Genomic DNA, 72,089 nt, shown 5'->3' on the forward strand with positions numbered 1-72,089 from the left:
AGAAGAAATTCGAGAAGTAAGGAAAAAGATGATGATGGAAGAGTTTAAGATCATTCTTAAATTTAAAGTGGGGAATGAAATTACATCAGTTAGCCCGATCACTCTTACAAATGGATTGAAGAAAGCGATTGGTGATATAGAAATGGCGAAAGTGCTGCGTGATGGGAGCCTATTGGTGAAATGCAAAAATATTGAGCAGAAAAATAAAACTATGAAACTGCAATCAGTATGTAAAAAAGAAATAGTGGAGAAAAAAGTAATTGGTGAGAAGGGAGGTGTAAAGGGAGTGATAACAGGAATTCCAGTAGAAGAGAATCTGGAAGAACTAAGGAAAGTGATTAAAGGAGGAATGATTACAGAAATCACTCGATTGCAGGCTTTCAGAAATGGAGAAAAAACAGATAGTGAGTCGGTTCTGCTACACTTTAAAGATGATGTACTTCCTATGAAAGTGATGGTAGGATACATGAGCTTTAACATCCGAGAATATGTACCTCCTCCATTAAGATGCTATAAATGTCAGCGTTATGGACATACTGCAAATGATGCAAAGGGAAACAGAGATGTGGTAGATGTGGAGGAGAACATGCATATGGAGAGTGTGGGAGTAATGTTACAATAAAGTGTTGTAATTGTGGAGGGGACCATACAGCAGCATATGGGGGCTGTGAAATCCAGAAAAAGGCAGTTGAGATTCAAAAAGTAAAATCAAAACAGAAAGACAAATATGCAGAGGCTGTGAAAATATATAAGGATGGAAGAGAAAATGAAGACATTGGTACAAATAGAGAAGGAACGGGGTCACATCAGGAAAAAACAGGAATGGCAATGGACAGGATAGTGCTTTTGTAGCATACGTCATAAATTGTTCAGAACAGGCAAAAACAAAAACAGAGAAGATAAAAATCATAGTTAAGGCAGCAGCTAAATTCTTAAACATGAGAGATTTGTCATGGGAAAAGATACATGCTGATCTTAACCATGGAGAAGGGAGTGCAGATACAGCTTCTCAAAGCATTACTTACTGTTGATAATTCAATGGAATGCTAGAAGTTTGTTAGCAAATGGATTTGAGTTTAAGGGATATATTGATAAACTAGGAAAGAAACCAGATATCATTTGTGTTCAGGAAACATGGCTGAAAAATAATCTGGATTTTATTATTAAAGGATATAATACTGTAATGAAGTGACGGTGGATGAATGTGTTGTTATGAGTGGCGTGGGTGGAGTGGAGGAGTGGGTTGAGTTTAGTGAGTGTTTTCACCTGATCACTGATGAATGGGAAGGTCCAGGAAGCTGTAATTATTGTAAATTTCAATGTCACCCGAGGGATTAAAAAAGAGAGGTGAGCACAGTGAAGGGGGGTCTGAGAAGTGGGCTGTTGTTGCAAATGCCTACTGCACTCAAGGTTGGGGGGTGGGTGCCGTTCGCATGCTAATTAGGGCTGCCGGCGGTGAAGATAGTCTAGCGGGTTAACCGATAGATAAGGCCGGGTATAGGAGTGCGTGGACAGCGCGGCTTCTCAGCAAGGGGTGCTCCGTTCCCGCTATAGTTCGGAGGCCTTCTGAGCGCTGGACTGGCGTCTGATTTTTCCCCTTGCCAACCAGCGCCAAAGCCTAGACCCCGGGGGAGGGTCTTACATCCTGGGAGAGTTAAGTGTTGAATTTTAGAAGTATTATTGTGTGTGTGTGTGTGTGTGTGTGAGTGTGTGATTTGCTTTAAAGCTGGTAGTGTAATCATTTCATAACGGGGTGGGAGGGTTAATTATGATGAACTAAACCTTTGTGTAGTAGTCGGAGGGCGTCTTAGGTTTGAAGTTCACGTGCATTTTGAACGTGTGCAGTGTCCTACGGGATTGACGTGTGTGTATTATAGCGTTGCTTATTTATGACGGTGTTTTCTGTGGAGCATGATCTCTTGTGGTGTAATTCGCCCCTGATTTGCATACGTGTTTGGTAATTCAAGAGCCTGAACCACTCTGAAATGTTTGGTCACTACCTGAATTGTATCAAATAAAGATTATTTTTTTGTAGCTCTGTGGTGCTGCTTGCTTTTGTAGAGTGAATTACTCTAGCTGTGACAATTTGACAACACTAGCCTAGGTTCATTACAATACCATACGTGAGGATAGAAGGAATGGAATAGGGGGGGGGGATGTGCAATATTTATTAAAGAGGGTATAGTATATAGGAGGTTAAAAACAACACAAGAATTAGAGGTAATAGTAGTTGAAGTATGGAACAAGAAAGAAAAGATCAAAGTGATTAACTTTTATAACCCATGTAAAAAACTAGAGAGAGTACAACTAGAATCAATACTGGAGAAGTGGAGAGGAAAAATTATTTGGTGCGGGGATTTTAATGCACATAGTAAGGTATGGGGTGAAAAAGAAGATTTTAATGGAGAAATTTTGGAAGAAATATTGGATGAAAAAGAATTAGTATGTCTAAATGATGGATCTGGTACAAGAATAAATTTAAGTAAGGGTATAGAGACTGCAATAGATCTTACGTTGGTGTCCCAGTCTTTGGTAGGGATAAGTAGTTGGGAAGTAAATAAGGAAAGTACTATAGGGAGCGATCATTTTCCTATATACATAGAAATTGGAATAGAAAGGAGTGTGCAAAAGGAAGAGAGAGTAACTAGGTGGAAATTTGAGGAAGCAGATTGGGACAAATTTAGAATATTGTCTAAAGAAAAATTAAAGGAGGTTTGTATAAATCAGGGAGTTGATGATCTTAATGAAGAAATAAGTAGTATTATTTTAGGTGCAGCAAAAGAGTCGATACCAAAAAGAGGAGGCAGTAGTAGAAAAAGAATCGTTCCGTGGTGGACACAAGAATGCACAAAGGTAATTAAAGAGAGAAATAAAGCATTTAAAATTCTGAAAAGAACACATAACTTCCAGAATTTAATTGAGTATAAGAGGAAGCAAGCTGTAGTAAGGAAGACAATAAAGGGAGTTAAGAAAAACTTTTGGGGGAAGTATTGTGAATCTCTAGGAAGAAGTACACCATTAGATAAAGTGTGGGGTATGATTAAGAAAATGTCAGGAAATAAAAGAGAATATGGTTATCCTATAATGAAAGAAGGAGAAAAAGTAATATTAGAGAGCAAAGGTAAAGCAGAGTTGCTGGCAAGGACATTTGTTAAAATACATAGTAATAGTAATTTGAGTAATGAGGAAACGATACAGAGGGAGAGAACAATAAGAGATAGTGTTGAAGTAATACTGGATGGTGAGGACAATGGAAGTACCATAAATGTGATGTTTACAAAGGATGAGTTGAATAATGTGTTAAGAAAATCAGGAAAAACAGCGCAAGGTAATGATTAAATAAGTTATTGTATGATAAAAAATCTAAGTGCTGAGAGTAAAGAAACGTTATTAAAGTTATATAATAAGGTATGGGAAGTAGGTTGTTTGCCAAAACAGTGGAAAGAATCAATTATTGTTCCTATATGTAAACCAGGTAAGGACCCAAGTTTGGCAGAAAGTTATAGACCTATTGCTTTAACTTCACATGTAGGGAAAATTATGGAAAAAATTATAAATGAAAGATTAAAGTATTATTTGGAGAAAATGGAATTGATAAAGGTTTACCAGAGTGGGTTTAGAAAAGGACGAAGCACAATAGATCCAGCTATATGTTTAGAGAATGAAATTAGAAAAGCTCAAGTTAATAAAGAAAGAGTATTATCTGTATTTTTTGATGTTGAGAAGGCCTACGACATGTTGTGGAAACAAGGACTTATGATCAAGATTTATCAATTGGGAATAAGAGGGAGAATTTATAGTTGGATCAAAAATTTTCTAACGGATAGGTGGATCGCAGTAAGAATAGGGACAGAATTGAGTACAAAGTATTTCAACGCGTTCTCATCCCAAAGCGCCATATAGGACGCTTTTGCAAAAGCGTAAATATCCAACGCACATGGCACCCTTTAACGTCTAATGAGACGCTTCGGTTAATGGTTAAGTTTAGGTATGGTGTGGGGTAAGGGTTAGACCACTAGGGGGCGCCATCTGCCCAAATATATCTGCGTCTCATTTCACGTTAAAGGGTGCCATGTGCGTTGGATATTTACGCTTTTGCAAAAGCGTCCTATATGGCGCTTTGGGATGAGAGTGGAAAATGGAACTCCTCAAGGGAGTATAGTTAGTCCAGTTTTGTTTTCAATTATGATAAATGAAGTGTTTAGTAAAGTTGATAGATCTATAAGTGTTGCTTTATTTGCAGATGATGGTGTGATGTGGAAAAAGGGAAGGAATATAGATTATATAGTAAGGAAAATGCAAGAGGCAATTGGGAAGGTAGAGAATTGGGGAATGGAATGGGGTTTTAGGTTTTCAGTGGCAAAGACCAAAGTAATCTGTTTTTCTCGAAGGATAAATCAAGAACAGTTTCAACTTAAACTTTATAACAAAAATCTAGAGAGAGTGGAATGTTTTAAATATCTCGGGATATGGTTTGATAGAAAACTTAACTGGAAAATACATATTGAGAAAGTTGTTGAGAAATGTAAAAGAATATTGAATGTAGTAAGATGTCTGAGAGGTAGAGAGTGGGGAGAAAGTAGGAACTCTTTGAAAGTAGTTTATATTGGATTAATTAGGGCAGTTATAGATTATGGATGTACAGTTTATCAGTCTGCTTCAAGCACTTTACTAAAAAAGTTGGATGTAATTCAAAGTCAGGCGTTAAGACTCTGTTGTGGTGCTTTTAAAACAACCCCAGTAGCGGCTTTACAAGTAGAAATGAATGAGATGCCATTGGAGATTAGAAGAAATCAGATAGCATTAACATACTGGGCAAATTTAAAAGGGCATAAGGAAATTCACCCGACTCAGAAGGTGTTACAACCATGTCAAGAAAAGGAAAGACGACAGATTAAGAGTTTTGGATGGATAATAAGGGATGCAGTCGATGAGATAGGGATAGGAGATATGGTGGTAAGTCCAATTGTGCCATTATCTAATGTTCCACCTTGGCTATTAGGGGAGATGGAGGTAGATCTGCACCTTTTAGAGTGGAAAAAAGAGAACAGAAGTAATAGCTGTCAGGTTAGTAAATACATAGAGGAGAATTATTCTAGGTTTATGAAGATATATAAAGATGCATCAAAAACAGAAGGTAATAGAGTAGGAGCTGCGTTTATTATACCAGAAGTTAATGTTATGTTAAATAAGAGAATAAATGATAAAATGTCAGTGTATACAGGAGAAATGCTGGCCATTCTCTTAGCCCTTGAGTGGGTTGAAATTAGTAGGCCAAGGGAAGTGTTAATAGGGTCAGATTCAAGTAGTGCATTAATCAGTATTAAGAACATGAAATCAGAAACAAGACAGGATATTTTGTTGGAAATAGCCCAAGCGGTTTATAGAATGAATAAAGTAGGAGTAATAATAAAATTCATTTGGATTCCAGCCCATATAGGAGTAGAAGGAAATGAAATTGCGGACAAATATGCCAAAAATGCAACCAAAAAATCAGAAACAGATATGGTAATAAGTTATAGTAAGGCGGAAGTTAAAAGCATAATCAAAGAAGAAATGAAGAAGAAGTGGCAAGAGGAGTGGAATAAAGAAACAAAAGCAAGAATGTATTACAGTATCCAGAAGAGGGTAGGAGGTATGAGGGAAAATAATAGGAATAAAAGGGAAGATGACATTATTTCAAGAATGAGATTTGGGCATACTGGATTGAATAGTACACTGAAGTTATTAGGGAAACATGAAACTGGGATGTGTGAGGTCTGTAATATCAATGAAACAGTAGAGCATGTTATTATTTATTGTCAAAAGTATAAAGAGGAAAGGATGAGGCTGAGAAACTGGTTGAGAAAAGAAAAAATTAGATTGGATTTGAAGGAATTATTACAAATGAATTCAGGGCATGTAGGATATAGAGCCATATTTGTCTTTTTGAATAAAACAGGTCTTAGTAGAAGGATATAAATTTTGTTGTCTTAGGAAATTGTATTTATTGATAATGTATGAATATTAATGATGTTAATGAATATTTATTAAAGTTATTTATTGGTGTTATTATGGTTTTATGTATTTAAAGGGCAGTGAGGAAAAGCCATTTTGATCCACACTCCATATCAGAAGGTGGCGGTAATGCACACCTAAAAGTTGTTTGCCAACCGCCAATAAAAAAGAAGAAGAAGAAGAAGAAGAAGAAGAAGAAGAAGAAGAAAATGGATTAAAATGTTGCAACTGTGGAGGTGCTCACAGTGCAGCATATGGAGGATGTGAGGTACAAATTGAAGCAAGAGAAGTACAAAAATACAAGACGGAGCATAAAGTCACCTATGCGGAAGCAGTGAAGATCTGCAAAAGTAAGGAGGACAGGAGGGAAGAGAGGAGGGATAATCTCAACCAAGATTCAAGGAACAAAATCGAGAAAACTAAGGAACCAGAGCAACAGTTTGTGATAAAAGAAAATACATTAATAATGACTAAAGATAACTTTCTAGCCTTTATTGTTAAGGTAATTAATGTCACTGCTATGTTGCCAAGCAGATCGGCAAAGATTAAAACAATTCTAGAAGCTGCTTCAGAATTTCTAGGGATCTCTGGGATTTCAGTAAGTGCAATACATGAAATTCTAACCAGAGCAACATCAGTAGAAGTTGCACAAGTTTCTGAGTAGATTAATGGTGATACATGTAATGCAATGGAACGCAAGGAGCCTTGTAGCAAATGGTCAAGAATTTAAAAAAATTGTATTGGATTTGGATCATAAGCCAAGTATAATTTGTGTTCAAGAGTCTTGGCTCAAGCCAAACCTGCAATTTGCATTACCAGGATATAAGTCTATTCGAAAGGATAGAGTTGGGAAACAAGGGGGAGGGGTGGTAACTTTTATAAAAGAAGGAACTGTATATAGGGAATTATGTGAGGTAAAAGATATGGAATGTGTAGTGGTAGAAATATATTTTAGAGAAGATTCAATTGTAGTATATAATTTTTATAATCCATGTAAGAAGATATCAATAAAATTGTTTGAAAAGATTAAGAAAGAGAAAAAAGAATTATGGTGTGGTGATTTTAATGCTCATAATTGGTTATGGGGGAGTAAAAATACAGATTATAATGGGGAAGTAATAGAACAGCTCATGGACGAAAGATCATTAGTTTGTTTAAAGTCCCCGTGAAATCAAAATTGAACCTATTTACTTTGTTAGCGCATATTACTAGTCTTGTGATGAACAATTAATCCGTGCAAGTAAAAATATATTTAAAAAATGTTTTACCTTGGTAATCTTTAATCAAAATCTGAAAAGTTACTTCCGGTCTGGAACAGTTTCTTTTTCTGATGACGTAGGTTTCACAACTTAGGTGGGGAAACGCTTAACCACTCCCCTCAAACCGTTAGTTTGCTATGAGCGAGAGATGGAGAGGAGGAGCGCTAGAGTAAAACCCTGCCCTCTGTTCAATATTCCGTTTCACTTGGAAATACGTCACAGCACTGGAGAAAAATCGTTTGCAACTTCCGGTTCACGGGGACTTTAAACACAGGAGAAGGAACTAGGTATAATATAACAGAGAATTCGGTATCAAGTATAGATTTAACATTAATAACAAATAGTATGGCTGAATTATGTGAATGGAAAATTAATGGGGAGAACACGGTTGGAAGTGACCATTTCCCAATTATTTGTAAAATGAATGTAGATAATAATCCAGAATATGTACTACAAAAGAAATGGTTGTATGAGAAGGCAGATTGGAATTCTTTCAGTAAGCATTGTGAAGAAAATAAAGATTTAAAGTCCCCGTGAACCGGAAGTTGCAAACGATTTTTCTCCAGTGCTGTGACGTATTTCCAAGTGAAACGGAATATTGAACAGAGGGCAGGGTTTTACTCTAGCGCTCCTCCTCTCCATCTCTCGCTCATAGTAAACTAACGGTTTGAGGGGAGTAGTTAAGCGTTTCCCCACCCAAACTGTGAAACCTACGTCATCAGAAAAATAAACCGTTCCAGACCGGAAGTAACTTTTCAGATTTTGATTAAAGATTACTAAGGTAAAACATTTTTTAAATATATTTTTACTTGCACAGAATAATTGTTCACCACAAGACTAGTAATATGCGCTAACAAAGTAAATAGGTTCAATTTTGATTTCACGGGGACTTTAATGGTAGAAGATTCAGTAGAAACATTTTGCGATTCAATTACAAGTATAATTAAAGCTGCAAGCAGCATTTAGCGGGGTTCAAGCAGTTTAGGCCTTGAAGGCCTTTAAGCACAAAAGCATCAAAAGACATTAAGTGTTATGTAGAAAGCATGATTTACCATGATATACCATATTTAGAGTCAAGTATATCTCCATCTTTGTTCAAAGTAAAAAAAAATGATCATACTTTATGATGCTAGTTTAAATTTAAAAAGAAAAAAAAAATTAAAAGGAAATTTCTTTGGCATTTCTTTCTTTTTGTTGTATCTAAAATGAACCGAACCATGACACCAATGTATCGCACACAAAATTGTATACACTGAACTGTGAATTTTGTGGACTGTTGCACCCTACCGTTTCTTTTGGGATGAATGATTCAAAAATGATTCAATTTCCGCAATTTGTGAAGAAAAATAAAAACTTTCAAACCCAAGGCCATCCTTAAAAATATTTTGGTTTGCAGTAACAGCAATTTTTTTTAAAAAAAGGGTCGGTAGGTAGGTCTATATTTTTTTTTCCAAGATTCGGTGTAAAAAAAAAAAGGTACAATTTTGGAGATGGTGATCGTGAATTTAAAAAAAAAAGGCATATTGTGACGTCACTGACTGGGTCTTCAAACTGTGCATCCGCCGCTATAGGTGTTAATGCAAAATACGACCAGTTACATTTTAGGCTAGTCACAAAATGTATAAAATATCTATTTGGTATGCATATATACATGAGATAAGCAAAAACAAGTACAAACACATGGTCAAACAAAGAATACAATTGAACAAAGATACAAATTAGCCTATATACACAGTGCTTTAATTTCAGGAAGGTCTAAAATTAGCTACTTTTCAGTTAAGTCTGTCGCTCTCTCTGAAAAGAAATTTAATTTAGCTAGTAATCAAATGTAAAATGACACTGCATAGTTTATCATAGTTAGATTAATGCTTATTAAAGTTTAAGTTATTCATTCAAGAGCTGTGAGTGATTTTTATCTGCCTTTTGTTGTTTGATTCGCATTGGCTCAATCGTCACGTTTATTAGACTACTGCCCCTTTAAGACCGAATGCAGAACTCTACTGTAATAGATGACTGATGCACCATCATTTTCTCTCAACTATTTACGTCCAATTAAGACATAAACTGTGTTTAAATGAATCTCAGAGCAGGTAATTTTATATTTTATGTATATTTGATGGTTTAGATGCGCACATGAAGCCCAAATGAGGCGATAGCCTACTTTTCTTGTCTCGTTTTAGTGCATTTCGGGTCGCGCGTAGTGAACAGCAGACTTTTGTGCTTTTAATAGCTCTTTTAATGATTGAACGCGTCCGCAGTTTAGCAACAGTACAGACTGCATTTTACAACAATCACCGATCGTGCTGATTCTGACGGTAGGCTACGTTTGGGGTTCAGGAAGAAATGACAGCGCAACACTGTGAAGGGACTGGTCTGGGAGGGAAGGAAGTTGCGCTAGACAGAATGCGTCTGTAATGGTTTCATCTCAAATATCTTCTTTTTATAATCTTTGAAAGCAGAAATCTAAAATACAATTAGAATAATATCCCAGATCTAAAGTGTAACCACGTTTTGTCCTCATTGTCACTCATTAAGCAGGGCTGTCGTGCTGTGCGCGCTGTGGCTCCGGGTGAGAGATCGCTCTCTCTTCTGGACTGCGAATAGCAAAATTGCATCACAGACAAATTGTTTAATATTTTTATTATATATAGAAATGGTTGATATTCAGCCCCGTTGCCCTTTTAAGCGGGTACCAAGCGGGAACACTGAAACGAGCGAACGTACAAGCCATACAGTGACACGCGTAACGTTAAACCAATGGTGTAAACATAATCTGATGACTATGACGCCACGGGTTTTTATTTAAGAAAGAACGTAGCCTACGTTTGTAGGCTATGTAGACACAAGCAACTTTCACAATACTAACTAAAATATAATTAATATTATTTTATTGAATTTGAATTAGTCGTTTGAAGAGTAAAAAAAAAATCGGTCGGTCTGAACGCAGGTTACAACCGGCAAGTCGGTCGGACTAAAAGGAAAAAAAAAAAAAAAAATTGGGTCGGCCCTAAATTGACAGGGTCGGTCGGGTTACGGCAAACAAGAATATTTTTAAGGGTGGCCTAATACTGGAATACAAATGGATTCTGATTCTGAATCCAATACAAATGGAATCCAATATTGGATTTGACTCAAAACACAATGCTTCACAATTCCTCCCAATAATCCACCTTGACTTTCAGGAGTAGATGGAAAATATTGGAAATGGAAAACACCATTCACAGCCAATACAGGCAATTTACCATTGGAAATGCATGGTTTTAAAGATTTTTAACAGTTAAAGCGCCACCTATGGTTCGATCTCCATGAAACTGTGCATGCTTCTTCAGCATGTTATGTCACATACGCTCATCAATTTTTGTTTTTATTTATTATTTATAGGCTTTTGAATGAGTGCATAAAGACAAAAAATATAAGAATAAGAATGTAGCCTACTGATGAAAGATTGTGTCTGCTTTGTTTTATAAGAAATATTTCTGTGTCAAGAATTCCAAATTTCCTGTACTCTCAAATTTTGTATAGTAGTGCTACTCATGTTTTAACACCAGGCATGCATAAAAGAGATGTTTCCTGTTTCAAAATCCACTACAAAACATTGGACTGTAATGTATAGAAGAATGAAACTATGGAAGGATTTACCATTGATATTACACATTTTCTAATTAGGAAAATTACTTTAAAGGTGAAACTATTTTAAAGGTGACATCTGTCAAAAAAAATCAAATCATACTCCATATTCCATACAGATGGGCGCAGTATACCTCCAGAAAGTGAGTTGTGTAGCGGCCGCGCTCATGTGCACTCTCACGTCTTCAAACAACACAGGTGAGCGCTGTTTTGCTCCCTCTACCTAGTGCATATTAATCAAATCATTTGACACGATAGTAAAAGGTTGGAAGGCCGCAGTTTCACGTGTAGCATTTGGATACGAGCCAATCCGAGGCATGCATCTTGTCCGGCTGGAGCCAAGGATTCCAACGATGTAAGACACTTGAGCCTACGCCCGACGGTTGAGGAGTTATGAGCCATTTCGTACTTTTGCCCGCTGTAGCGCCCCCGTCAGGCCGATCGGGGCGCGCCTTTGTGACGCTGTCGGCGGATATGAGTACTACCAGCCCACAAAGTTTCAGGTCTCTAGGACTTACGGTTCGTCCTGCACGATCAGTTTTACATGGAGAATGTTGCATTATGGGTAAATTAACAATAACAATAGGGTTTCAGCACTTCGTGCTTGAACCCCTAATAATGGAAGCTGCAACATTGTATATACCACAAAGAATGGCAGGTCAGAAAAACAAAAATATTCCATGGTGGAAGGAAGAGTGCAGTCATGCAATTAAAGAAAGGAATAAGGCATTTAAACAACTCAGGGAAAATATGAGTATGAGCAATCTGTTGGAATATAAGAAAGCAAGAGCTAAAACAAGAAGAATAATTAAAAATGCAAAGAGAAATGGATGGAGAGAATTTTGTTCTACCATAGGAAAAGATACGCCTATGGATAAAATATGGAATATGTTAAGGAGTATGAATGGAAAAGGAAAGAAGTCAGCTACAATTCCTGTTTTAATTGAAGAAGAAAACATTGCAGTAGTAGATATAGATAAAGCAAACATGTTAGGTAAGGTTTTAGAAAGAGCACATAGAATAGAATTGGGGGAAGAATATGAGATAAGGAAAAAGGAAATTTTAGATAAAAACCCAGATATTATGAAGAAAAGAATGAGCAATAAGAGCTGTATGGATTTAGAGTTTTCACTTACTGAACTGAAAGTAGCGTTACAAAAATGTGCAAATACCACTCCTGGGATTGATAAAGTAAGTTATACAATGATAAAGCATTTGTCAGATTGTATGTTATTAAAGATACTTGAGTTGTATAACAAAATATGGACGGAAGGAATTATTCCAAAAATATGGAAGAAAGCTGTAGTAATCCCAATTGTTAAGCCAGGAAAAAATTCAACAAACCCAGGAAGTTATCGTCCAATTGCACTGACTTCAAATTTATGTAAATTAATGGAAAAGATTATTGTTCATAGATTAACATATGATCTAGAGAAAAGGGGTACATTTAGTAAGTTCCAATGTGGATTTAGAGGCAAGAGATCAACAATGGATGCATTAATCAAGATCAGTAATGAAGTAGAGAAGACGATAACTATGAAAGGAATTATGGCAGTAGTGTATTTTGATATAGAAAAAGCGTATGATACGGTATGGAGAGAAGGGTTGTTAATTAAAGCATCAAGGATAGGAATAGATGGAAATATGTATAATTGGTTATGTCAATTTTTGTATGAAAGAACATTTGTAGTTCAAGTGGGAGCCTGTCAATCGTTAAATTATACGGCAGAAAATGGCTCTTTTTAACATTATGATTAATGATATTTTTGATAATTTCGGATATGGTGTGGGATGTGCATTGTATGCTGATGATGGGGCTATTTGGAAGAGAGGAAGAAATACAAAACAAGTGATTTCAGGGATTCAAATTAAAAAGGTGGAAGATTGGAGTATAGAATGGAGTTTTAAAATTTCTACTAGTAAATCATGTTTCATGATATTTAGCAGGAAAAAAGATTTTAAGGAAATTGAATTAGTTTTATATGGGAAACCTTTAGAACAAGTTAAAACATTTAAATATTTGGGAATGTGGTTAGATGGGAGATATACATGGAAAAAACATATTGAGGAAATTGATAAAAAATGCAGGAGGATCTTAAATGTGATGAGGGCAATAGCTGGGAAAGAATGGGGAGCAGAAAGAGACTCAATGCTAACAATATATCAAGCCTTGATCAGATCAACAATTGATTATGGTAGCATAATTAATGGGTCAGCTTCAGAAACATTATTAAAAAGTATAGATAGAATTCAATATAGAGCTCTTAGAATATGTTTAGGAGCAATTAAAACAACACCGGTTAATGCATTATTAGTAGAAGTGAATGAAATGCCATTGAAATTAAGGAGAGAGAAATTGTCTTTGGTATTTTGGACATCTTTAAAGAGTTACACTGGAGAAAATATAGCTAAAGATATTTTAAATAATTGTTGGGAATACTGTAATACCGAGAGAGGAGGATATGGATGGAAGATAAATAAGTTAACAAAGAAATATAAGATTGCAAATATTGAATGTAGTAAGTCTCCTATATGGGGAGAGGTTCCGAAATGGATTATACCTGAGGTTAGAATTGATTTAGGAATATTAGATAAGAAACGGGAATGGGAGGAAATGGGTATGTTGGAATATAAAGTTAAAAAGTACATACAGGAAAGATTCTATGCAAGTATGCACATTTACACTGATTGATCTAAAGATCCAAGAACAGGAATTACGGGAATAGGAGTGTAGATCTCAGAGTTTAAAATATCAATATCGAAACGACTAACATCTAAACTGTCAATATATACGGTGGAAATGGTTGCTATTATAATAGGATTAACATGGGTAGAGGAGGTAAGACCAGACAGAATAGTGATATGCTCTGATTCTGCTTCTGTTTTAACATCACTAGTTACTCATTGTACGGCCAGAGAAGATTTGATGAGTGAAATATTATCATTATTATGGAGAATACAAAGAAAAGGGGTAGAAATTGGGTTCTGTTGGGTACCAGCGCATGTAGGAGTAGCTGGTAATGAATTTGCTGATGAATTAGCAAAAAATGCTTTAAAAAGGGAAGAAATAGATTTTAATATTCCATTAAGTAAAAGTGAAGTTAAAACTATTATTAAGGAAAATATTATCAAAGAGTGGCAGGAAAACTGGAATACAGATAATAAAGGGCGGTATTTATATAATATTAAAAAAATGGTAGAATCTAAGAAAAGTATAAATTGTAGAAATAGAAAAGAAGAAGTCATATTGACTAGGATGAGACTTGGTCACTCAAGATTGAATGCAACACTCTTTATAATTGGAGCTCATGAGACTGGTTTATGTGAGAATTGTGGGGAGAAAGAAACAGTGGAGCATGTGTTATATGATTGTAAAAGGTATGAAGAGGAAAGAAAGGATTTGATAACCTATTTAAATGGAAAAGGGAAAGTTAATAAGGATTTGGCATATTTGTTGGGTTATGAGTTTAATAAAGATAGAGTAGGATATAGAATACTAATAGAATATAATATAGTACTGGATTAAGTGAAAGGATTTAAATATAGAATAAGGATGCTTTGATCTATTCCAGATTTTATAGTCCTGTCTGTAGGAGCTGAACACGCAGCGACAGGTGGGCTATGGGAAATGGAATGAGATGAAGCATCAAATGATTAAATAAGGATGGATATTTGAGGAAGAAGTAAAGAAATAATAAAATAAGGAAAATCTGATCATAAGAAATCGTGACTGCATAACAGCAAAGGTAGGTGGCGATATGCACTAAGATTGCAACGCGCCAAAAAACGAAAGAAGAAGAAGAAGAAGAAGAAGAAGAAGAAGAAGAAGAAGATGGCGCCGGCCATATTAACACATGTGGAGATGGAGGCAAACGTTGTCCGATACACGATTTTATTTTTTGATCAGTACTTTTGTCTTAAGGCTTAATCTTTTGCAGCCCGTGCCTCAATAGCGCCCGTTAGAGGTGTACAAATAATCGATATCACGCAAGTCTACGAATACATGACAATTCACATGTCATAAATTAAATAATGGCTTTAAGAAGCGAAGACGTCAGAACGCAAATTGAGTCGGCGAACACGCAGCAGAGCGTACCGGTTGTGGCGCCCGTTAGCGATCTTATCGACTTGGACCCGCATTCAGAGCTGTTCCTCGAAACTCCTCCGCCTGATGTTGTAAGCTCTATCAATGCTTGCTTTGAGCAGTTCACCAGCACCTTTGAAAGGAGACGAGATGCTTCAGTCCCCAGATCTTCCTCGGACAGGTAAAAAAAAAAAAAAAGTAAATATGGACATGGAAACTATGCTGTGCTGCTTCTCATCCTCTTTTAAAGTCTCGCTGGCTGCAGTAAATCATTTTGGTCCCTTAACTCATCTTTGATCATCAAAATGACATATTTAAAGCTTTTCCCCTTTGAAAAATATTTATTCGTGCCTTAAAATTGCTTCATTTAGTTTACGCGGATTAAAGGAATAGTTCACCATTGACTGCTATAACTTACCATGGTAACGTTACCAATGAAGTCAATGCCTGCCTACCGTCAACTGTCTAGTTACCATCAACATTCTTCAAAATATCTTAAATGCTGCGTCTCATTCGCCACTCATATGTAGGTCCACTCTTTTTGTGAAGAGAAAGTACATACTTTTGAGTGTGTATTAGAAGAGTAGACACACTCCAGGGAGTGGGACATACTCTCTCTCAAGCATTAGTTACACGCATCCTGTCAGGTAAACTGATCTGTCAATCACCTTGTCAAAGATACAATTTTCCACAATTAATTGCCTATTGTATTGGAGAGAAATGCAGCAGCACTTTATCTGCCAGTCGCGGGTCTTTCATGCAGAGGCTCTCCTCTATTCAGCCAGTCTTTGTGTAACCAGGCTAAAAACTCATAGAGATTAAAATTTATTTTACAAGAGTGACCTGTAAAATGTGGTTAAAGAATTACCAAAGACCCTTAGAGAAGCTAACATCACGCTTATATTGAAGAGAGGTAAAAATCCTGATTTATGTTCTTCTTATAGGCCAATAGCATTACTGAATGTGGACCGGAAATTGCTTTCTAAAATTTTAGCATTGCGTCTTGAAAAAATTCTTCCTACAATAATCGGGATCGATCAAACAGGATTTATACAGGGTAGAAAATAACTCATCTGATAATATAAGACGACTTTTAAATATTATATATGCCTTCAAAGGGAAATCCATAGATGGGCTAGTGCTTTCTTTGGATGCAGAGAAGGCGTTTGATCGTATTGAGTGGTCCTACCTTTTCTTTGTTTTGGAAAAGTTTGGTCTTGGTGAAAATTTTCTGCAATGGATTAGAGTGCTATAGACTGACCCACGCTCTGCCGTATTAACAAATGGCTTCCTTCAGATCTGATTATTTTCCTATACATAGAGGCACCATGCAGGGTTGCCCCTTGTCACCACTTTTGTTTGCGATGGCCATAGAGCCTCTAGCTGAAGCAATCACATCGTCAACATCTATTTCGGGTTTGCAGATAGGACTTATATTAAACATCACAAGATTGCGCTCTACACTGATGATGTACTGCTTTTTTAATCTGAGCCCGAGAAGTCAGTTCCTGCTCTGATCAATTTGATCAACAAGTATAGTACCTTTTCTGGTTATAAAATTAATTTAGCTAAATCCGAAGCTATGCCTTACGTACTCTCATATCCATACCTAACATTACACTCTGTTTTCCTTTTAAGTGGTCGCCCCTAGGCTTTATTGATCTTGGCATTTCTATTTCTTCGTCCTTGAAGCAGATGTATGATTCTAATTTTGTTCCTTTATTTGAGAAAATACGGCTAGACTTAGAACGTCAGTTCCTTGCCAGTATCTTGGCTAGGTCGAATAGCACTTATAAAGATGATTGTTTTACCAAAACTATTATACCCTGTTCGAATGGTTCCTATTCTATTTTCAAATAGGACATTAAAGGGCCTTAACAGCTGGCTAACTTCCTTTATATGGAGTAAGCGTTGGCCTAGACTAAAAATGTCAGTACTCTATCTTCCAAGTTCTATGGGGGGGGGGGGGGGGGGGGGTTGGATTTTCCTAATATTAAGATGTATCAGTTAAGTTCTTATCTGAAATTAGGGCTGGGCGATAAAACGATAACGATAATTATCGGGATATAATTTTCCTCGATAAAACGATATCAAGAGGTCGATAAATGTTCGGTAATGTTTATGCGTCAAAAGCGGAACGAAACTCATTTAAACCGCGCGCGCCACACGGAGCATTTATCCGCTCGGGTCAAAGTCCAACTGGCAGTGCCATAGATATCATATAGAGACTAGATACCCTATTGGCCGCTGGAAAACGAGAAATCCGGCCGCCATCTTGAACCGGTCGTATTCCTAGTCTCGTTGCGTGGCAGCAGATGAGATGCCAGAGCACTGTGGAGCATTTTCCTGTTCTAATCGCCGGACCACCGAAAATAGGGCTTTTCACAAGTCTTAACATTACTGTACTATTGGTTGTATTTTGTGAATAGAATATTACCAGATAATTGAGCAGGAGCAAGGATATTTGCTATTACTGTAATGAAATCGTTGTGAAATGCTGTTTACTGCATCAGCCGGTGTTCACCCGGCATGGAGAGATGGGGTAACTGTTAAAGTAATAGCCTAACTACAAGAACTTCTAGGTTATCAGATAAGCATTCAACTGCCCTGTTGTATAGGTTATTTGTGTTTGCGCACATCAGGAAGCAACATAATGTACGCATGAGACAGCGATGCGCAAATTGAGTTACCCCTCCAACTTCTAGTTTTATTGATAACCTATATATGATCACATGCGATTTGGCTATTGATATTACAGAAGTCCTGTGGTAAAATTACATTAACTTACTCCATCTACCCTTGTAAAGTTAATCCGAATAGGGAATTATTGTTTTTTATACAATAAAAAAGGTATAGCCTATACCGTATAGGCTTAATGTTGTCCGAATTTACTTTTTAGAAATTACTGATGCAAACACGTTGAAAAGCTTCTTCTCCATTTTTATTGCTGAGTTTGGTGGATTCAGTGGCTGCGTTCTGTGTATGTGTGTGTGTGTGTGTGTGTGTGTGTGTGTGTGTGTGTGTGTGTGTGTGTGTGTGTGTGTGTGTGTGTGTGTGTGTGTGTGTGTGTGTGTGTGAGAGAGAGAGAGAGAGAGAGAGAGTGAGTGAGTGAGTGTGAGTGAGTAAAGGCGGGCATACACTGTGCGATTTTCGTCCGATTTTGAGCCGAATTCTGACTCGTGCGACTCATTTTCGTGTCGGACCGATTTTCAGCTTTGTCGTGCGTCGTTTGTCGTGCAGTGTTCGTGCAGTGTACAGGGAGAAACGAGAGGCGATTAACCTCTCACGATCGACAATCGGATGGTCGGATGAATTTCTGGCATGTCAGAAATTTTGGTCGCTCCTCGTGACTATATCGCACAGTTGAAGCAAAGCTACGAACCGATTGCCCTAAACTCAGTGTTTTTTCCCTCACTGCACCTGCGTGAAAACAGAAGTTTAACCATTTCATCTGCAGCAAAAATAAAATTAAAATAAAAACGAGCTACAAATTACTGTTGCTTACCTCCAGTTCGTGTTGCAAAATGGATAATATTACCCACCGTCTTCAAGCCACCTGATATGTAACACCTCTTTTATTATTTTGTCAAACAATGTTTTTGAAATAAACCTGTTTTTAATTTTCATTGATGATTAATAATGGCAATGTTCGGACATATTATAGACTGTTAATAGTTATTTTATATGTATATAATTCATTGTAATCGACCTAAATGTTTTAGACAATTTTTAATGAGGAGTAAGATTAATATTTTATTATCCTCACAGCACGTTGGCTATGTGCTGTGAAAATATTGCGTGGCAAATTAATTATAATAGCGGATCAATTTAATAGTAAAATTAGCCTATAGGCCTCCCCTAATAATGATAATATAATAATAATAATAATAATAATTAAATGCATAAATTGAAAAATACTAAATCATCTTGATACTGATAGCAGATGCTTGTTTTGACAATATCTCTGGATACATACACGTAAATAGGCGCAATCCAGGGGGTTATCGCAGATATTACACGTATAGTGTGAGCAGTGAAGTCGCAGCTCGACGATCGGACCGTACAGTGTGAGCACATAAATCCTGAACTTTGGCTTTGCATCGCATGCAATTTACTCGTTCAGTGTGAGTAGGTACCTTGCTGAAATCGCACAGACATCGCACAGTGTATGCCCACCTTAAGTGTGTGTCTGTGTGTATGTGCGTGTGTCAATCATAAATCGTTTCTTCAACTTATTAAAATATCTTACTTTACTGCTACTATCTGTTTCTGCGACTTTATTATATTTATAGTGTGTGATTTATAAAATACATTATAAATATACAGTAGGTAGACAACCAGAATGTGGTTTTTACCGCCGCAGGTTTGCCGCGGCGGTAAAAGTTGAGGTGTATTTGCTGCCTTTGGCCGCTAAGAGGCGCTACAATCACAGACTTTGAAAAGTGTCCGTTTTTTGTGTAATCTTCAGCTGCGCCGCGGCTCTTTCAGAGCGATTGAAAGATGGTAGCAGATTAATTCAAGTGAAACGTTGTTAAATTAATTAATTAATCACAATACTGAAATTAAATTGAAAAGATAATGAAACCTTAAAACATTGCAGTCGAAACATATTAGGTACATCAATGAGGCTTTACAATCGTATAAGACAACATTGCGATAGCTGTGTGGTTAACACATCATCCTCAACCTTGCGATAGCTGTGTGGTTAACGCATCATCCTCAACCTCATCGACTTCCAAACGACGCGAGATCGAACCTCGTTACATGCTGTTGGCCGACAGCTTTTATGTTTTAGCCTACCGTTCTTGAAGCTTAAATAGATAGCTGTTTATTAGCGAGTTTATTAACTGTTTATTTAGGCCTACTTATAGTGTCCGACTTAATTTGCCACTTCTCATTGAGAGCTGAGGTAGCAGATAAATTCAAGGTTAACACTCTAGCCTGTAAGGGGTGGGACATGTCCCTTTTTGACAGTGTCGATATTGTCCCCACCACTTTTGAAAGCTAACCGCATTCGTTTCATTCATCTAGCGCTGCAATGTGTTGTCTTCAATCGGACGCACGCTGCAATCAGTTGTGGAGGTTTCATTCGTTCCGGTGAAATCACAAATCAATCCGTCCCCTCAGTTTATAAACTGTAGGCTACTCACGGATTCTTAAACTGTTCCCTCGGTTTAACAATTCGTGCCTACGGATTCATAAACCATACCCACGAGTTCCTAATCCGTGTTCTCAGATTTGTAAACCGTTTGTAAATCTGTACCCACAAATTCATAAACTGTGCCCACGCTTTCGCAATCCGTACTCGCGGGTTTGTGGCTCGTCCCCGAGAATGTGCCGCATGATTCAAACAGGCCTCCTGTTTAGATGCGGGATGCATTGTTTTTAAAAGGACTCTTACTTACAAAAAAATAAATAAATAAATATAGCCTAACACAAACACAAAGTTATAGGCCTATACAAATAAAACATTCATAAATTGTTTTATGATTAACATATTCATTTTTTAAGTGAACTCATTTAAAGTTATAAACGCAAATAATAGGCCTAATAATAATATGCTATTATTATTACATTTAGGCTACATAGGCCTACTGCATTTAGATAGGCCTATAAGACGCTTTTATCAAAAAAAGAAAAAAGAAAAAAAGAAACAAAGCAATTCGTCAAATGTCAGTCATAATACAGGTTAGACAATAATAAAACAGGGCTGAGATTATCACAAATAGGCCTAAACACAAGATTTTGACGCATAGGCTATCCAAGTGTTTGTGCACAAAAAAATAAATAACATTGACTTTTTGCCTTTATTAAACATTTAAAATATTCGCAAATTAATATGAAAAAAAAAATAGATTTTACTTTCTAAAAACTATATTTTGCAGTGCTAAATGAGAAGAGCATGTCTCGGGAAGCATAGAGTGAGATGATTTATAGGTGATTTATAGGCTAATCATAATAAATGTGTCTGAAAAATAACGACGTTTTCTTGTTATTGTGAGTTTACACAAATAAAAGTAGTTGCAAATAATTACGTATTTTTTTCCCGCTAGATTATTTTAAATTGTTCCACTGTTGATAACATGCAAGTGTTTGCGGCCGCGGCAGTGACATGCATGTGCGCGCTTCACACAAACAGTTGGATATGCTTAAAAACCTGTTTGTTTGTTAGAATCTTAGCCCATTATTATTGTCTAAGACTGACATTTGACGAATTGCTTTGTTCTTTTTTTTGTGGATTAAAAAGCGTCTTCTAAATAGGGTAGCCTAAATGCATTTTGATTTGTTAGCTAATTATTATTTACGTTTATTACTATGAATGAGTTCACCGAAGACAGTAATATATTTAACATAAAATAATTTTAAACTTATAAACAAACCTTTTGCAGTTTTTGAACTGTGTTATTATTAGCCTATTTTATTTTTATTTTTTCGCTTATTATAGTAGGCTACTGAGCTTTTTCCTCTAAAAATTTACTTTAAAGATAAAAGTATCCTAAATGTATTTTTTTTTTTAAATACAAGAAATTATCCATTTTAAAAAAGGATTTTAAAAACAATGCAATGCATCCCGCATCTAAACAGGAGGCCTGGTTGAATCATGCGGCACACTCTGGGGGACGAGCCACAAATCCGAGTCCGGATTGCGAAAGCGTGGGCACGGTTTATGAATTTTTGGGCACAGATTGCAAAAACTGAGGGCACGGTTTAAAAATCTAAGAGCACGGATTAGGAACTCGTGGGTACAGTTTATTAATCCGTTGTGATAAAGTGCAGTTATGTTTCTAACGTTAGTGTTTTGGAGCAATTGAATGCCTTCAAACAAAAGCTACCGAGGAATCGTCAAGAAAAGTAAAGGCCAGTTTTAAAGTTTCACAAAAAATGAACCATGTTCAATTTGTAGCCTATAGCCTACATTGTTCTTGAATTGTTCGAAGAAAAAACGACATACTAGAAACGCCAGCCATCTCAGGAGCTGCTTTGATTAGGTACGCTCATAGCGTTTAAAAAAACGCGGTGCTCCCATTGAAAACAATTGAAAACATATACGCCAGGCGTGTGGAAAAACACTTTGGTGGATACACGGCCTGTCAAGTGGGGGAGGGTGCATATTTGCATTTGAATGTTGTGTTACATTCTAAAACATTTAACGTGTGACGCACACACACAACTGCACATGCACACACACACACACAGGGCTTACATTCTGTTTGACTGTGTTATTGTTGCAAACATGCTGCTCTAAACTCTAATATACTAGTGTTTTTTTGTCGGTGTCAGCAGCAAAGATAAAGTTGATGATGCTGACTCGCCTTCACAGTGAACGCGCATAGGCCTAAACGCATAGGCTACTTCAAATTAGCCTACTTACGCAGAGAGTTGCCAATTTATTTTCGTTTTTAAATGTTTTGTTTTAAAGTAGACATTTAAAGCTTTCTAGTTCTCGCAGGCAAGAATCGCGGTGTTTCGGTTATGAGACACGCTCCAGTTCACACACGCGCCTCTGTGTCCTGATTATAGCCTATTGTCTGATATTTACTTATAATGTGTTAATCCAGTCAATTTGTTGATGAAACATTAATTAAAATGAAGATAGAATTTATCTGAAACGAAATTTACAAGCTTTCTACAAAACAAAACTTAATTGGTGGTCAAAATCATGTCTGACCCACAAATATTTTCCGATATATTGGGTAGCTTTAGATCCTATCTTACTCATCTCATGCGGTTCACTTTTCATATAGCCTACTCAACATAGATGAAATAATAAAAATAAGTAACATAATATTATTAAACATAAATGCGTTTATTTAGTGTTTTGGAAAAAAAAAGAAAAAAAAGAACTTTTAATTTATCATTAACAATATTGTTGTTTGACTTAATAATCATTGTTCAACATGTTCAGACTGAACCAATAAAACATTTAATTTGAATATTCACAAAATGTGTGGGTCTAGGTAAAAAATGTAGTTTTCCTAAAAACTATTGAAATGGATTTATAGTGTTTTGGAATACAAGCAAAAAAAAACAACAACTAAATGGTGTAGGCTACTGTAACAGTTTTAGAACTAGACAAATCTTTCTGCATACCTAAATATAAAGTTTAACTACAATTATCCATGTTGAATCGGGCTTCGAACCCATGTCATTATCATGTTCTAACCGTAAGTTCTACCACTCGGCCATGTGTTCACTCACGGGAAAATGCCCAATGTTTCTCCAGTGAGTATTCGCTCAAATGAGCAGGAAAAAGTTTTGTCGTTAACCTATTGTGAGTGTAAGCCGACTTTACACGAAAACGTACACCTTTTAAAGTTTAAAAGATGATTTTATTTTAGCTGTTATGAGAAAAATAAATTCAAACCGCCGCGTTTGTCGAACACAATTAATGCCAGAATAAAACCTGATTTTAGAATATAGGGCTACACTGGGCGTGGTGTGTCAAAAAATACTCAATTATAAACTTCAATATTTCGTGACATTTTAAATAGTCGTGAATCAATGTATTAAGGCCACTGAAACTGAAACTGACATCTCTCAATACAGGAGCAGAAGCGCTGGTTCTGATTTTATTATTTGTTGTTTAAACATGCGTGTTGCATATTTAAAAATAAATATATATATATACACTCACCGGCCACTTTATTAGGTACACCTGTCCAACTGCTCGTTAACACTTAATTTCTAAGCAGCCAATCACATGGCGGCAACTCAGTGCATTAAGGCATGTAGACATGGTCAAGACAATCTCCTGCAGTTCAAACCGAGCATCAGTATGGGGAAGAAAGGTGATTTGAGTGACTTTGAACGTGGCATGATTGTTGGTGCCAGAAGGGCTGGTCTGAGTATTTCAGAAACTGCTAATCTACTGGGATTTTCACGCACAACCATCTCTAGGGTTTACAGAGAATGGTCCGAAAAAGAAAAAACATCCAGTGAGCGGCAGTTCTGTGGGCGGAAATGCCTTGTTGATGCCAGAGGTCAGAAGAGAATGGCCAGACTGGTTCGAGCTGATAAAAGGGCAACAGTGACTCAAATAACCACCCGTTACAACCAAGGTGGGCAGAAGAGCATCTCTGAACGCACAGTACGTCGAACTTTGAGGCAGATGGGCTACAGCAGCAGAAGACCACACCGGGTGCTACTCCTTTCAGCTAAGAACAGGAAACTGAGGCTACAATTTGCACAAGCTCATCGAAATTGGACAATAGAAGATTGGAAAAACGTTGCCTGGTCTGATGAGTCTCGATTTCTGCTGTGACATTCGGATGGTAGGGTCAGAATTTGGCGTCTACAACATGAAAGCATGGATCCATCCTGCCTTGTATCAACGGTTCAGGCTGGTGGTGGTGGTGTCATGGTGTGGGGAATATTTTCTTGGCACTCTTTGGGCCCCTTGGTACCAATTGAGCATCGTTGCAACGCCACAGCCTACCTGAGTATTGTTGCTGACCATGTCCATCCCTTTATGACCACAATGTACCCAACTTCTGATGGCTACTTTCAGCAGGATAATGCGCCATGTCATTAAGCTGGAATCATCTCAGACTGGTTTCTTGAACATGACAATGAGTTCGCTGTACTCAAATGGCCTCCACAGTCACCAGATCTCAATCCAATAGAGCATCTTTGGGATGTGGTGGAACGGGAGATTCGCATCATGGATGTGCAGCCGACAAATCTGCGGCAACTGTGTGATGCCATCATGTCAATATGGACCAAACTCCCTGAGGAATGCTTCCAGCACCTTGTTGAATCTATGCCACGAAGAATTGAGGCAGTTCTGAAGGCAAAAGGGGGTCCAACCCGTTACTAACATGGGGTACCTAATAAAGTGGCCGGTGAGTGTATATGCTATATATTGGTCTAGGCTAATTATAGCATTGATTACTGTGGAGGGGGGATATTTTTTTAATTCTACATGATGGAACCCCATTAAGTTTTATTTTCTATATTTTTTGCATAACTGCTTTTGAAGATGTATATTCAGTCAATCTGTTGGAAGAGATTTGTTCCTTAGTGTAAAATAGAAATGCATGGTTATTTCATTTTATAAATATAAGCAAAAAAAAAAAAACTAAATGGAGTTTTAGAACAAATCTTTCTGCATTAATAGCCTAAATATAAAATACAACTACTGTAAGTTTGATCAAGCTTCGAACCCATGTGTTTGGAATGGTAGAACCGTAGGCCTATGTTCTACCATTCGCTCTCATGAGAAAGAAAAAGGTTTGTTGTTATGCCTATTGTGAATGTAGGCCTGGGCTACTTTAGGCTACATGAAAAAGGAGACCTCTTACAGTTTTAAAATATGATTTTATTATAGCTGTGATGAGAAAAATAAATTCAAGTGAGCACCGCCGCGTTTGTCGAAGAATATTAAGGCCACTGAAACTGAAACGCGCGCTGCATGTTATGTCTCAATACAGGGGCAGAAGCGCTGGTTCAGATTTTATTAGGCTATTTGTTGTTTAAACGTGCGTGTTGCATATTTAATATATATATATGTATATGTAGGCTATATGTATATATACACATATTTGATATTGTCTTAGAGGGGGAAATACCCACCGGCAATTCGCAACTTGCTTAGCTTGGTTATGTTTTTTTTTTTTTTTTTTTTTTTAAATCTACATGGAATTTTTTTTTTTTTATATATAACTGCTTTTGAAGATGTAAATTCAGTCAATCTATTGGAAGAGATTTGTTCCTTAAATGTAAAATAGAAATGCAAGGTAATTTTATGTTTACGCGGGATTTGAAACAGTGTCATCAAAATAAGTGTACCAAAGTTCTACCACTCGACCACGACATTTCTCACTGACAAAAGCCCAGATGTTCGGTTGTTCAGCAGTCAGTGTGCGCGGTGCGCACGCGAGAGAAGCTCTCTTCAGTCTTTGCATTCCTCAATAGCGTCATTGGGCAGCACTTTAATTATTTTCGCTGACTGCGAGATAGGCCTATTTTAACTTTTGATTAATAAAATGTTCTCCTATAGCCTAAAAGTTTATATTCTAGTTAAAGCTATATTCCATTTAAAATGTAGGCTACATACGTTTTGCTTTCGCTTAATGTCCCTTTGCGCCACCTGGTGGTCATTTCTCCACCGACTTTGAAATACTGCTGGTTTATTTTTGCCGCGGTAGATTTACCGTGGCACTTGCCGCGGCGGTAAACGACATTCTGGTTGTCCACCTACTGTATACTGAACCATAACCAGATTTTTCGTTTCTTGGGCGTCAAATAAAATAACAATGACTCTGAATTGTATTCACCAAAATCGGGATGTTGTCTGTCCAAGTGTTTCCATGAAAGCATCAAATGGATAGGATAATGGCATCTGTGAGAAAGATGGTTAAATCTGCAAAGACTGCCTTTAAAGAGAATGCAGCAAAATATCTAACTGCCCTGACTTGTAGGCCTATAGCTACAGGAAATGTTAGTGATGTTGTTGTTTTTTTTGTTCTTTTTTTTGTCAAAGATGTTATAATCTTTAACAAAACGTTTAACATTATTTGACAAGCACGAATACACAAATACATGGACACAAAAGACACCAATGCAATTTATTTTTGTTCTATAATATTTATTCTTTTTAATTTAGTATTTTGAGACAATTTAAATGAATTTATTCATATTTATGCAATATTTATGGTTTATTTTTGCCCTAGAAAAATATATATTATTTTCTATATATATATTATTTTCTTCAAAAAAATATTAATGCAGTATTTTAGTTTAATATAGAGTCTAGGCCTTCAGAAAAAAAAGATTTTTTGAAGAAAATTAGCACCATCTGGTTACAGTATAGAGAAAAGGGGTAGAATCATGGTGTAACCACTTGATGGCATGTACAGCTCTCTATAGAGAGGCATGTGAATTCCCCAGCTGTTTATGAACACATTTTTGTTGTTGTTGTTGTTGGTGGATTTTTATATATAGTTGAAACAATCTCAAAAACTATTTCTTATAAAAAAAATGACAAAAAAACAAATATTCACAATTTTTTTTTCTTTTTTTTTTTCAATTTCCCATTCATTTCCTATGGGGTCATTTTTGATCAAAGACCACAAGTGTGACTATTTTTTTTTAAGACCACTTAGCATGCTCAGATCATGACCTCAATTTTTTTGTGTGTTCACATACATAATGCCATAAAAGTCACCAAGTTTCGTAACATCGCGATGAAGCTGTGATTTTTTTTAAAAATTCAAAACATACTTTTTGTAATCAAAATTTATTGGTGTGTGTATAAAAGTGTGTTTGTATGTGTGTGTGTGTGTTGGTGGGTGTGTCTGTTTTGCACTCTAGATGTTGTAGAGTGTCACCCCTTTCTTGCGGTGTACTTTTTTTTTTTAGAATTGTGGCCGATTTGTAGATTGTACAAAAATTCAGAGAATTTTTTTTTGTATCAATTTCCCATTCATTTCCTATGGGTTGTCATTTTTGACAGAAGAGCAAAAGTGTGACTCATTTTTTTATGACCACTTAAATTGCTCGAATCATGACCTCAATTTTTTTGTGTGTTCACATACCAAATGCCATAAAAGTCACCAAGTTTCGTAATTTTCAATTTTAAATATTCAAAACAGATTTCTTTAATCACAATTTATTGGTGTTTTTGTGTATAAAAGTGTGTGTGTATGTGTGTGCGTAGGGGTGGGTATGTCTGTTTTGCACTCTTGATGTTTTACAGTGTCACCCCTTCAATGCTGAGCACTTTTTTTTCTGCATCGTGGCCGATTTGTAGATTGTACACACAAAAATTCTCAAAGTTTTTGTGTTTGTCAATTTCCCATTCATTTCCTATGGTCGGTCATTTTTGACCGAAGAGCACAAGTGTGACTATTTTTTTTACGACCACTTAAGGCCAATTTATACTTCTGCGTCGAGGGTACGCCGTAGTGTACACGTAGGCTACGCACGTAGGCGACGCCGTTGTGAGCATTTATACTTCTGCGTTCAGGTCTTGGTTGCTCTGCAGTACTGCTCGGAAACGCTAGTTGGCGGCGGAGGGTTTTAATGTTCCACTGTGTTTAGATTCCTCGCAGCTAGGTTACTACAAGCAATAGCGATTGAAAGAGAGCTGATCATGTTGGAGTTGGAGCTTATTGAGGTGGAAAAACAGTTCACTTTAGTGAAATTACTAAAACTGAAAGGCAGAAACGAGAGAAGATGTCGGAGGAGATGGTACGTGTGGAAATCATAGACAGTGGTGGAAATGCGTGAGAAGGTACGTGCGGAAATGCTTAGGAGGAAATGCAATGCTACCAAGCCGACCAATCACCGATCTTGCGGTCCGCGTCGTCACAACGTGTAGTTACATTTTTGAAGAGGTGCGCGTCAGGCGACGGCGAAGGGTACGCGGCATGGGACGCGTCTGTGCGTATGCTACGCCGTACCTACTGCGCGCACCCTACGCAGAAGTATAAATTGGCCTTTAGCCTGCTCGGATCATGACCTCAATTTTTTTTTGTGTTCACATACCCAATGCCATAAAAGTCACCAAGTTTCGTAACATTCCGATGAAGCTGTGATTTTTTACAATTTCAAAACAGAACTTTTTCGGTCAGAAATGACCGAAGAGCACCTGAGGGTTAAATATTCGTTAAAGTTTCTATTTTATGAAATTGTTGTGTTGTTGCTATATCACACTAAAGACAACCGTGTCAATTTACTGTTAAAAATAAAGTGATTTCAGCCAAACTGGACAAAAGCAAAGCGAACTGCAGGGACAGTGCGTGCGAGAGAGAGCGCACTTTATACTCGACGCGTCCGCAAGACTCGACGTTTATACTCGACACGTCCGCAAGAGCGCGAGTCTCTGCTGCCTGCGCGCGCACCTCTCCAAACGGACGAGGCATTTATACTTGACGCGCTCGCCGTTGTGCTATTCTGTGAAACGACAGGGGGCGAACTCTCGAGTAATTCACCTCTAAACCACCAGGAATCAGCAGCGAAGAAGTAGTTTGCCGTTTATTAGTAGTTCAATGGGGTCTTGCGGACCCTACGCGCACGACCGCCCACACCGCAATGACGTCATTTTTGCCGCGCGCCCTTCGCGCTCTTGCGGACGCGTCGAGTATAAACAAGGCTTGACCGTGCACGCGAGAGACCGAGTGTGTCAGTGCGCGTGAGAGACCGAGTGTGTTCGACAGTCCAAGCATAAGTAATTGGTACACAACACAAGTAATAAGAGGCATGGAAGTTCGATCAATGGACAACAATATAAATAAAAAAACAACAATTGAAAGTATTGCCACTGAATTAGCAGGATGTAGCTTGCCGAGTTCAGACTGCATGATTTTAGCCACGATTTTGGCTCGCCGACAGGTTTTGAGAAATCGCAGACAAATGCCCGAAATCACAGGCAAATCGGCGCTCGTTAACGCGAGTGGCAATCACGCAGTGTGAATGAGCAAAGACGCGAACTGAAAGAATCACAGACGAGTCGAAAATCCTGCTGTGTGAAAAGTGTTTTGACTGAAAACTACATCGGCGATCACCGGCAGCCAGTGAGAGAGCAAGATACAGAGCAGCGGGGAGTTCGGGGAGGAGTTATAGATCACATATCAACATAATATGGCATTGTGTCAGAAAAAAAACTTCTTCTCGGTCTATTTGGACACAATAAATGGAAGAAAAATGAGTAGACTCGTGTCTGTTTGACGTTTCACCAGCTGTAACGTTACCACAACCGGGTCGAAAAAAAAAGTCTCACGTGAGAACTCCGGTCTTGCACGTGTGGTGTCGCGTTGTTTCCTTTTCACATCTCACGTGTTTGTTGTGTAAACGTAGTTTGCGTGCAGCGTGCTAGTCTGTCGGCGATTTTTCCTATTGTAAAGTCATGCAGTGTGAAACGTTCTGTCACCGATCAATCGTCCAGTGTGAACACAGCAGTGACTGAATTCTGGCCAAGATAGTCATGCAGTGTGAAAAGAACAGCGACCCGACTACTTTGAAAATCATGCAGTCTGAACTCGGCATTACTTTCTCTCTTTTAACATAAGTCTTCAATCAGGTGTCAAGCCTCTGAAATCACACACTATTTCACATTTATTAATTATATCTCATTATTCAATAAACCAAACTCCAGTGTACTCGTCCCTAGAACCACAAATTTTTCAAATTACTGATCAATTACACAATTAAAAGAGAGACTTTCAAAATATCGATTCAGTGACCGACAGACAAATGGAGAAAGGACGGCATAAAATCCTGGATACCAAGAGAAGAGAGACTATCCATTTTAAATATAAATACAGAATTACATCATTAAAGTATGGTAAAGTCAGCTAAAAAAATCCACGTTTTCTATTACCATCCAGTAAGCCATGCATGACATCTAATGATAGGCTATTATTATAAATTAACATGAGTCTCTTAAACATATTGAATTTTTAAGCGCAATAATGTTAAAAATTATGAGTTAGAGTATCAGCAGGTACCTTCGTGAGCCATGGAACAACATTCAGGGGCCAATACAAATAGAACAACACAGGTAATTTCGGCTGAAATCACTTTATTTTAAACAGTAAATTGACACGGTTGTCTCTTGCAGATTTAACCATCTTTCTCACAGATGCCATTATCCTATTTAATGCTCTCATGGAAACACTTGCACAGACAACATTTGGTGAATACCATTCAGAGTCATTGTTATTTTATTTGACGCCCAAGAAACGAAAAATCTGGTTATGGTTCAGTGATTAGTTATGAAATATTACTGGCTACATAAATTCAATCTTATTTAATCCTCCTTATGAAAGTTTATCTGCTCGAATTATTTATGTTAATAAAACACTAGTTAAAAAAGACGTTTGTACTGATTATTGTTGTCCATAAATCGAACTTCCATGCCTCTTATATAGTAATTATATATTATGTACAATTAATTAGGCTACGTACTAAAGCCCGCACACACTCGGTCTCTCTCGCGCGCACTGAAACGCTCGGCCTCTCTCGCGCGCACTGAAACGCTCGGTCTCTCTCGCGCGCAAAACACTCGGCCTTTCTCGCGCGCACTGAAACGCTCGTTCTCTCTCGCGCAGTTCGCTTCGCTTTTGTCCAGTCCGGCGCAAAGCCTTGTTTATACTCGACGTGTCCGCAAGAGCGCGAAGCCTTGTTTATACTCGACGCGTCCGCAAGAGCGCGAGTCTCCGCTGCCTGCGTCGAGTATAAACAAGGCTTCATACTCTGCTCACTAACCAGGAAGAACAGTAAAAAAAGTATTTGCCTCTCGCTCAGAGTAGTTCGTCTGATGGAAAAAAAAGCAGCTTCATCAGTTATAGTAATGAGTTGCATTTTTTGGCAGTACCGGTAACGGCGTTATTAAAATGAGAAGAGTAATCAATTAGATTACTCTTTACTGGAAAAAGTAATGCCGTTAAATATAGGAACCATCCTAGGTTCGCACCGCATGTGTTCTGACTGAACATACCAGTATCATGCAATAATATACCATATAGAAAGAAATACAAACGAGGAGTAATTCACTAATGAGTTTGCCAATGTAACAGGGTTTGTTGTTGTGGGAAGGAGGCGGGAACAGGTGTTCTGTCGATTTTTGCTGCCTTGTTGAAAAATGCTACCGTAGCGCGAATTGATAACAGAATGCCGATTAAAGTCGTATGAAATACAATTATAATACAATTCTAAGTGATGAGTTGCTACTGTATACTGTAGACTACTGTTTTTATTTTTAGAACGGCGTGAAAAGTAAAAATTATCAAAAAATATTAACCCTTGTGCTGCATTAGATTTTTAACACCGTTGAGTGCATTAAGGGCCAAAAATGGCCACATATTAAACACTGCCTAAAATATTACATATTTTTATTATTTTCCACTTTTATCAAGTTAAATATTTTAACCAGCATCAGTCCTCATCATAACTACCAAAAATGTATTCAATTTCAGGATTTTAACCCTTTAATTACCAGTTTTGGTGGCGAAACCATCGATTAGTATAAGAGGAAAAAACACAAAAATTCAATTATTTTCAGTAAACTAAATGCAAAGTGAAACCCTTGGCTTTGGATTATCACAGTCTTGAATATGCCATGAACATGAATTGTTACTTTTTCTCTAAAAAAAAAAAAAGTATTCTATAAACATAAAACATATCAAAACTTCAAAACAAAATGGGGTCATTCTTCAGCTCATTTGCAGGAGCTGCAGAATTGCAATGCATGCTCCTTACAGATGTAATCACCATCAATCGGCTGCGAACAAAACGGGTTTGCAGTCGGTCACAAGTTTTCTCCACTCTGTTCGATTACTAGCAGCTCTTCGCATCTCGTCAGCTGTTGGTGGCATGTCATTGTTGATTAGTTTGCCGATGTATGTATGGTATAATGTGTGTGGCTTTAGGGCTGTCGCGGTTATGGAATTTCCCTTGCGGTAATGTTGAGTGGCTCAATAGCGCGATATGCGGTATTACCGCCATTTATTTATTTATTTATTTATTTATTTATTTATTTAATTTTTATGTTTTTGTTGCTATATAAATAATGTTTACGATGTGGACAAAAACGAGGACATTTTCAGTAACCAATGTAACCGAAACTAAACAGCGTCTACAGTATATGCGCATTGAAAGACTTTCACTCAGCGCGCATATTGTTATGACAACGGACTTTGAGCGAGTCATTGAACCGTTCATTCAACGAACACGTTTAAAAAAGCTGATTCAACAAGATGTTATTTATTTTTAACTTTGAGATTCAACTTTTCAAGGCTCAGCTGAGCAGCAATGCGTCGCATAGGCAATGCTGAAGCTGATGCTTCACTTATTAGAGACCCATTGATTCAATGCGTGACTCACTGATTTTATTTCGGCTTCCTTGTGTTGTGGGTAGGCTTGCCGCGATAGACGGTGTTGACGGTGTTACCGGTTTTAAGCCCCATCACCGGTGACATCACTTTCCCACCGTGACACCGCGATGTCTTGAGTTTTTTTTTTAAAGTATTCGTTTTTGCTAAAATATTTATTTGAATTAATTAAAAATTATAATTTTCAATTATTTAGTTCTGAAGAGAGCATTATAATTAAAAATGAACTGCGCAACGCGTGCCGTCACGTCACAGATCAGCAAGCATCAGGATTCCATTTAGCACGTGTGGAGACGAGAACTAGTCAAATTACAGAAAAGCAAGATAATGGCGGAAGATTTGGTGTCAAAACGCAACGCAAAAGCGTCTGTTTGGCAATATTTTAGCCAATATATATATTAATGTTAATAAATGCCAATTTATAGTGTTTTACTTTTTTTAGAGTGCATTTATGTAGGCTAAGGTCCTTTTTAAAGTTTTTATTTTATATTCGTCTCTTTTTATTTGGTTTTATCTTATTTAAACTTTGTTTAATTTATTTAGGCCTATTTTGTTTTCTTATTCGTTAATAAACGTTTTATTTTTTTTTGGGCCCACAGTTTGCCGATTTTCACTTTTTTCAGCCTATGCATGGGGTTATTTTCATTCGTTCGTTATGCTAATAAAAGTTCTGTCTATATTTTATTCGTTTATTATTCTAATAAAAGTGCTGTCTAAATAAAAGTTTATTGTCAGCGAGTTGTTTTTTTTTTTTTTTTTTTTTTTTGTCCATCCCAGCAATTGACGCTGAATTGCAATTGACGCTTATTTCGAAAGTGAAAGTATGTCATTTATGTAGGCTAAGGTCCGTTTTGAAGTTTTTATTTTATATTCGTCTCTTTTTAATTGGTTTTATCTCATTTAAACTTTGTGTAATTTATTTAGGCCTATTTTATTTTCTTATTCGTTAATAAACGTTTTATGGTTCTTATTTGTTTGGGCCCACATTTTGCCGATTTTCACTTTTTTCAGCCTATGCATGGGGTTATTTTTATTCGTTCGTTATGCTAATAAAAGTCTATAAATAAAAGTTTTATTATCAGCGAGTTGTTTTTTTTTTGTCCATTCAAGCAATTGACGCATATTTCGAAAGTGAAAGTATAACGCGCACGCATTTAAAAGCTATTTAACCCCCCCGCCCTGCCCTCCACGGTGACACCGGGATTACCGGTGTTGTCACACGTCGATTAACCGGTGGGAAATTTTCCTCACCGCGGCAACCCTAGTTGTGGGCAGTGGTGGAGGAAGTACTGAATCTCAGTACTTAAGTAAAAGTACAAATACCCAGATAAATATTTACTTTAGTAAAAGTAGAAGTAACACAATGACAACCATACTTAAGTAAAAAGTAAAAAGTACTTTATTTTAAATGTACTTTAAGTATTAAAAGTAAAAGTACTTGCATAACAATTTATTATCTTAATGTCTATTTTCTAATGATTAATAAAACATTTAATTCTAACTCATTCAACCTAATAGCCTACTCCTATAATGATGTTCAATAATGATGGAAAAAAACGTCACCATTTCTGAAACAAGCTTGCAATTAGGCAATATCATGCTTATATCATTGCAATATCCTTACTATATGTTAATATGTTTGGCAGTAAACGCGATTCATTTATGGTGTAATTCTGAACCTCTTGGCTTGCCATAATCCTAACCAAACCAAACATATATTACACACGGTGTGTTTCCTATGCACGTAAAAACAAATTTTCGCGTATGAGTTGCACGATAAACACACTGCGTGTGAGACGCATTTAGTGTGACCGGCCGTGCTGTTGATATACTGCCGGGTTGATATACTGTATCTATGGCAACCAAACGTCACTGGTGTAAGGGTTAGACCACTAGGGGGCGCCATCTGCCCAAATATATCTGCGTCTCATTTCACGTTAAAGGGTGCCATGTGCGTTGGATATTTACGCTTTTGCAAAAGCGTCCGATATGGCGCTTTAGGATGAGAACGGGCTCGACGGTCAGATTACGTTTTGGCAGGGGAAAAACTGATCAGAAAATGTAACGAAAATGTAACAGAAGTTGTAGAAATGTAGTGGAGTAGAAAGTATAATAATTGCTGCAAAATGTAACGAAGTAAAAGTAAAAAGTAGGCACTATTTATTGTACTTAAGTAAAGTAAAGATACGTGAAAAATGTACTTAAGTAAAGTAAAGAAGTATTTGTACTTCGTTACATTCCACCACTGGTTGTGGGATGCTGACCAGAGCTGCTGCTGACGCGCATTTATGGGAAAATACCCGTGAAGAGAACATTGAGAACAACAGAACAAGAGAACAACATTAAAATGATGATGCGACAAATTTTTCGCTTCCCTTTGACACGACAAGCTTTTCACGACTTCAAAGACAGACGCAGGTAATTGCACGCGCAGCGCGTGACGCGCTCTGCCGATCTCTCTCATTCACTGTCTGTGTGAAGCCTGTAGGCTACACATCACCATGATAAACAGTCTTGCTATCGTTATGAACTTGTTTAACATTCAATACACATGCATTAAGTTCAAAACAAGAAGGGTATAGCCTTATAAAAAAAAAACGTGAATATCGCGGTTGCTGCGGTTACGTGCTATCCTCTGCGGTTGACTTGTCAGAAGCGCGGTACTACAATATTGCGGTTACCGCGACAGCCCTATGTGGCTTTCCTCGGCTTCGTTTGCCATGTCATTCTTTGGGTGCATATAACACATATTAGTTAATTTTGTCATTTGGGTCTCTTCTAAGTGAGTGGCCGACAAAGCGTAGCTGCCTTGGGTTTGAAGGATAAGCTGGTTCTTTGCGACAGCTTTGTATACAGCTTGGTTACTTATTTGATCTATCTTCTTTATGCCAAGATTCTGTAGCAATTGGTGGCGAAGCTGTTGAGTGAGTTTTGCATTTTCTGGTTGATAATCCAACTTTCGCAGCCGTACAGGAGGATGGAGATGCACGCTGCTTCAAAGATGTTTAGTTTGAGTTTGATTGGAAGAGTTTTTGACAGAAATACATCCTTCATTTTCCAGAATGGTCCCCACACTTGTCCTTTTCGTGCTCTCATGTCTGTTTTGCTCGATGCAATGTAAGAGCCAAGATACTTGAAGTCTTTTGTCCATTCAAGTTTTTGTCCGTCAAGTTAGATGAATTGATATAGGTGGATCAGCGTCTCTGGCCCGGCAAGTTCTTGGTTGCTTCCGTCTTTTTAATGTTTTCCTCAAGACCCACTTGTTTTGCCCACTTTGCTGTTGTTTGAAGTTGAGCTTTACAGCTGTAAATGCCACATTTTGAGTAGGTAGTGGAGATTTTTCTTTTTTGTTAGGGCTGAAACTGCACCCCCTCCTCCTCTTGTCATGGGTGTCTGCAGACCCACTAGCTTTTCTTCATCTTGTCGAGTTTAAAATTGCTGCACCAAGATGTGCATACCTTTATAACTTTTGCATCAACCACACTTGTATGAAAGGCAGACTTCGTTATTATTGTATATTATTGTCTAAGAACTGACTGCATGGCTGTGTTTGTGCTTCTTCATACGTACGAAGTTATGAATTAACTTTGAAACAGACTGCTAAAAAAAGATGTCAAAGATGCGTAAAATTCAAAAGATTCATGTTTGTGCGTAACACACACACACAGAGAGAGAGAGAGAGAGGGACATAGATAGAGAGAGTAAACAGAAAGGGTAAAATATGACCTTTAGGATATTGTGATTTGCCACTCGCACAAACACCATGTATTATATGTAGGCCCTACACACACACACACACACTTTTGTCAACACACACACACACATTGCTCTCAGACATCCACACATACTCAGAAACATAATTTTAGATCATTGAGCCATTAAAATGCTTCATAACGCACTCCATACTGCCCCTAGTAGAAACCAGGAAAACAAGGTGCATTTCCACCCATAGGGAATACAGATGTAGTGACATCATCTGGTGGAATACACTATATAATGCAAATATAATGCTTTTGCTTCAAAATGAAAGGATGTTTGAGCAAAAATCATGTTTCATGTATTAATGACAGCCTCGGATTTAAACAACGTTTTAATGGGTTTCAATTTTTGGTCTTTATGGTGCTGAGTGTTACTATTTGATCTACACAGTTTGTGTTGTACATATTTTGCAAATTTGGATCACATTTTTTACATTTATCCAAAAAGTCTCAATTTTGCCAAATTACATACCATTTGCATTAAAACAGCCAAAATGGTCAAAGAAATTAAACTGCAAAAGACCAAAAATGTCCCTAATTCAGCATAAGGGTTAATCTTTGACTTGTCAAAGTACAGCTTTCCTCATAGTAACTGAAACTTTCAGTTATTCTTTTTCAGCTGGCTGACCGTACAAATATAGTAGTAAGCATTTTTTAAAGGGAAATTATACATTATAACAGGAAAATGTACCTTTTAAAAAAAAAACTGTCAGTCGCACATGCGCATAACCGGTAAGTAGCAAATCTCGATGGGTAGTGTAACGCGCTGCTTCAGGAAGAAGGAGATGGATAGCTCACAACTGAAGATATTACGTGCGGAGGCCAGACAGATTCACGGAGTCGATATGCATCTCAAAACTCGTGCTTTATTCCACATCGAACTCGTGCATATAACTATCTGTTGCACGTCCTCCCATCCACATCGTTAATTAACAAGCAAAGTAAAAATAATATAAAAGTCGGCATCAAACAGAAATTACACACATGGGGTGTTCGAGGCAGACGGCATATAGCACATATAGCACAATAATGACGACTCTCTAACAGGAGCGCGCAGCTCTTCAAGGGGCCACACCCCATTTCCACCCGTCACAGATTCTTAAAGGGGACACACCATATTTCTACTCGTTACAATAGCATGAATCGTCAGAACAAGAACACCTGCAAACATTTAAACATTTTAATAGTAAAATAAACAAATACAAAACAAAAGCATAAGCCAGTAGCCCCTCACTGCTGGCCACACACAACAGAAACACAACATAAAATCAGGCCTGTTCCCATGGGGCCGTATTAAGACAGTGTGGTGCAAGGGCCGGATTATCCAAAAGGGCACTTAGGCCAGTGCCCAGGGGCACCAACCATTCACAACCAATAGGGGGGAACCACATGACAAGCTTAAAAATTATTTTTCGAAAATTGCTGTGATTAACTTAAAATTCTTGAAATAGCCTACCATACATAACGCATTAATGAACACTAATTTAACAATAATAAAAATAATAAGAAATTATAAATAAATAAAGATTACATGACCACTATCACTCCCCCTTCCCCAATCGGTCAGAGTTGAGTTCAAGAGGGCACCAAATTCAAAAATTCTTTTACATTTTGACTACATATATGACCCACTTTCAATAAAGATAATTGTTGAAATGGGGTGAAGTGCTCCTTTAAACTCATTTAGTGATGGAAGCATATAGTCAGCTTTAATATGTTTTGTAAAGTATTCCAAGACACGGGCGCGATCGAACTGTGTGTGGCCAGAAAGAGAGAGACACGCGAGCGTGATCGAACAGTGGAAACATAAAAACATACTTCGTCATTTTGTTCATACAGGACAACACTCAGTCTGCAAAGTGTTTACTTATATTTGTGTAGGCCTATACTCGCAATAAAACACAGTTTTAAAAGCAAAACATATTTATCCAACCCCTTTTTAAAACAGTCTGTGTGTTGTAACGTCTTTCAGAGTTTGAAGTCTACCCAGATGAAGAATAGAAAAGACAGTCCAAACGAACTGGTAGTTCCACGAGTCCTTTTATAGTTGCTTTCTTTCAGTTAAGCACACTCTTCACATACAGTACATGTCGAAAGAGCGGATGTTAACAGGGAAAAGAAAACGCTCTGTAAAACGCTACAAATCAAAGTAAAATGTATTATCTGAATGAAATGAACTCGAATGTATCGTCCTGTGGAAGCATTCATTCACAAACGGCATACGAAGAGTTAAACTAGATCTTCATCGCTGGCAAAAATATGATGCATTTGCAGATTATTACGTGATGATAGCACTACAACAAATATGATGACATTATCCGTTGTTTGGACATATAGGCTACATTAATTTAAAGGCTACATTAAATAAGCTAGGCTACCATTGTCCACAGTTTATGAAATGAACACCCGCTATCCCATGGTAATGTGTGTGTATTGCGCAGTGGCATCACACAAATAGTTTTGATTGAAACTAATTTGTTTAAAAAGTAGGCTATTGCAGTAACAAGGCAGGTTCACATAAAATCATTATGACCTATGACATTATATTTTTATTTAACGAGCATCTGGTTTGGTGATGCAAAAACGGTCTGTCGTGCTTTTTGTTTTTTTCTTCCATGTTTACTACCGCTATGTTAAAAATACAACTAAAACATGTTACTTGTTCAATAAATAAACAGTTTGTTTGACAAATCACTAAAGGTGAAATTTACCTGTAGCCTCCCTTTGTCATTTTAAGGGTGCTTTTTTTCGATAATCGACTCTTGCTCCTTGATTTTCGAATGGCATTTTTGGCAGAAATTCACACCCCTAATGATAAGTGAGTTTTAGATTTAATCAGTGCGATTTACTGCAATGTCAGAGAACCACAACAAAAGTGGTTGTTACTTGTTCAGATGACATTTTCCGGTGAAATTAAATTATGTTGGTCAGACTTCCAAAAATAATTATGTGATTCTGAATGCCAGTATCCACAACGGTGCAGTGATTGACATTTGCACACTCTCCTCAAACATTTGCTGCGTCCGAAATCTCCACTCAAACCGCTACTCCCTACCCCCTATATATGGGGTAGAGAGCAGAGCAAATGTAGTGAGCTCACCAGCATAATAGAACACTTTCGGACACTACTATATCGTCTCTCGGTGCCGTTGATTACATCATCTGTCAGCTGGTGCCGAGCCGGCTCTGGGCTAAATATATTTTTTAAAATAAATACATTACATTATATTATATTCATTACATTACAAAATTTTCTGGCCGTTTTTGTTATAATGAGCTTATTTTTATTATAACTTATTTTTACAATCAGCGCAATGCATGATGGTATGTAGGGCTTAGGTTAGTGACCATCGGTTGTACACTACTTTTCAAAATGCATTCTGGGATACATTGAGTGGACTATATAGGGTATAATAATCACCACTATACATTCAGACAGCACTACAAAATGGCGAGCTCACTATATAGTCCACTATATAGTGAGTAATGGGTGATTTCGGACACAGCAATTGTGTTCATCCGCGCTGTGCCGAATTACAACTCGGGTTAAGTTGATAATTATGCAAATTACTGCAATTGCAGATTTCGAACAGAGATGGCGACAGAGGAAAATGCCGGACTGCAGCTTTAAAGGATTAGTTCACTTTAAAAAAAAAACTTTTGCTGGTAATTTACTCACACCCAAAAATCCTTTAATGTTTTTATCAAAAACCTTCATTTCTTTTCGACTGGATGACATGGGGGTGAATAAATTATCTGCAAAAGTTTTTTTTAAAGTAAACAAATCCTTTAATTGCCAAACGTATCTTTAGAAAAGTTCACGTTGTTGCAGATGAAATAACACGGATAATGCTTCTAGGTCATGTGACCACATGCAGATATATAGCATGCAGTCTATGGACTGCCATTTTGAATGTGCCCTGAGGAAGGCCAAAGAGGCCGAAACATGTTGGCATATGTTTTTTCATGGATAGCCAAGTTTAAATTAGTGGTCGACCGATATATTGGCACAGCCGATATATATATATATATATATATATATATACTGTATATACACGATATAATTCTGACTCGTGCGACTCTTTTTCGTGTCGGACCGATTTTCAGTTTTGTTGTGCATTTGTCCTGCAGTGCTCGTGCAGTGTAAGGGAGAAACGAGAGGTGATTAACCTCTCACGACGATCGACAGTAGGATGGTCGGATGAATTTCTGGCAGGTCAAAAATTTTGGTCGCTCCTCGTGACTACATCGCACAGTTGAAGCAAAACTACAAACAGGTTGCCCTAAACTCAAGTGTTTTTCCCTCACTGCGCCTGCGCGAAAACAGAAGTTTAATCATTTCATTTGCAGCAAAAATAAAATTAAAATAAAAACGAAAAGAGGGAGATCTTTAAGTTCTGTAGCTACAAATTACTGTTGCTTACCTCCAGTTCGTGTTGCAGAATACCCAGGTCTTCCAAGCCATTTGCGATGTAATTGACATTTATTAATTTGTTAAACAATGTTTTTTGAAATGAACCTGTTTTTCATTGATGATTAATTATTGCAATGTTCGTTCATTGCAATTAATTATTGCAATGAGCACATAAATTCTGAACTTTGGCTTTGCATCGCATGCGATTTACTTGTTGAGTGTGAGTACTACTCACATACTCACTGAGTAGGTACCTTGCTGAAATCGCACAGACATCGCACAGTGTATGCCCGCCTTATCAGAAAAGGCAAATATTCAGCCTAAAATACTTTCTCATTTACCGTCAACTTTATGCAAATGCGCATACTGTACATCATTTAAACAAATCTCTGAATATCTAATAAACATTTAATTTCACAAACCTTGCAGATTTAATCGAATCCAGCTGTGGTATCTTGTGAGCCGGCATAAACGTGTTACTGCAAGTGATGGTCCGTGCGCAGTGAGTGGATGCGAACAGAAGTTCAGCTTCACAGGAGACGCGATCGAAACATTTGAAATCCTTTATTTCAATACAGTATATGCTGTGCTATATCCAGTTGCCCAGAGCCCACTGTGTCATATTCTTGTCGTTTTCACAGTGTGCTGTATGTGCAATTAGCGTTACCTTGTCAAAAAATAGTAAAAAAAAAAGTATTTAAAAAAAAAGATTATCAGTGCAGGTGAAATTACCAGATTACTGAGTGCCCTGTTACAGTGTTTACTTCCTTTTTATTCACACATTCGTGTTTTTAAACAATGACTTTATTTGTGAAAAAAAAAAAATTCAGATTCAAGAAGTTGCAATCTAAAGTATAGGGCCTAAGCATGTTTATTTTAAAGATTTTTTTCAATATAAGATTATTAAATTCATCTAATTTATTAAATATTGATTTTAAAAAAAAATCGGTCGACCACTAGTTTAAATAAAGGCTTTTTAAACTTGTATTCCTTTTGAGTGCCTCAGACTTCCTGTTTATTTGAGAAACATTTTGGATCTCCAAACTGAAGAGCACCAAGGGAACACATTTAAGTAGCACTCCTAACTCATTTGTGGGATAACACGGATAACCTTGCATAAATATTTTAATCAGATTAAATGTTGATTTTTAGTCACTCAGACCCCTTTATCTAAACACTTACTCGTTTGTAGTTCTAACCTAATCCTCCCAATGTGTTGTTGGCAATATTTATGAAGATTTTTTTGTTGCAAAACTACTGAACGCCTGTGATAGTGAAATTTGTAGTTGTAGAGAATAGTCACACATGTATATCAAATTTGAAGTCACAGAGAGAAATGTTTTAAGAGCTGCAAACTTGTAGACTTTGTTTTTTTTTTTAATCTTCCACAAACAACAGTTACACCTTCTCAAATTGTTCATCGAGTGGTTATTTCAGGCAAAGTTGCTCTTCTATCAGCTTGAATCAGTCAGCCCGTCTCCTCTGACCTCTAGCATCAACAAGGCATTTTCGTTCACAGGACTGCCACATACTGGATGTTTTCCCTTTTCACACCATTCTTTGTAAACCCTAGAAATGGTTGTGCGTGAAAATCCCAGTTTGTAAAATACTCACATCGGCCCGTCTGGCACCAACAACCATGCCATGCTCAGAATTGCTTAAATCACATTTTTTCCCCATTCTGACATTCAGTTTGGAGTGCAGGAGATTGTCTTGACCAGGACCAGATAATTGCATTAATGAGAAATTGAACAGGTGTTCCTAATAATCCTTTAGGTGACTGTATATTGTAATATACATTTTGCCCATATCGTCCAGCCCTACGTCTGTGTGATATAGCACGTTGACAATTTACGCAATAGTATTCCACCACCACAGGTTGCCAGTTGGTGGAAAACACAGCAAATTGCAGCCATGGAAGCCAACAAACAAAATGGGTCAGTGATCACAGATTGTACTCCACACCAACCTAAAAAGCCTCCACACCCATCTAAAAATCTCTATCACCAGGAGCAAATTAAAACGTGATAACTTATCATACATCAATAAATCAACTCATCAGCTTAGTGTGTAAATCTCCTTGCATTCCATTGTTAATTGCTCTCGTTCCTGTTGCATATACTCAATCTGGTAACCCGCCTGAGCGTCGAGTCTGAGCAGGAGGGGGCGAGTGAAGCAAGTCTATATTAAAAAAAAAAAATCAATTGCAGTACCCATTTCAACCACTAGCTGCCAATCTCGAGAGGCTGAGATCAGAAGAATTCACATTTATTAATGTAGCGCTTTTACCTCTGACTTGTTATCAGAGGTAACTGTCTTAAGTTGTGTATTTCAGAAATGTACATTTACAAAATAGCTACATTTTTAGTATTTTAGCTAATAATGTATTATAAAAAAATGAGCTCATTGAAGTAATGAATAACAAATGACAAGAAGATGACAGATTTATTTTATCAAGTGACGAGAGTGAGGTAAGCTACCTGACAAGACAAGCGTGCAAGATTTGGTTTCATAGCAACATGTAAAAGCACCTATTTGGCAATATTTTGGATTTAAATAGGGAACGTTGAAACATTGTGGCTGCCATAAAGGTGACAGCATGCAGAGGTAATGCTTCTAATTTACACCCACACCTTGAAACGCACCACATGAATGAGGCTCCCATGCTTGTTCGTTTTGTTAAAAGCTCTGTTTAATAAAGTTGGTTTGTTTTTCAAAATAATCTCATAAAATCATGCTTTAAAATTAAGTTTCAGTGCTAAAACTGAAAATGATTCACTGAAATGATTCATTTGTAATTGTTTTCTCATGCACTGCATCACTTCTCTGTATTTCCCTATACAGTGACTCTGGTGAAAGCCTGTTTGTAACACAGTCTATGACCAAACCAGTCCGAACTGAAAGACAACAACATTCTAGATCAACTAAGAGAACAGAGTCCATCTCTGATGATACTGGTGATGATGGAGAGGGGGCTACCAGCAGCCTCCCAGAAAATGAAGACACAGAATATCAAGAGGGAAGTGAAGGTCTCCATGCATTGTGCCCAAAAAGAGGAAAAAGGATTGATTATGTTCCCCCTCAGAAAGCTACTTTTCCCTTTTTGTTGAAATCGCACAGACAGCGGCACCTGCCCATGAAGAAGCACCAGATTCTAGAGGTGGCGTTTATTCATGTTTTTTGTGCATTATATTTGTATATTATGTCAGTTTAAAATTACATTCTGTCTGATAAAATGGTCTCTGGAGCCGTATTCACAAAAAATCTTTAAGGGGTCATTGGATGCAAATTTCACTTTTATAAGGTGTTTGTATATAAATTTGTCTTTGCAGTTTGTTTTTTTATTGTATGGTGGTGGTATCGATTGACTAAGCCTAAACGCTCCCAATAATCAAGCCGTTTGGGTTTTCTGAGCAATATGATGTCATATTGCTCATGCTCTGCCCACGACCACTGACGGACTGTGCCGTATTAGCATATTCCCACTCTCAGCCATTTGTATACCAAGGCAGGTAGCTAAGGCAGCACTTTACATGTCTTGTGTTGACTCCCCATGGAAGAGAGGGGTGGGGTGAGTTCCTCATCATTTAAAGAGACATGCACCGTACGGGTCGCTGTGAACAGAGCTGTTTTTGGTTAAAATTCTTCAATGGTTGTGTAAACCAACACAATTTATACCTCAAAGTAAGTTACTAACTTTACAGGAAGAACCTAAAGAATCATACCAACTTGTGGAAAATGTGCATCCAAAGACCCCTTTTAAGGCTAAAAGTGGGAGTATTCAAGAGGACTCTTGAATTCTCTCCAAATCGCAAACAATCCTAATGGACGTTGTTGGCAATCGACCTCCTCGAGCCGATTAGATTGACGGCTTGAACGTGCTCCTCCCAAACTTTATTTATAAAGTATAATGTGTCACTTGAATTCTGCATCTCGAGATGCAGACATGTAGGAGGCTGACAATTAGCTGAACATATACTACTTTAAGTAGTGAGACAGCCTACCTTTTAAAACCTTTATTTGAATATTTCAACATTTGTTTTTTAAAACCTTTATTTGAATATGGCAACATGATGGGCTAACTCATTCTAAAATATTTCTATGATTAAATTGCTGACATAGACTCCTCCCCCATCAGCCAATCACTGTGGTCATAGTTAGTAAGCACATTGACAAGGTCAACCTCACCCTTTTTCTTAGCTTAAAGAGCATATTGCAGGTAAAAAAAAAATTGAAATTTATAGATAACCTTGTATGAAAATACTATATGAAAACTTAATGCAGGATTTAAAGGTGCAATACCTAAGATTTTTGCATTAAAATATCCCAAAATCACAAGGCCAGTGTTATATATTTAGTAAAGATGATAACTCACAATATTCCAAATGTTTCAAACAATGTTTAAATCGCGAGAAAATTGAGATTTTAACCAAGGAAACGGCACGTGTCAGCAGGGGTGAGCTGGGAGTCGCGAGTCAATCGCGTCATATCCGCTTACCTCGGTTTCCGCTCTTACTACGTGTAGTCCTGGACAAATGCGGTAGTTGTAGTTGTGCGTTAGCGCCTATCAAACGGCAGCTTGTTTCGCGCATTTGTTATGGAATGGAGCACATATATTCTTTTCATTTATTCTCGGAATGTGAACTGTTGGCTGTAAAGGGGGTCGCACACCGGACGAGAAGCGCCGCGTCACGTTTAGGACAACTCCAGTAACGTTATCGAACACCGGACGCGCACTTTCTCATCAGTGTATGGCCAGCAATATTGTTATGTTTAATGACAGAAAATGAAGATAATGTCTGTTCTATGTTATTGTACTGTACAATTAAATACAATCGTTGCTGAGTCTGCATTCTGAAAACTTTACCTCAGAGCATCCGTTCACAGAATGAATTGAGAATCTCACGTGAAAAATCTAATAATAATCAGTAATTGTCATTCAAGCAGCTGATTTCTGTAAATGACTGCAAAACTAAATGCATAGATATTGCAGCATAGGGCAAAGTCAGGATCCATTAGCAACGGTTTGAGGCAAAAATAATTACAATTTTATATAAAACTATGTAAATGGCGCTCTGTGGTGCAGCAGGGTTTTGAACACGGTCCTGAAACGTTGCTGGGCGCCGCGGACAGACGCCGAATGGCGCCGCCGGTATGTGTACACTTATAGATAATAATGTGTTCGAATAATTATGTGGTGCAACGCGGCGCTGCAGCTTCTCGTCCGGTGTGCGACCCCCTTAACGTTAATTTTGTGAAACTGTAGCTGTGGTTGAATACTTACACGACATGAAAAGATGTGTCAAATGTACATTGCAGACATCCCAAGTCTCCCGGATCTCCCGCATATTGATAGCGTTTCCCTGATGCCCGCAAATTAGTTCAAATCTCCCGGGATATAATGTTAGAGCGAGACATACTGCGCGCATAACATACAGCGCGCTGCGCGTGCACTGTACAGAGGGAGAGACTTTGCGTTTGTGCCTCGCGAACGCGAAAGTTAGCCTTCCCTCCCACCCCCACAATCTTGTTATCGAAATATACCTCCCGGAAATGAATTCTTGCAGGTTGGGATAACTGACATTAAATTGATTTTTTATTTTTATAAAGTTACCAAGGAGGGCCAACCACGTCAACTCCTTGCGAGAGACCTGCCCCTTCAAACCCTCTCCACCATCTTCGTCCAGTGACTCGTACAGTAACATCTGTGATAACTAATTTACTTTTAAACCTGACTTTTCTTGCACGGTTATTTCAGTTTAATGAAATACAAGCATGTCATTAAACGCAACGTTTATAGAAATCGAACTTTACCTCATCCATGACAACTAATTTTCGATTCCCGTCTGACTGATTTATCCACGGTGGAGTTGAAAACAACAGTTCCCATCATTCCGCGTTCCTCCACGGCGTCATCAAGCAAAGCCGTTGTTGTTGTTTTGAATGTAGCGCCCTCTAGCGGCATCTAGATCTTAGGTATTGCACCTTTAAAATGTTTTAAAACAACATAAGGGCACTAATTTAGAAGATAAAGTGAGCGTTTCTTGGACTGCTAGTAAAAACGGCTTTTTTTTTTTCAACATCGCGTCATTTGACGTCATATCAAGGAGCCGCAGCCTCGGCTCAGTGGAGAGCAGGCTGGTGTTCAGTGAGAGCGCTCGTCTGTCAGTGTGCTTTCGTTAGTTTTTGGATTTTAATTTATCATCGTCATGGTAAATTATTGTGTTTGTGGAGATTGCAAAAACTCCAGCCTGTCAGGACTTCAAGATCGAGTCCACAAGTTTCCATTACAATAAAAGTGACGGTGCTATATAGCCTATCTTTCGTTCCTGGTGCGGTTTGAGCAGGTGAAGAGACGGGATTTCTCTTCTGCATCGGCTCGGAAAACGCGGTCGTGTGTAGCGTTCACTTCAGATCAAATGACTATAGCATCCCGCCGATATGATGGAGTTCAACATCATGGTATGCCGAAGCAAGAATATTGATCGTCGTATACTACCAATGGCATCAAATAGTGGTATATAGGTAACTTAGTCATGTCATGCCCTAAATTAAACTCTAACGAACTGCTAACGAACTCTAAACGACTGCAGAAGCTTCTGTAGCGTGTTTATACGTATATTTTAAAGAAAATCTAGTTCCTACGTTGTTTTTCTATGCATTGACTCGTTGGGTCCTCTAACCTGCAATATGCCCTTTAAGTCTTCTCTTTATTCCTTGTTGGTCTCAGCAGATTTGTGAATAGGTTTTAAGAGAACTCTTAACTAATAACTTTTATTGTCATTTAGGAGAACTCTTAGTGGTAAGAAATTAAATGTTTTATGAATGTCTCTAGAAGAAAAAAAAATGGAAAAATAAAAAAAAATAGTACTTTACTGTCACTGGTTGTTATAATGCTGTCATTTAAATGTATTAAATTTATGCATGTTTATTTTTTGTATTTCTTTTTAGAACTCAGAAATTGGAGGGTTCCTCAAATGCATAAAGAAAATCAAGGAGGGTTATGTAAAAACAGGAAGAGCAATCAGTTCCTATATGCTGGAGTCTCGGTAAGTTCTAATTAATAACAAATAAAATATTTAATAACTGTAAATTATTAGTTTTAATGGAAAACTTGAACTTTGTTTCAGGCTAAATGATAATTCTGATGGGGATGACCACAACATTGATCATGAAGTCACAAAAGTGGTATGTAATTACTGCAGACATTATAGTAAAAGATATGCTTTAGTGTAACACATTTTTGTTTTGATATCTTCTAAAAAATAATTCCTGTAGAATCTACATGTTTGAGAATTTTTTTAAGTAATCAGTCAAATTGGAACTTTATTACTAAAAGAAATGTCAATAGCTCACTAATATACAATATCATTCAAAACATTGGGGGGGATTCTCCGTTTGGTCCTCATTGACTTCTGTTTTGCTGAATGTGTGAAGAGTTTTGAAAATGTGGCTTCAGTATTGGCCGATACTTGTTAGCAATTGCGAACTAAATTGATCAAAAGCGACAAAGCTTTTGCAACATTATAAATGTCTTTACTAGTTCAGATAAATGCTATTCTTTTGAACTCTTATAATGACTACACGGTAATAATCATTAGTTAAGCATGAGTAAACAGTTAATTCATCATTCATAAAGCATTAATAGACATTAATAAGCAGTTTATAAATACAGCTATAAATGCTTTCTTCTTGATTTAAAAGCATGTCTATAATTTGTTTAATAATTGAATTTTCATCCTTTATTAATGATCAATTTATCATTTCTAAATGAAGAATTGCATTTTTTATAAACCAGTTATTTAAGAGTTGTCAGTGGTTCATAAGATTACTTGGAACGTTTAAGTAAATGATTAAACTATTTAAATGTACATTCATACATCTTATTATTCAGACATGTAGTGACGGTTACTTAGTGTGATTTAACATGTATTTACGCTGTAAGTCAAGTCACATTTATTTATATAGTGCTTTTCACAATACAGATTGTATCAAAGCAGCTTCACAGTGATAACATGAAAGTAGTACAACAACACAGATCAATAATATTGTTAAATATTAAATACTAAACTACAAGCCAAAAGCAAGGCGACAGTGGCAAGGAACCAAAACTCCATCAGATTGGATGGAAAAAAAAAAACCTTGGGAGAACCCAGGCTCAGTCGGGGGCCAGTTCTCCTCTGGCTTACATTCATATTGTTTATATATAAATATTAAATATAAATATTGTTTATATATAAAACGGCGCCATAACATATCGCCGGCGTTGAGTCGTCTCTTCACAGGCGCTGGTCTTCTAATTACAGGCGTTGGGGCATCCGAAATCCCCGTGAGAGGCTGGATACAAAACTGGACCTGACGAACGCCATTTTTCTCGGGACAAGCGTCCCAAGATAACAGCAGAAATGCAGATGGGAGATAATTAGCATAGTTGATGTTCATAATGATTTCCATTATACGGGAGTCGGTGTTAGAAAACCACTATCTCACAAACTCACCGCAACCCAACCATACGCGCCGACCCGTTTGACTAAGGCTGTCGAGCCCCACTGTCGCGGAAATGCGTTTCAGTGGCAAACGGTTCCGTATGGCATAACAGAGGACTAAAAGGTAAGCATTATGTGAATGCTTGACTAAAGAGATGCGTCTTTAATCTAGTTTTAAACTGTCAGCGAGTCAGAGCCTCAGACCGTATCGGGAAGGCTATTCCAGAGTTTTGGAGCTAAATGCGAGAACGCCCTCCCTCCTTTAGTGGACTTAGATATCCTAGGAATGACCAGAAGCCTTGAATTTAGTGATCTTAAGGAACGTGTGGATTGTAGGGCGAAAGAAGGTCCGTTAAGTACATAGGAGCTAAACCATTTAAGGCTTTATAGGTCAGTAGTAGTACTTTGTAGTTGATATGGAACTTAATAGGTAACCAGTGTAGAGATTATAAAATCGGTGTTATATGATCATATTTTCTTGACCTAGTAAGAACTCTAGCAGCTGCATTTTGTACTAACTGTAGCTTGTTTATTGACGATGCAGGACAACCGGCTAATAAAGCATTACAGTAATCTAGTCTCGAGGTCATGAATGCATGAACTAACTTTTCTGCATCAGAAACAGATAGCATGTTACGTAGCTTAGCAATGTTTCTAAGGTGGAAAAAGGCTGTTCTTGTAACACATGAAATATGATTTTCGAAAGACAAGTTGTGGTCTAGTATAACACCCAGGTCTTTTACTGTAGTGGATAAAGTAACAGGACATCCGTCTATATTAAAGTTGTATTGTGAGAGGTTTTGTGTAGTTTTTTGGACCAATAAGTAATACCTCCGTTTTATCTGAATTTAATAGCAGGAAATTACGCGTCATCCAGCATTTTATATCTTTGAGACACTCTGTCATACTCTGTCAATTTAGATGAGTTAGTGTTTTCATCTGGTCGTGATGAAATATATAATTGAGTGTCGTCAGCATAACAGTGGAAGTTAATTCCGTGTTTTCTTATAATATTACCAAGTGGCAGCATATATATTGAGAATAGCAGAGGGCCTAAAACCGATCCTTGCGGTACTCCATAGTCTACAGACGTTATCTTTGATTTTTCCCCATTTAAACAGACAAAATGAGAACTGCCCGATAAGTACGATCTAAACCAACTTAATGCCTGTCCCAGAACACCAGTGTAGTTTTGTAGTCGATCCAAGAGTATTTTATGATCTATAGTGTCGAACGCAGCGCTAAGATCAAGTAGAACTAGTATTGAGATACAGCCTTGGTCAGAAGCTAAAAGTAAATCATTTGTAATTTTAACTAGCGCAGTTTCTGTACTATGATGCGGTCTGAATCCTGACTGGAATTTTTCATAGATATCATTTTCTTGCAAAAAAGAGCACAATTGAGCGGACACAACTTTTTCTAGTATTTTGGACATAAATGGAAGATTTGAAATTTTATTCAGGGTTAATTCAGGTAGTTCTAAAGCATTTAGTAGTGGTCAGTTAACTATTTTGTGAGCTCATCTAAAGTGAGGACTATTCATGCCTTGTAAAGCATTTAGAAAGGAGATTTAAAGGCTTTACTGTTTAGAAGATTGATGCGCCTTTAAATCTTGTTTATAAATACTTTACAAGGCATGGATAGTCCTCACTTTAGATGAGCTCACAAAATAGTTAACTGACCACTACTAAATGCTTTATAACTACCTGTATTTACTACATTTACTTACACTTTCTAAGTGATCTTATGGATGACTGACAACTCTTAAATATCTGGTTTGTAAATAATGCTATACTTCATTTAAAAAATTATTAATTGATCATTAACAAAGTATGAAAATACAATTATTAAACACATTATAGATATGCTTATAAATCAAGAAAATATAGCTGTATTTATAAACTGCTTATTATTTAATGCTTTATAAATGATGAATTAACTTGTTTACTCATGCTTAACAAATGATTAATAGCGTGCAGTTTTTATAAAGTGTTACCTAAATGTTTCTTGAGCAGAAAATCAGCATATTAGGATCATGTGACACTGAAGACAGAAGTAATGGCTGCTGAAAATTCAGCTTTGCCTACACGGGGATAATTTGCATTTTAAAATATATTCAAATAGAAGTTATTTTAATTTGTAAAAAAATTCACAATATTACTGTTTGCTGTATTTCGGATCAAATAAATGCTGCCTTGGTGAGCAGAAGAGACTTCTTTTGAAGGGTTAAATAAACCCTAAACCAACTTTTTGTTTTAGTTAATGCTCTGTAAGAATGAGGCTTTATTAGTGCTCATCATTGATTCGAGTAACTTTTTTGACATTTGGGTATAGAGTGTTTTAATTCTACGATATATGGTGTAAAAAAGGCTTCATTTTGAACGGTGGTTACTGCAGTTGACATCCTATTGGATGTTTGCGCTTCTTCGTGACTTGATGTGAGTGATTATGCATATTTTAATCACAATTTATGGTTACGCTGAAGTTAATCCTCTGGAGTCGACAAACGCGCGATGCATTTTGCTGGATTTTTTTCACATAGCGGCAAAATATCAATATGAACATATGCCTACAGAGAGCGCGCGCTATTGACATCAACTCAACAACTCATCAGATGCCGGTCGCGATGCGGGAGTTAAGGCTGCAGTTTGAGCCAGCGGCTTGATAATGGCTCACAGACAATTGGCAATCTACTTCCTGAACTTCAGCCAGCTCCTTGTTTCCTGTCTGCCATTATTGGACAAACTGATTAATCCAGGTGTGTCTGATTGTTGTTCTGGCTACTGAGGTCAGACACACCTGGATTAATCGGTTTGTCCAATAATGGCAGACAGGAAACAAGGAGCTGGCTGAAGTTCAGGAAGTAGTGCAGCTGTGCATAAAGCCAATTAATATATCCATAGACAATTCACCCTCCTCCACTTCAGGTGAAGGTGGGCAGACTAATCTCATGAAGTAGCGTGTGTATGACACGGCAATTCGTATTTCCATTTTTGGCGTGCCATCAAGATGCATAATTGCTTTTCAGCGTGTTTATTAACGGCGTTGACTTAACGTTATATAAATATATGACTTACCTCAACCCCGTCCCTAAACCTAACCGTCACTGGGGTTAATGGCATTTATGACTCTTCCCTTACCATCCTAGGAAAGAAAAGGATATGACTTACCTCAACCCCATCCCTAAACTTAAACGTCACTGGGGTTAATGGCATTTATGACTGGAGATTTGACGTCGTGTACAGACACGCGGAATGACGCGGACGTTAATGGTGTAGACATACACGCAAACACGCGCATACACGCGGATAGCTCAAAATGCGTAGAGATAACACGCCACTTGACTCGAAAGTGGCGTATGTTTACGCAAAAGTCATGATGTCATGTTGAGGTGGGGGAGAAAAGGCCTCGACTTCAAATGACCGCTCTGTTGCAAAGCTACTTGCGTCACTCCAGTTACTCTCCATTTTAGAGTCTGACAGCAGCTGTCACTGCGGGTCTCAGGTGTACGCCCCCTGCTCAGCCTCGCCCTCGGTTCGTCACCTCCATCTCCAGTTTTTCAAAAATTGCCAGTGGGTGGAGTCAGGCTTGTGTATATTATTTATATTTATATATATATATATATATATATGAACATCATACTAATATTTAGGTATGCACCTAAATGAAAATTCTTGGCCGACACCGAAAAAGAGGAAACCAAGGCCGAAAACCGAAACACCGAAAGAAATTATGCCAATTATTAGTACCATTGGATTTATGGCTATGACTGTGTGCAAACTCTAATATTAATTTATGCAATGCCTTGATTTTAGTACAGTTTCAAAGAATAAATCAATTACAAATTATGCAAATATTTATTTAGCACATTGCAACAATGCACAGTATAAAATAAAATTCAGACTAAAATGTTTAACTTTACCCCACTCCTGTGTACATTAATTAATAATGTACTGGTGTGACAAAGTTTTAAATGTTCTCTCATAAAAACAAAGTGCATTTTATTTTTATTTTTTATAGGACTACTACAAGAAAGTGCATTCAGAGCAACAATATTTTCTCTGTAGGCCTTTAAAGGTGCCCTCTGGGATAAAAAATCAAATCATACGCCATATTCCATACCAAATGGGGGCAGTATACCTCCAGAAAAATACCTCCGCGGCCGCGCGCACTCATGTCTTCAAACAACACGGGCGAGCGGGTCTCCCTCGCGCATATTAATCAGTAAAACTAATAGTGAAAGTTTGGAAGACCGCAGTTTCACGTGGATCATTTGGAGATTTTCAGAGCTTAGAGACTAAATGAACAACATCTCAATACTAAATTATAAAGGCCGTCTCATAGACAAGCCAGTGCATTTCGACGATATGGGAAAATTAAAGCCCAGGCATTTTTAGTTTATGGTATTCGTTTTGTTCATGTTGCATTTTTATCATTAGTTTGAATTAATTTGACAGACAGCATTCCCTGATGTGGACCAAGCTAGCGCCTTTCAGAGCTGCCAACTCTCACAAATTCACCGTGAGACACACAACTTTTCACACACTCTCACGCCACATCCATTTTGTCATGCACAGAAAAGGACACAGAGACCGATCTCAGCTCTCAGATTCTGTTCATTTTATTAAGCAATTCAAACAATAAATGCAGTTTTGGCGCTTGTAAATGTTAGACGACAGATCCCTAGCGCACGTGAACCGATCATCTCTACTAGCTAATGGTAAAAGAACACGAACACTGTTGAAAGATACAGTATGTTACAACTTACCAAAATGTATTCCTCATGCATAATATCAACCAATCATTTATTTAACTCATCCCTGAACTGAAATGTAGTAGTGGGCTGTATTTCCACACAACATGACATCAGGTTCAAGTACACACAAGCCGGCGCGACTTACTCGTGTTACTGCAGTTTGGCTGGTGCTAACGTTGCCCGCCCGCATACCGCCTTCCATGGCCGAAACTGGTATTACGACACCTGCCGGGCCGGGGCTAATAATTTAGCATGCTAATTTAGGTTATATCTCGGCAGCACTATAACTTGCCAGTTTTTTAATGACATCATTGCACTTATTTCTTCTCATTCTTTTGATGTGTGTAGCTCATTTTTTGGATATTTTTACCTCAATTATTCCATATGGCACCTTTAACATAAATGTGTATCAAAACAAAGACTTCCATAGCCCCCATATGTTATCTGCAGAACTTTAACAACAAATGCACCAAGAATTGCAGATGTGCAAAGTGGATAATAAATATTTAAACACTAGACAAGCCCATTCTACTTCTTGAGGTAAAGTGGCAGATTTTTCTTGATGAAGAGTAGCTTCTCTGCTTTATTAATTAAATTAAAATTTTCAACTTGGGCGTCAGAAACGAATTTGCAGCAAACTCGTGAATGCACCAAATAAAATCATTCGAGCGTAACGTGACAGAAGCCCAATTCGCGTCATTCGTGCCGTGCAAAATGCAGGACCGTGTTAACGTGTCTTCACATTTACTTAACATTGAAATCATGCACGGCAGATGCTCTATTCATGTTTGGTGTGAGCGCTTTTGTAGCCAGTGGTTGAAGTGGGATTTGGTAGGTGGGGGAACCCTCAAATTTTGTGTAGGTGCAACTGGGGGAAAATGACTAACAAGGAAACAACATATTGAGTATCGTGGTATATCAATACTTTTTGGGTATTTACAGACATCAGCATTAAAATAAGAGATATTTAGGGGGGTTGGGGGGCATGCTCCTCTGAGAGAATTTTGATTCAATTTAAGGCCATTTGAAGGCCAAAAAAAAAAAGGATAATAAATAGCTTTAAAACCATGCCAGTGGTTAGATTAGGTCCGCATTAGATTATTTTGTCAAATATCTGTTAGGCCTATATTTAAAATGTCAAATATATATTATTTGTTTCAATATCTGCTCCTCATCTACACCTTTCTTTTTCTCTCAGTCTCCTTAACCTGGCAGCTGATAGTCGTTTCATTTTCGTCTGTGTTAGTGAAGATAGTAAACTTAAATGATAATTACATGTTTTATGAATTATTATCTTAAACAATGTAATTTACTCAAGGCTACCAGGTCAGTATTGCCAATAGGAACCTTCTACAAGCTTTGGAATTTGAAAAGTAATTTTAAATAATACAAATTATAGCTTCGTTTAATGCAGTTGGTGGAATTGGCAGACGTTCCCTCGTCATGTGCTGTGGAAACGCGTCAAAGCATTCTCAGGTATAAATATGCATTATTAATGCATGTAGGTGATTTTGAACGAATATTTAATGTCGATATACAATGGTTACATAATGTTAAAACTAATCATGCTATTGATCTCTTTGTCAGACCCTCTAGAACAGTGGCTAGGGTAAACAAATGTCAGGCGAAATATATCAAACCAAAAACTTTAGCGCGCTCAACCACCGTGAGTGCATTTCACACATTTGCAATCGCTCGCGTTCAGCGGACAGGAAAGGAGGTTGGTCGGTCGGTCGGCCCATATCGGGACTCAGGAGCATCGAGATTCGTTGAGATTAATTATTTATTAATTTATCTGAGGTGCCGGAACGCAGTTCCAGACTGTTCCGGCCCACTTTAACCCCTGGTTGTAGCCCATCCACCTCAAGGTTGTACGTTTTGTGGCTTCACAAATGCTTTGCTGCATATCTCGGTTGTGGTTATTTCAGTCAAAGTTGCTCTTGAATCAGTTGGCCCATTCTCATCAGACCTCTAGCCTATCAACAAGGCATTTTCGCCCACAGGACTGACGCATACTGGATGTTTTTCCCTTTTCACACCATTCTTTGTAAACACTAAATGGTTGTGCGTGAAAATGAATCTGCAGATGAAAATGAATATTATTGGACCTGCCATTTATGATCTTTCCCCTCATGGACTGTGCGACATTGCCACTTCCTGTTTTTTTTTTCCTGTTCCGTTTTTTTCTTTTTTTTTCCTGCGACTAATAAAATCTTGGTCGACTAAGGCTCTTGTAGTTGACTAACGTTTAGTCGACTATTGGAGGATAGCCCTACTTAAAACTACATTCCATGACACAACAATGGTAGTATTTATATAAAAAAGGTGTTTGCTCATCCACTGTGACACTTGCTGTGAGAGAAATGCTGCAAGCGGAGTGATGCATATATATTTATATATCACCGTGTGCTAATCTGTTATTGTTTTGCTTTTATTTCAGGATAAGAATATTTTTGTTCTATGTTATGGTAAAGAAAAAAAAAAATGGCTTACACAATCCATCTGGGAGAAGAGGATTCAGGATTCACTTTCAAAAGACAACGAAGAACATTTACTTAATGTCGATGGAAAAGAGAAGAAAAGAAAAACTAAATCTACTAAGAAAAACAAGACCACTGCTTATGTTAAAAAACAATCAAAAAAGAATCGCAAAGTTCCCCAAAGCAAAGCTGTAGCCAGGACTTTATCAGAATCTTCCTCTGTCTCTTTCTCTGAGGAGCAGGAAAAACATGGGACACATGAGGTTTTAGCTTCATGTTCAGATGCTGAAGACTCAGATTCTTCCAATTGCAGACAACCTCTTAATAAGCAGATCATTCAGTGTGCTGAGAACTCGCATGGAAATAATTTAGTGGAAATTGAAGAGACACAGAGACACTCTGCAGAGGCAGTCAATCAAATGGAGCAGGAGGATGACATGAGGTCAGGAACTGAGAATCACCTTAATTCCAAAAGCAATTTCTTCTTTTCACCCCAAGGGGGAGACATTTCTGTACATAATGAAATTGAACAGCCTGACAGTGATATTGGCTCAGTGGACTTATTCATGCCATTAAAGAAACATAAGAACAATCAAATTCATAAAAACGCTTCTATTAATGCGAACATGGAGGATAGTGATCAAGACAGGGATGTAGAGGCTGAAGGACAGTTTGAGTCCATATTTGGACCAGGAACACCCAGATGGTGTGATCGTGAACATCATGCACATGAGGACGATGAAAGTGACATAACTCAAATAGAGACGAAAGGAGAATCTGTGTACGTGTTTGGAACAAGAACACCAACCAAGCCGTTTGCAATTCAAGATGTCAACAGTACCAAACACACTGTATTCCAACAGCCAGGCCAGAGTCCTGTTGTTCCACATACTGAACTGCTGTCAAGAAGAGAGGATAAAACAAGACATAAAAATAAAAGGAGAAAATCAATGTCATGTTCTCATGAGGAAACTGAAGTCACAGGAATAGAGACTGTGACTGTGGAAGCATCATCTAAACCTTTACCACTAGCTGATGAACCATTAAGAGAAGTTTACTCAAGTTCCGGTGAACATGTTAGCGTGGGTAAACAAAGAATGGTGGTGGAGATGGAAACAGATTCTCCAGATAGTCCTTTGTTTAAAAATGTTGGAATGAGCTTTCTAAAACGAAAAAGAAAGGGTAAGAAGAGAATGGGTGCTGCTATTTTGATAGAATGTGATACAAATGTAGATGTGAGTCAGAAAGTGAGTTCTGTTGATTATGTCACTGAGCTTAAAACAACATGCAGAGAAAACAGGGAATTATGTGATGTAGAGAATAGAGTAACAAACAAAGAGCAAACAGCAACATCACTTTTACAATCAGAGGAGACGTCTGAGCTCTTGGACGAAATCATTTTATCTACAGTGGCAGATAACAATGTTGTCAAAAAGGCTACGAGGAAAAAGAGGAAAATGAACAAATTAAAAGAGCATGTGCAGCCTGGTGTAGAAAATCAGTTTGTTAAGGCAGTCCAGTTCAGTGAGCCACAAACTACTGAGCTGACACTCAAAAGAACAAAAAAGAAGAGAAAAGACAAAGAGAAGACAAATACTGCATATGTAGAGGGGAATAGTGCTACAGACATCCCATCAAACGAAACTTTAGACTTCGATAGACCAGCGGAGTTGACAATAAATGAAGGGAATCAATCCAGTGCAGCTCCAGAGACTGGCCAACCTAAGCATACGCAGACGTCAGAGGAAATTACTGGGTGTCCGTTGCCTAATGTAACGAGATTACAATCAGTGAAGAAAAAAAAAAAGAGAGATGAGATTAAAGTCTCTCGCTATGAATCTGTTGATCTGCATGTGCATTCTTTGTCTCAGTTTGATGCTGGTCTCCGAGTGTTTAAGCAACAGGAAGATCAAGTCAATGAAGAAAGGCAGAGCAATGACAGTGCAGCTGAACATTTGGAAGGTAATACAGCAAGTATATTAAAGGTTGCCAAACGCAAGAAGAAAAGTCAGAATTTAAATTCTCCTCAAATTGATGATTATTGGACTGGAAAAACAAGTATTAGGCATGCAGTCAGAGAGCACAGCAGAAACAAATAATTTAGGTTCAGATGACACTGACATTGTTATCACAAAGGACAAACAGAAAAGGACAAAAAAGAAGAAACTAAAAGAGCGAAAGACAATAGAGCTCGCTTCAGATATCAAGGACATTATACAGTTTCAATAAAGGGAGTCGCAATCTACTGATTTTCCATTCAGACGAACAAAAAAGTGAGCAAACAAGGAGAGAGAAAGAACAGTTAACTCATCAAATGAACTTTTGGAGCACATTAATGATAGATCTCCAGAAATAATGTGATTCAATCCATTGAGGCCACTGAGACCGATCAGATTGAGCATTTACAGTCATCAGAGGGAAATACAAGATGTCCATCACCTAGTGTAACTAGATTAAGCTCAGGGAAGAAAAAAAAGGGGGGGGGGGGGGGTCGGAGTGAGGAACGTCGGTATGAATCTGTTGATTTGAATCTGGATGTGAGTTCTGTGTCTCAGTTTGATGTCACTGGACTAAGAGCACAAAAGATGATTGAAAGAAGGCAGAGCAATGCAGCTGAACATTTGGAATGTAATGCTGCACATGTTTTAAATGTTGTCAAACATAAAAAGAAAAGTCAGAATGCAAGTTCTCAATTTCAAGTTGATGACCTCATTGGATTGGAAAACGCTGTGTTAGACTTGCAGTCAAGAAATACTACAGAACTTAAACAGAAAAAGTACAAATTAAAAGAGCAGGTGGCTATAGAGACTAATGAAGTTGCTCATTAGAATGGACAATGTTCATTTGGTGGAGATGGATCATTTCAATGAGTCTGAGCTGACACCCAAAAGAACAAAAAAGAAGAGAAAAGAAAAAGACTGCACACGAAGAGGAGAATACAGTTACCCTGTCTATTGAAATTTTTGAAGCTACTGCGACCGATCACCCTGAGCATTTACAGACATCACAGCAAATTGAACAACGTCGGTCACCTAGTGTTTAGATCTAAATCACCTAGATTTAAATCTGTGAAGAAAAAGAAAAAGAAGAATGGCAGGGAAGAGTGTCAGTATAAATCTATTGATTTTTCTCTGGATGTAAGTTTGGGGTCTCAGGTTAATAATGTAACTGATGGATCAAGTACTCAACAGTATTGAAAAAGGTCAAGTGATGTTGAACATTTGGAAAGGAACACAGAAGCTAAATTAAATGGCACTAAATGCAAAAAAGAGGAGGAAATAATTCTATCAATTTCAATTCTGACTAGCTCTTGCTCTGCACAAATGCAAGGAACTAACACCTGAGAGGAAGATGAAGAAAAAAAGATTCTGATTGCATTACAAATGTAGGTGGTGAATTGACTTTGCAATGTTCTTATCGTACAGTGCAATATGAAAAGCCTCAGAGCCCAATGTCGAAACTACCTAAGATGACTCCAAAGAAAGTGAAAAGAAAAAAGAAAGGAAATTAATGAAAGCATAAGTCGCGTTATGGAACGATTGTGAACAATTATGAATTATGAACAAATGGGATTGATACAATCATACAACACAACAATGCAGACTGACAGGCCTGCATTATTACATCATTGTGAGATTATGTGATTTCTGCAGATAATTCAAATGAAAAAAAGAAGAGGAAGGTGTACACTGAAAATAAGGAAATCTCCATGTCACACTGACTCACCTACAGCGATAAATCTTGATGACACACCCAAAAGACTAGGTATCATGACAGAGCAGGTTATGTTCAAATTGAGTGTAATGGGAATATCTTTGTTCAGTCATGAAGAAAACATGATACATATAAAGAGAAAACCCTAAAGAAAGGATCAAGAGAACCATCTAAATTGGCTGATGTGTTGATGCAATAATAACATACGAAAAGACGAAGGCACAGTTTGAGTCATAATGATGGTGCTACAAGAAAGATATAGAATGATATAGAAAGACATGATAGAATGATAGAAAATAATTACACAGTGGTTGAAATGTTGTTGTTTTAGACTTCCGACCTTTAGCCCTTCAGAACACAGACAAAAGTAAAAAAAAAATTCTTCTCAGGAGAATATGTATCTTCATAAAAGAGAAAAATGGAAATGTATAAACCTGTGATGAAAAGATTTTTTTAAATGTATTTTTAAAGAATTGTTTGTGATAGCTTGATTTCATTTAAAGCAAGATTAAATTATACAAAAAAGTATTTTGGCAGTTCATTGTACTATAAAACATATCTCCTGAAATAACATGCTTGTACATTGTTTTTTTCTTTTGTTTTGTAGATATGTAGATCATTGATCTGTGGGTCAATGGATTTATTTTAAATTAGGTAATATAAATTCATTGAATTATTATTTATTACATTGTGCAGACATTATGCACTTTCATTTAGACTGAGCACAGAATCGGAAACTTCTTCATCTGAATCTGTATTTTTTTTATAGAGAACAGTATAATTCTGACCTTACTACTTTGAAGCAGATTAAGCATATAGTGTCCATAATGGAAATGTATAGAGAAATAAAATATGGGTTTCCCCCATGTGATAAACATGGTGATGATTGTTTTACTGTTATTTAATTTTTCTGAGGGCTGAAATGGATAGTTCAACTATGACTTCTGTGGATAAGAAAATATATTTTTAGAAACATCTTTTTTTTTCCTCTCTCTGTTCATGCCAAGTAAATCATTAAGCAGCAGAACTGTTTGGTCACCAACATTTCTTCAGAATAACTTTTATGTTCCACAGAAGTAAGCCATTAACAGGTTTGGGACCTCATGAGTAAATCATGACAGAATTTTTATTTTTAATGATTAAAGCTACCACTTTAATCATTATATAAATGTTATTTCATAGCAGCGCCTCCAGTCCTCAAATTTAAATTTATTATTCGAGTGAGCCCATGGTTGGAGATTTTTAGGTGATTCTGCATGTCATGTCATTATGCCAGTAAGTGGTGATGTGACCTTATGAGTGATTTAATTAATCATTTGCTAAACTAATTAGTTCAAAAAGCGTGTTTCTTAAGAAGTGCAAAAGTTCTGTTAATTTTTTAACATATTTTGTTAGTTTATGATGTATAAAAATCACTCACAGTTGTGCTTTTCCTATGAATTTCAACACTACTGTGATTACATGAATAAATGTACTTGAAAAATACAACAACATACTGATTGGTTTTTTATAACTTGTCTGAGTCTTGAATTTTGAAATGCTTGGCATTAACTTTATTCTAAGAACATTTAAAGTCCATTTACAACTATTTTATATACTCCCCTTTTCTGTTCTTTCGTCTTTCATCAATCAGTCCTCATTACTTCTTGTGAATTCATCACAGAGTTCTCGACTGTTCATCTAGAATTAAAATTGGCTGCATTACACCAGTCCAGGAAGCCTGGATGTGATGTTTCTGACTTAATTATATAAGGCTATTTCTAACCTTGCATTTCTGGCAATGGTCCTGGAACGTGCTCTTCATGTAAACTTGGTTAAAATTCCTCACTGATTGTGTAAAACACTCTTTTTAGCTCCTCAAAAACAGATCTGTTCACAGTGACCTGTTAAATGATAATGAGCAATTGCTTACCCCTTCTCTTCTGTGGGGCATGTCGCCCGAAGACACATAAAGTGATGCCTTGGCTGACAGTATACAAATGGCTAAGGGCAGAAATATGCTAATACAGGACAGTCCGTCTGCGGCCGTGGGCAAAGTATGAGCAATATGACATCATATTGCTCAGAAACTCCAAAATGGCTTGATTATTGAGTGTTTTGGCTTTGAGGATAAAAAAAATTAATGTATTTTTTTCATTGTAGGGTGGTTGTCCACACAATGCAAATTTTGCATCCGATGACCACTTTAACACCATTCCACCATTATAGTCTTAGGCCTATTCAATAGACCCACACTGTAAAAACTAAAGGTGCCTCAAATATCCTGTCGGTTACTCGAGGAACCTAAAAACACAATTTAAGTGCCTCAAAGCTCTTTCTCCTACGGTTGGAGTTACTGGAGGAGCATTGACAATCTTTGTGGTTCTTGTGTGGTGGTTACAAAAGGAGATATGTAATTGTAAAGAAATAAGTAGATAAATAGTAGAAAATATATGATATGTAAGATGTGACAACAAGAGAATGTATTTCTGGTACATGTTTTTTTGTGTGATTATTTCTGTGACGATTAATGTTCCCTGCTCTCGTTCGATTATTTGATTGCTTTTGCCTTTTGGGAGTGTTCGCCTGCTTGACGGGGAGGGGGCTCACGCGCGCTGCTCAAACAATGGGCTATATGCACGCATAAATTCCACATTTGACGCAAGGATGCTCGTCCATTTCCGGTTGTGGAGATTAAAGCGGAGGAGAACCGAGGAAAACGGGATTATGGCAGAGTCTTCAAAATTTACTGTCCTCCCGACGATTTACTGACTTTCCCGACGAAACGTACATATGTTTAGATGTAATTTTATATATAGTTATGTTTATTTAATATAATTTTAAAAAGAAGCATAAACACAACGAGGGGTGTCTGTTCTCTTATGAGAGGTTCTCTCGTATTGCGTAAGCTAGCTTACGCTACGGGAAAGATTCATCTTTGCTGAGAAGTTGAAGCCAAAAAATTATTCCATAATTTTGTAATCATTGTCAACGCAGTCTCTTCTGAGGCAGACCATGAGCGGGCTAGCTAGCGGCTCATTGGTTCGCTCAGAGAGAATGCACGAACCTATGGGAGAGCGGCGCTGAGTCCAAGGCCAATGAGCAGACGGCGCTCGCTCACTGCGTCACAGCCCGCCAAAAGGGGGTGGCTACAGTGTATAAAGGTAGCTCTCCCAGGCTAGTTCGTCGATTCTTTTTTATTCAGCGAGCTACACGCATCCGCTGTCCTGGGAAGAAGCCGCCGTCGTCGAGAAGGCACCTTCTAGCGAGCTCCGGAGTCTGAGGAAGCCGGCCGTCTGCCACCTTCAGCCGCCCAGCAAGCTAGCGCCATCCGACGCGTATCCTTTTATTCCATTCCCTAAAAGAGCCGAGCGTCTTTTTAAAGATGCCTCGAATTTCCTGCGGCTCATGCCGCTCTCCACTCGAGGAAGGAGACCGCCACCCCATCTGCGTTCTCTGTCTCGGAGTGGAACACGCAGAGCTCGCCCTCGCCAACGGAGGATGCGACCACTGCGAGGACCTGCCTCTGTCCTCCCTGCGGGCTCGACTGCAGGCGGTCAAAACCGCTCCCGCGCTGCCTCTCACTTCGCCGCGGAAGAAGAAACGCCGCTCCCAGAGGCCGCCGGAGCCCCCTGCGGATCCATGTGTGCCGCCACCGCCGCCCACCGACCGCTCTCCCTCTCCGCCCCAGCCGGACATTCAGTTGCCGCCGAGTGGCCGCTCTGTCGCCGCCGAAGACACCGCGGATGAGAAAGACTCCTGTTCGCTGCACGCTTCTGACAGCGAGGATTGGTCTTCGATCGGCTCATCGACGAGAGAGTCTGCGGGAACCCGCGCCGGCATCGAGGAGGAACTAACGCGCCACCTTTCGCAGGCCGTCAACCGCCTGGGTCTCGAGTGGTCTCCTCCCCCCGAGCAACCACCGAACCGCATGGATGGGAAGTTCCTGCACCGGCGTCCGGCCCCCGCCTGCAGCCGGGCTGCACCATTCCTGCCTGAGCTTCACAATGAGCTCACGAAGTCCTGGAATGCCCCTCTCTCGGCTCGTAACCGCCCCGATGTGTTCAATGTCATTCAATGTCAGTCCTCCAGGTGCTCCAGAGCGACATCTTGTGCGATATGGCGAACAGCGGTAGGAACCCGCCCATCCTCTCGGATCTGAGAAGCGCTACGGACCTTTCCCTTCGCGCCACTAAAGCCGCCGCTCAAGCCCTGGGTAAATGCATGGCCGCCCTCTGTGTCGCTGAGAGACACTTATGGCTCACGCTTACCGACATGGGAGATTCAGAACGCGCCGTGTTCCTCAACGCGCCTATCTCTCCGACCGGGCTCTTCGGATCTGCCGTCACGGGCATCGTTGACCGCTTCTCCGAGGTACAGAAAGCGACTCAGGCCATGAACTTGTTCCTGCCCCGCCGCGCTAGCTCTTCGGCAGGCCGCTCTCATGAGCCACCTGCCAGAACCCCACAGCAGCGCCCGCCTCAGCAGCCCCAGCGTAGACAGGGCGGCCGCCCTCGCTCTCGCTCTGACAGCCGCCGCAGACAGCCTCCTCCCCGGGGGCCTCGACCCAAGATCGCGCTGAAGCCCGATCAACAGAAGTCTGCCTAGCACAGCTGAGAAAAAGGCGGCTCTCTCCCGCTGCGGCCGGACCGCCGTCAAAGCTTCGCCCACTGTTAGTCCCCGTCTCACCGCCGACTACAGTGGAGTTCACCGCCACAATCAAGCCGGTTTCCCTGCCCGCTTGCGAGCGACTAAAAGCCGTTTTCACGGCTACCCAGAGAGTTCACAAAAAGAGCATAAAAGCCTCAAGTGTAAAAAATGTGCCCACAAGCATGTGCTCACGTATACACACAAGCACCATATGCCCCGGGTCTCACACAGAGCCCATTCTCACGGAGCGAGCACTTTCCGCTCCAGTAGCAGAGAACATAAGCACGCCCACGAGCCCGTGCGCGTGTCCCCCCTCTGCCCGCTCTGTCACACGGCCCATAAACTCCTCTCTGAGTGTAAGTCCCGTTGCCACCCACATTATAAGCGTGCCCACACCCAGTGTCCAGCCCGCTATGTGCAGCAATCAGGGCGAAATCGCCATTCAACCGCTAGCCGCATGCTGCGAAGCGTGGGAAGCCATCCCCGGCATCTCCCCGTGGGTTTTAAGCATAATAAAGAATGGCTATCGATTACAGTTTCGTCGCTGCCCGCCACGCTCGCGCGTACGGCTCGAATCCACTGTCAGCCCGGCTGCGATGAACACGCTTCGCTTAGAAATAGCCAAGCTACTGCAGAAGGGCGCTATAGAGAGAGTCCCGCCATCTATGACCGAGTCGGGGTTTTACGGCCGTTATTTTCTGGTTCCCAAGAAAGACGGCGGCCTCGGGCCGATCTTAGATCTCAGGGCTTTGAACAAAGCGCTCATGAAGAGACCGTTCAAAATGCTCACAGTCAAGAAACTCCTCGCGCACGTCCGCCAGGGGGACTGGTTCATCTCTCTAGACCTGAAAGACGCCTATTTTCAGATCCAGATAAACCCTCATCACAGGCCATTCCTACGTTTCGCCTTCGAGGGTCAAGTTTACCAATATGCCGTTCTCCCGTTCGGCCTATCCTTAGCACCCCGTACGTTCACGAAGTGCATGGATACAGCGCTCGCTCCCCTGCGAAGTCAGGGGCTGCGCATTCTGAATTATCTGGACGACTGGCTGATTCTAGCAGATTCCCAGATGGAGCTTCTGTCGCACCGCGCAGTTCTCCTCAACCATCTGGAAGCGCTGGGACTCTCTGTCAACTGGACAAAGAGCTCTCTCCAGCCCAGTCAAACTATTTCATTCCTTGGAATAGATTTGAACTCTGTCACTATGAAGGCTCGCTTATCCACACAGCGCGCGCGCCGTGTTTAGCGCCTAGCCGCCTCCTTTCAGATGGGTACCCACACATCCCTGAAATCTTTTCAGAGGATGCTGGGTTATATGGCTTCAGCCTCCGCTGTGCTACAGCTGGGTCTTCTGCACATGCGCCCCCTTCAACTCTGGTTTAAGAGCCGCGTATCCCACCGCGAGTGGACGACGGGCCGCCAGATGATCAAGATTACTCAGACATGTATCACTGCAGTGCAGCCATGGTCAGTAATCAAGTGGTTTCAGAGGGGCGTTACCAGGGGTACTTTTCCTCACCGGAAAGTCATCTCGACAGACGCATCCAACTCGGGTTGGGGTGCGGTTTGCGAGGGCTCACCGGCCGCCGGCCAGTGGTCAAGCCACGAGAGTTCCCTTCACATAAACTGTCTGGAAATGATCGCAGTCGAGAACGCGCTGCTGTTTTTCCTCCCGCGCATACATGGTCACCACGTCCTGATTCGCTCCGACAATATGGCCGTGGTATCATACATCAACCGTCAGGGCGGCGTCAGATCCAAGAATCTCTTTCGTCTGACACGCCGCATCCTATTGTGGTTCCAGAGTCACCTGCTCTCACTCAGAGCGACGCACGTACCGGGCCATCTGAACGACGGTCCAGACATGCTGTCCAGGAACCTGGTCTCCCCCGGAGAATGGTCCCTGCACACTCATACAGTCCAAACGCTGTGGCGCCTATTCGGCAGAGCGGAGATAGATCTTTTCGCGTCAGAAGAGAACGCTCACTGCCCAATATTCTTCTCAAAGAGCGAGGACGCGCTAGCCCAGGATTGGCCCCGCCGCCCGCTCTATGCTTTTCCCCCGTTTTCTCTGCTACCGCAGGTCATTCAGAGAATCAGGGACTCACGCCACTCGGTGCTCCTCATAGCCCCGCGCTGGGAGAATCAGATTTGGTTCCCGGAGCTTACGCGGCTGTCACAGACAGCCCCGTGGCCCATTCCAATCAGAGCAGATCTCCTCACTCAAGCCCGCGGCTCGATCTGGCATCCCCATCCACAGCGCTGGGCGCTTCATGCATGGGTGACCAACGACTACGCGTCGAATTGCCAGAAGGGGTTCTGAACACGATCAAACACGCCAGAGCGGATTCTACCAGAAAGTTCTATGCTGCAAAATGGTCTGTGTTCTCCAATTGGTGCACCGACAAAAATTTGGACCCACGGACGTGCGAGGTTTCGTCTTTGCTCGTGTTCCTTCAGGAGATGCTGGATAAGGGCAGGTCCCCATCCACTCTTAAGGTTTATGTGGCAGCCGTCGCGGCGTTCGTTGAACCCCGGCGCGCCCAGTCTCTGGGCAAAGACGAGCTAATCATCCGCTTCCTCAGGGGAGCCAAAAGGATGAACCCCCCTCACCCCCCTACGGTGCTGGTCTGGGATCTTTCTATAGTTCTAGAAGCTCTGAAAGCCCCGCCGTTTGAACCACTCGAGTCCGTGGAGCTAAAATACCTCTCGCTAAAAACCTTTATTCTGACGGCACTCGCCTCAGTAAAACGAGTGGGGGACATTCACGCGCTGTCTTCGAGCGCCGCGTGCCTGGAGTTTGGACCGAATGACTCCTTAGTCATTCTGAAACCTAGACACGGTTATGTTCCGAAAGCGATTGGTACCCCTTTCAGGCCGCAAGTGATCTCTCTATCGGCGCTGCCTGCATCCGATAGCGAACGTGACGCTGATCGCCTCTGCCCGGTTCGGGCTCTCAGAGTGTACACTACACGCGTTGCCGCGTTCAGACGCTCAGAGCAGCTGTTTGTGTCGTTCGGTGGCCGCACCAAGGGACTAGCCGCCTCGAAACAGACTCTATCCAGGTGGATAGTAGACGCGATTGCCTCTGCTTATGCCGCTAAAGACCTGCCTTGCCCTCTGGGCATCAGGGCTCATTCCACCAGAGGCATGGCCTCATCGTGGGCATGGTCCTGCGGAATTTCCATTCACGACATTTGTGTGGCTGCGGGATGGGCCTCCCCCTCCACTTTTGTCAGATTTTATAACTTGGAAGTTCCAGCCTTACAGGCTAAAATTCTGGCGGTCTAGTACTATACAGCTCTCCTATAGAAAGCCGCACTATCGGGAGTTCCATCACAACCGGCTCACCCCTTGTGTTCCCCTATGTGCTTATGCATTATACGTCATGGCCCGCTACGCCGGCCGCCTCAGGGCGTTTTGCACTAGATGATAACGGCCGCTATGCTGGCCGCCTTATTATCTTCATCCACTTTAAGATTCCCCCGGTGTTTCCCCCCTGGGATGCTTAGTGGTTACTTAGCGCGCACGGCGTTGACCAGGTGTTCCGGTAGCGTAAGCTAGCTTACGCAATACGAGAGAACCTCTCGTAAGAGAACGAATCGGTTACCTAACGTAACTTCGGTTCTCTCTAGATGAGGGAACGAGTATTGCGTTCCCGGCCGTGCTTGCGCCACCAGCGTTTCGCTTCATGCTGACAGAATCGACGAACTAGCCTGGGAGAGCTACCTTTATACACTGTAGCCACGCCCCTTTTGGCGGGCTGTGACGCAGTGAGCGAGCGCCGTCCGCTCATTGGCCGCGGACTCAGCGCCGCTCTCCCATAGGTTCGTGCATTCTCTCTGAGCGAACCAATGAGCCGCTAGCTAGCCCGCTCATGGTCTGCCTCAGAAGAGACTGCGTTGACAATGATAATTTTTTGGCTTCAACTTCTCAGCAAAGATGAATCTTTCCCGTAGCGTAAGCTAGCTTACGCAATACTCGTTCCCTCATCTAGAGAGAACCGAGGTTACGTTAGGTAACCGATTCGTTTTATCTGTTTTTGTGACTAACGTTTCTTTATTATAACCATGGAGTATAAAATTCAATATAAATTCTCTGTATTGCATTGGACTCTACGATCGGCGGAAGTTATCGAGCATCCTTAATCCTTCACCGGAAATACCGCCGTGCATAGAGCCCATACAGACTCTGATAAGTGAAGCAGCAGCAGCTCCGTGTCCTGTATTCATTTATACATATTTCTCCCCTCAGCAGGTATGAAATATACAAAAGCTTTGAGAGTATGTTTTTGTGACATGTAAGTGTTCAAGAAATGTTAATTACATTGTTTAAAGTGCTTAAGTTTACTGTTTTTTTGTGTGCGTTGTGTACGTTCCTCCAAGTGGAAACGCTAGCTTGGCAGCTAAGGAAATTACAGACTGTGTTCATCGTCATCTCCACAACAAACCTGACGCTCCCATGCTGATACTTGGCGATTTTAACCACTGTAGCTTGGATAAAACGCTACCTGGATTTCACCAATACGTTAAATGCAACACTAGAAACAATAGTATACTTGATAAATGCTATGGCAATATCAAGGATGCCTATACAGCCAGAGCTAGACCCCATTTGAATAATTCCGATCATAATGTTATCCAGCTGCTACCTTTATATCGCACAGTCTTCAAGTCCAGTAAACCAGAAATCCAAACAGTGAAAATATGGTCCAGTGAGAAAATCGAGGAGCTGAAGGGGTGCTTCCTCTGCACAGACTGGGACGTCTTTTTGAAGGACGCGGACATTGATAAGGCCACTGAATCAATTACTGCATATATTTCTTTCTGTATTGACTCTATTATACCACAGAAGACAGTTAAAACGGTATCCTAATAACAAACCGTATATCACAAAGGGAATTAAGGAATGTATTAACAGGAAGAAACTAGCTTTTAGAACTGGGAACAAAGCCGAAGTCCAAGCTGCGCAAAAAGACCTTAATTTGCAAATGAGAGCAGCTCGGCAGCAGTACAAGCAGCGGGCGGAGAAAGAGTTGGCAGACTCGAACACAAAGACAATCTGGGACTCTATCAGAAAAATGACTAATATGGACATTAAAAAGAAGTCCCTCTTTGCTCACAACGAAATTGCAAAGGCAAATGAACTAAATAATTTTTATATGCATTTTAATTCTGATAATACAAGAGACTGTGCTGCAGTTTTAGAGAATGTTTTTTGTAATGTTGATCTGGATAGGATTGTAATTGATCTGCATACTGTTACTAAGGTGTTTAAAAATATGCAGACAACTAAAGCTACGGGGCCTGACGATCTGTCTGCTTTTCTTTTAAAATCCTTTGCAGAAGAACTGTCACCGGCCTGGCATAAATTATTTCAGTTGTCGATAGATACATGTACAATACCACAACTCTGGAAAAAAACTATTATTATTCCAGTACCCAAAAAGGCATGTCCCCAGGAGAATAATGATTATAGGCCAGAAGCCCTGACTTCCAATGTTTTTAAATCGTTAGAGAAGCTTATGATAGATGAACTTCGCATAGATGTAGGAAAAAATGTAGATAAATACCAATTTGCTTATACAAAAAAACGTAGTACAAGTGATGCTCTAGCGACAATAACACACTTAACCGTGAAGCACCTGGAAAGTCCTGCTGCATATGCTAGGCTTCTTTTTGTTGATTTTAGTTCTGCTTTTAATTCAATTCAGCCAGATATTCTCCTTAGAAAATTAGTTCAGTTAAAAGTAAATCCTTTTTTAATTAGATGGTATCATTCCTTTTTGTCGGACAGACCACAGCAGGTGAAATTTAACTCCTTGTTGTCTGATATAGCTCTGTGCAGCATTGGCGCCCCCCAAGGGTGTGTTAGCTCACCTTTTTTATTTACATTGTATACAAATGACTGTATCAGCCATGAACCAAACCAGTATATAGTTAAATTCTCTGACGACACGGTTCTGCTCAGTTTGCTTAATAAGGAAAGCAGCTTGTATGTCCACCAAGTTGCTGTGGACAGGTTTGTTGGTTGGTGTGATTCACACCAACTTCACATTAACACACAAAAAACTGTGGAAATGTTGGTTGACCCCAAATCAGTGGGGGACCAGAGTCCTGTGGCCATTCATGGTCATGATATCAAGCAGGTGACATCTTTTAAATATTTAGGAGTGTATATTGATAACGATCTGAGTTGGTGCACTCAGATTACAAATGTATGTGCCAGAATCCATCAGCGCCTCTACTTCCTGCGTAGATTGAGAGTGTTTGGGGTCGGTAAAAATATTATGCTGATCTTTTACAGAGCAACAATAGAGTCCGTGCTAAGATATGGTATCACTAGCTGGTTTGGATATCTGTCAGTGAAATCAAAAACTCAGCTTTTTAACTTGGTTAAGACAGCAGGCAAAATTATGGGTACAGCACCACCCCTTAACCCGCAGGAGCTTTTTGATCAGGCGACAATTAGGCAAGCTAAAAATATTATATCCGACACTAATCATGCACTGTTTTTAGAGTTTGAGTTACTGACCTCGGGAAAGAGGTATAGGGTTCCTATGTGTAAATATATTAGGTACAAGCGCTCATTTATACCTCTCTCAATTAAGCTCATAAATGACCAGTGATGTATATGTGATTTTGTATTTATTAATGTATGGTTTATCAGTGAAAATATTATGTACAATTTGTAACTGGTGATTTGCTCTTTTTGCACAGGTCTCTGAGAAGCCACAAAGCTTTTTTATGTATTTATTTGTATTGAACTGTTTCTGTGTTTTTGTCTTGTCGTAATCCTCATGCAGCAATTTCTCTTGATCCAAAGACTAATTTCTCCGGTGGGAGACAAATAAAGATACTCTGACTCTGTTACTACGGACATGTAAAAGTTTGCTGCAAGTCACGTCTGTGTGCTGCGTCACGCGTGCTAGTTATAAATTTCATGCTAGTTATGGAGACCATGCGGTCTCATAGAGAAGGCGCAATATTAGAGTAAGTCCACAAATAATATGTCTTGGTGTAATAATGCAATGAGTAAGTTGTAAGTGCC

At 39.0% G+C, this 72,089-nt stretch overlaps 1 protein-coding gene and 1 long non-coding RNA gene across 2 annotated transcripts; both read left to right on the forward strand.

Moving 5' to 3' along the window:
- The first annotated feature begins 995 nt into the window (after window positions 1-995).
- LOC120489821 (uncharacterized) lies at window positions 996-8,145 on the forward strand. The gene is made up of 2 exons (XR_016168246.1): window positions 996-2,853; window positions 6,074-8,145. It is a non-coding gene; the product is annotated as an uncharacterized LOC120489821 (long non-coding RNA).
- Window positions 8,146-14,535: 6,390 nt separating this feature from the next.
- On the forward strand, window positions 14,536-60,558 carry pho (phoenix). Its single transcript, XM_039690673.2, is given in 6 exon segments — window positions 14,536-15,148; window positions 43,818-44,133; window positions 47,925-48,022; window positions 48,104-48,161; window positions 56,656-58,733; window positions 58,735-60,558. Coding segments are annotated over 6 exon segments (2,973 nt in total). The 5' UTR covers window positions 14,536-14,915; the 3' UTR covers window positions 58,925-60,558.
- The last annotated feature ends 11,531 nt before the right edge of the window (window positions 60,559-72,089 follow it).

The sequence above is a fragment of the Pimephales promelas genome, chromosome 4 (genome assembly GCF_988280905.1).
Source record: "Pimephales promelas chromosome 4, fPimPro1.hap1.1, whole genome shotgun sequence".
Classification (NCBI taxonomy): domain Eukaryota; kingdom Metazoa; phylum Chordata; class Actinopteri; order Cypriniformes; family Leuciscidae; genus Pimephales; species Pimephales promelas.